The sequence below is a fragment of the Amia ocellicauda genome, unplaced genomic scaffold (assembly GCF_036373705.1).
Source record: "Amia ocellicauda isolate fAmiCal2 unplaced genomic scaffold, fAmiCal2.hap1 HAP1_SCAFFOLD_26, whole genome shotgun sequence".
Taxonomy (NCBI): domain Eukaryota; kingdom Metazoa; phylum Chordata; class Actinopteri; order Amiiformes; family Amiidae; genus Amia; species Amia ocellicauda.
The window spans coordinates 1,202,553-1,263,500 of NW_027102823.1; the positions used below are offsets into that span (position 1 = coordinate 1,202,553).

General features: G+C 42.6%; 6 non-coding genes and 17 pseudogenes across 6 annotated transcripts; 22 read left to right on the forward strand and 1 right to left on the reverse strand.

Moving 5' to 3' along the window:
- Nucleotides 1-13,740: 13,740 nt before the first annotated feature.
- LOC136726871 (U5 spliceosomal RNA) lies at nt 13,741-13,855 on the reverse strand. Its single transcript, XR_010808252.1, has one exon. It is a non-coding gene; the product is annotated as a U5 spliceosomal RNA (small nuclear RNA).
- A 28,837-nt stretch (nt 13,856-42,692) lies between these two features.
- LOC136726788 (uncharacterized) lies at nt 42,693-42,811 on the forward strand (annotated as a pseudogene).
- A 221-nt stretch (nt 42,812-43,032) lies between these two features.
- On the forward strand, nt 43,033-43,151 carry LOC136727083 (uncharacterized; annotated as a pseudogene).
- A 215-nt stretch (nt 43,152-43,366) lies between these two features.
- Nucleotides 43,367-43,485, forward strand: LOC136726608 (uncharacterized; annotated as a pseudogene).
- A 221-nt stretch (nt 43,486-43,706) lies between these two features.
- Nucleotides 43,707-43,825, forward strand: LOC136727028 (5S ribosomal RNA). The gene has a single exon (XR_010808395.1). It is a non-coding gene; the product is annotated as a 5S ribosomal RNA (ribosomal RNA).
- A 220-nt stretch (nt 43,826-44,045) lies between these two features.
- Nucleotides 44,046-44,163, forward strand: LOC136727131 (uncharacterized; annotated as a pseudogene).
- Nucleotides 44,164-44,379: 216 nt separating this feature from the next.
- Nucleotides 44,380-44,498, forward strand: LOC136727365 (uncharacterized; annotated as a pseudogene).
- A 549-nt stretch (nt 44,499-45,047) lies between these two features.
- Nucleotides 45,048-45,166, forward strand: LOC136726739 (uncharacterized; annotated as a pseudogene).
- A 220-nt stretch (nt 45,167-45,386) lies between these two features.
- LOC136726970 (5S ribosomal RNA) lies at nt 45,387-45,504 on the forward strand. The gene has a single exon (XR_010808342.1). It is a non-coding gene; the product is annotated as a 5S ribosomal RNA (ribosomal RNA).
- A 216-nt stretch (nt 45,505-45,720) lies between these two features.
- Nucleotides 45,721-45,839, forward strand: LOC136726821 (uncharacterized; annotated as a pseudogene).
- A 220-nt stretch (nt 45,840-46,059) lies between these two features.
- On the forward strand, nt 46,060-46,178 carry LOC136726903 (5S ribosomal RNA). The gene has a single exon (XR_010808281.1). It is a non-coding gene; the product is annotated as a 5S ribosomal RNA (ribosomal RNA).
- A 210-nt stretch (nt 46,179-46,388) lies between these two features.
- Nucleotides 46,389-46,507, forward strand: LOC136726481 (uncharacterized; annotated as a pseudogene).
- A 221-nt stretch (nt 46,508-46,728) lies between these two features.
- LOC136726712 (uncharacterized) lies at nt 46,729-46,847 on the forward strand (annotated as a pseudogene).
- A 555-nt stretch (nt 46,848-47,402) lies between these two features.
- Nucleotides 47,403-47,520, forward strand: LOC136727273 (uncharacterized; annotated as a pseudogene).
- Nucleotides 47,521-47,735: 215 nt separating this feature from the next.
- Nucleotides 47,736-47,854, forward strand: LOC136726631 (uncharacterized; annotated as a pseudogene).
- A 219-nt stretch (nt 47,855-48,073) lies between these two features.
- Nucleotides 48,074-48,192, forward strand: LOC136726860 (5S ribosomal RNA). Its single transcript, XR_010808242.1, has one exon. It is a non-coding gene; the product is annotated as a 5S ribosomal RNA (ribosomal RNA).
- A 210-nt stretch (nt 48,193-48,402) lies between these two features.
- Nucleotides 48,403-48,521, forward strand: LOC136727182 (uncharacterized; annotated as a pseudogene).
- A 215-nt stretch (nt 48,522-48,736) lies between these two features.
- Nucleotides 48,737-48,855, forward strand: LOC136726685 (uncharacterized; annotated as a pseudogene).
- Nucleotides 48,856-49,083: 228 nt separating this feature from the next.
- Nucleotides 49,084-49,202, forward strand: LOC136726622 (uncharacterized; annotated as a pseudogene).
- Nucleotides 49,203-49,425: 223 nt separating this feature from the next.
- LOC136726725 (uncharacterized) lies at nt 49,426-49,544 on the forward strand (annotated as a pseudogene).
- Nucleotides 49,545-49,760: 216 nt separating this feature from the next.
- On the forward strand, nt 49,761-49,879 carry LOC136726536 (uncharacterized; annotated as a pseudogene).
- A 214-nt stretch (nt 49,880-50,093) lies between these two features.
- On the forward strand, nt 50,094-50,212 carry LOC136726847 (uncharacterized; annotated as a pseudogene).
- A 6,494-nt stretch (nt 50,213-56,706) lies between these two features.
- LOC136726885 (U5 spliceosomal RNA) lies at nt 56,707-56,821 on the forward strand. The gene has a single exon (XR_010808265.1). It is a non-coding gene; the product is annotated as a U5 spliceosomal RNA (small nuclear RNA).
- Nucleotides 56,822-60,948: the final 4,127 nt, after the last annotated feature.

Sequence of the window (60,948 nt, forward strand, 5' to 3'; positions counted from 1 at the left end):
TTTTCCCAGAATGCTTTGCGCCACGATATGCAAATAACAGGGACTATGATTGGCTCCCTGACATTACCCACACTGCGACTGATGCTACCCATTTCACTACCCAACAAAGACCCATAATATGCATGTGTCTGTCTGTCTGTCTGTCAAAGTATGTGTGTCTGTGTCTGTTTGTGTGTGTTTGTGTGTCTGTCTCTGTGTGAAAATGTGCCTGTCTCTGTGTGAAAGTGAGTGTGTCTGTGTCTGTGTCTGTCTGTCTGTGAAAGTGAGTGTGTGAAAGTGTGTGTGAGTGTCTGTCTGTCTGTCTGTCTTTGAAAGTGTGTGTGAGTGTCTGTCTGTCATGTAACTTGCACATCTGTTAGGGCACCATATGCAGAGATGTACACATATTGTTCCTTTTCCATATACACTCACCTAAAGGATTATTAGGAACACCATACTAATACTGTGTTTGACCCCCTTTCGCCTTCAGAACTGCCTTAATTCTACGTGGCATTGATTCAACAAGGTGCTGAAAGCATTCTTTAGAAATGTTGGCCCATATTGATAGGATAGCATCTTGCAGTTGATGGAGATTTGTGGGATGCACATCCAGGGCACGAAGCTCCCGTTCCACCTGTAGCGTAAGGTACACTTATCAATTTCAATTAAAGAAGTGAATTTATAGTATCACCTTATCACGAATCCTGGAATCTTGTAGAACTCAATTTCTGTAATAATTGGACGCAGACACCAATTCCAAAGATATAAATTGTCAAATTTATTCAAAACAAAGACTAAATGTAGCACTACACTAATTATACAAAAGGGAAAAACTAATTAAAATTCAACTCTATATCAACAAATCAAAGACAAATCACTTCCGTGACCAAATCAAAGACCATGGGATCGCATATGATAACACAAATCGTTAAACAAAAGAGGTTATAAACACATTGACTACAATACCAGTTAGTAAGATGAAGGTGAGTCTCTTGTTAGTATTATTAGTCAGACATTAAATAACTACGCAGGTTAGTATTTATGTCAGGTAACTTCTCGTTATATATATATCAGTCTCATTAACGTTTAGGTGGAGAGAAAGATCCTATCATTACTTGTTACCACAATTTCCCTTAACTGATTATTATTCAATGATTAAGGATAGGCAGGGCCACCTATAATCTGGTGTCTATTAACTTGTGTCAATTTCAGACTAAACAGTTAAACAGGAATGAGAAGATATTTCTCGGCGTTGACAGATTTTATTTCTAAAATTATCAACAAAACAGTTTAATGCAACACACATTTATATTTAAGAAAACTAAATGATATTACACATTCTAGAGTTATGAATCACAGATTAACATTTCTAATTGATTTCTCAAATGTCATGAATCATGAACTCCAAACTGTTAAACTTATCTGAACTTCGTCGCAGAGAGGCCTCTCTGCCTTCGGGCTCAGATAACAGCACACGGCACGAGGTCCGTGTGGTTTGGAACAAAGGCAGTCCGGTTCGGCTTTGTCCAAGAACTTCCACTCAGTCGATGCACCTGGAAGTTGGGGTTTTGCGAAAGTAGAGTCGTTTCCAAACAGATTTTCCACTGGTTTGAAGGCTCCAAGGTTGTGCACAAAATCTTCTTTGTAAGCAGGGTTCCACCGTAGTTACTTGAAGACAAAGTCTTTGAGGAAAGCAGGGCCCTGTTTGTTCCAAGGGTCAAGTTTCTTAAAACTCAAATAGCTATTTAAATGACTGACACTTTCGTATTCAGTCGACTTAGTCATTTGTCCAGCTGTAAAACTCCACTGATCAGGTGGGCACAGGCGGGCAGCGCAGTCTGTAAAGTTCTTTATTTAATAAAGTCCTTTAAAAGAATTCTTTGTACGGCTCAATCTCCTTCTCCCAGTTTAACTCTTCTGTTGCCGGCAAAGACTTGGTTGGTTTCTGGTTCCGGTTCGGGCAACAGAGCTACAGGTTGAGCTGTGGCAGCGAGTTACTGGTTCAGGTGAGAGAGAGAGAGAAAGAAAGGCCGTGTTTGTCCTTTATAGTCTGTCAGATCAATAGGTGATTGGTTCCTGAGTTCTTGAGATTGGATTTCGGTTTCAGCCCCCAGTGTCCTATTGGAGGGGGGCTTGATTTATGACTGATGTCAATCCATGCCATCTTTTGGAAATGCCGGTTGGCCTGGGTTCGTAGCTCTATGTCGGGATTTCGGCTCTCATCCACTTCAAAGAGTTTTTATCACCTACAGGCCCCTTTCTCCAGACATCTCATAGCAGAATAACAAACTATTTGGACTCTTCTCGGTGCCATCCTCCCCAAAACTGTCACTTTGATGCAAACCAGTTCCAAGCTGATGAGCTAAGGAAATCTGATAACTTTGGGGGGGAGAGGTCTTCTTTAGATCCGTGCTTCAGCTCAGAGCCCAAATACTCTTATCCAAATACACCCAACATAACGCTACATACCCCCTTTCTTGAATGGGACTGAGGTCGACTAGGACGTTATCCCCTTCAAGACAAAATAAGACGTTAAGCATTTATCTCAAAGTTATGTAACAGAATTCAACAGTGGACTTCACCATTCATGACCCCGAGAAATCAAAGAAAACAAACTAATAGTTCATTATTTAAGCAGAATGTATTCCAATCAAATTGACAATCCTATACTAGCACATATACAGGTTACATATTATAACACAAGTACATTAAAACAAAAAAACAATTGGTATTACTCAGTATTGAGTATGGTTACTGACGGTAACCAATAGGTGGAAGTTGATTAACAGAGGGAGGTGACTGGGAATTCAGGTGTTATTCAGGCACCTGACCTTCACTATGTCTATAATAGTTGGTAGGGACCTGGGTTCGAATGGTTGGCTTACATGGTAAGCCGGTGCCCCCTTTAGGGACATGCACAAAAAATGGTCTCATTGGGAAGTTGTACCTTGGTGGCTGTATCATATCTGTCATTCAATTCCACCGGCTTTGGTGATTCAACTTGAGCCCACAACCTGTTCAATAGATCCTGACCAATGATCAACTTCTCTGTTTCAAATTTGGAAATATAAACTGGATGAACCAACTTAATCTTCCCAAAGGTGAACTCTAACAATGCCTTTTGAGTGAGCTGTGCCTTAGTCTCTGTGTAACTTGTAATGTTCACACTACAAGCTTCCACTTTCAGTCGTTGGTCTGAGGTTTCCATAATTTGTTTCAGGTTGCCCATTGTGGTGGCAGACATTAAACAAATTTCAGCCCCAGTGTCCAACAAGGCTCCTCACTCCCACACATTCTCAATGGTCACTTCTATGTAAACTTGCTTGGCTCTGCCTCTCTGTGTCAGATCACCCAGTAACATCACCAAAGGTTCAGCTTGCCTGCAGGCAACTTCCCCCACTGGGAGGTCCCAGTGGGCTGATGTGTCAGAGAAACCCCCCTGCTGTTCCTCACATCCAATCAAAAACACAGAGGCGGGGACAGGGGGTGGTTCCAGAGCTAGTCATTCCTTAGGTGGCGAGTCCGGCCCTTTACCCTGGCTACTAACTTCCAGTTTGGGAAGAGGGGGCAAAGGGAGCAGAGCTAAGCGTAGCAGTAGCTCAGAAACTGCAACATTGCTCAGAGACTGAGTTAACCCACCTAGGCTAGGAGCAGATTTCTTTTTTTTATTGTAAGCCTGGGTGTCTTGGATTCCATCCTTGGGAGGTTCTTTCCTTCTTTGAATCTCTGTCCCCTCTAACTCCAGTGGAGAAATAGGGCTCTCAGAGCGCCTTGCCAGTACTTGGGTGCTTGAATCTTTACGATCAGAGGTGCTATTGTACTTGCTTTCCCAAGCTTTCTGTGCCATTTTTTCGAATTTCAGCTATGTTCATATACGTTGCGTCTGCATGTAATATGATCATTTCCTTAATCGTTGGGAACAAATTAGCAACAAACAACCCTTTAAAGCTCACCTCTTCCTCGGCCCCGGGTCGATCTTGACCCGCAAAATAGGTTTTCCTAAGCTTTTCATAGTAATCACGGGGGGACTCATGCTTACCCTGTTTGATCTGGTGTGCGGCAGTCACTGCTGCCACTGGATCAATGAACCTGGAATAGTCCCTAACTAATGCTCTGCACAAGCGTTGAAACCTATCGCAGACCATGGACCCTTGCCTCTCCATCCAAGAATGGACTTGGCGAGAGGTAGTTTTGCGGATTAGGAGAACCTTTTCCTTCTCCGTAGCCTCAGGATAGAAACTCAAAGCATACTTAATGTCCTTAATATACGCTTCCACATTTCCTTCCTTGTCTGCTGGGTTAAAGGTTTCACAATCTTTAGCCAGTTCTCTCAACTGGCGCATGTTAACCTTTCGGTCTGGACTCTCGGGAGAGGAAGTTCGTCTGTGCGACGAGCTTCTTACCCTGGGTGGAGAAAGACTACAGGGAGGGGTACGATCAGGACGAGGCAACCCGGGGCCTAAATGTGGAGACGGTGTGCGACTCCGTGCATTGGCCGGTTCCGGCTGTTCCTTTATGCTGTCAGGTGTCAGCTTTGCAGCCCACCAAGAGGCAGCTTTCAGGGCCCCTATTTGTTGCTTGAGACGCTCATTTTCAACTTCAGTTGATTTGAGTTCTCCCCTAAGCACCTGATTTACTCTCCTCATTTCTTCACTGTCCCTTTTTAAATGTATGACCTCGCCTTCGAGTATCTCCATTTTTACAGTTCCCAAATCTTTCTCCCTGACTGTTTTGCAAAGTCGCATTTCCAAAACATCCCGGTCCTTCAAAACTATCCTTTCATTTTCAACCGCTTTACATCTGTCATTTTGCAGACCTTTTACTTGGATCAGAGTTGTTTCCAATTCAACTTGACATTGTCTTAAATCATTTCCTAATTGCTCTCTCTGTTCAATTAAGTCCTCTTTTTCAGCATTCAACACAATGACTTGTTTTCCACAAGTATCTAGCTTTCCTTCAAATTCTAAAACCATTCCATGCCGTTTGGCTCTTTCTTCTTTCGCTTTAGCATACTTTTCTCCTAGCTTTTTCAGTTTTTCAAACTTGCTTATGATCCAGTTCACTACCCTTGAGCTCGCAAGTGCTAAGCTAGCCATAACTTTCATCACCTCTATCGACTCTTTTTCGAGTTGCGTCGTAGTGTCGTTTACCAACTGAGTTCGACGCGACTCTACTTCAAAGTCCAAACTGCCTAGGCGTCCAAGGAATTCAGGAATCTCTGTTCCTGGTACCTTAACAATCAATGCTTCACATGGGGACATTTGGGTAATCATTGTTTTGGCTATTCAGTAACAACCCAACAGAACAGTACTCGATTAATCACCTAATGACTCTAATGCCAACGCTTAGGATATCAACAATTTATCACAAGTAACTAAAACAGACTTAATCTTTTGTGACTTTGGATTTATGACTGATGTCAATCCATGCCATCTTTTGGAAATGCCGGTTGGCCTGGGTTCGTAGCTCTATGTCGGGATTTCGGCTCTCATCCACTTCAAAGAGTTTTTATCACCCACAGGCCCCTTTCTCCAGACATCTCATAGCAGAATAACAAACTATTTGGCCTCTTCTCGGTGCCATCCTCCCCAAAACTGTCACTTTGATGCAAACCAGTTCCAAGCTGATGAGCTAAGGAAATCTGATAACTTTGGGGGGGAGAGGTCTTCTTTAGATCCGTGCTTCAGCTCAGAGCCCAAATACTCTTATCCAAATACACCCAACATAACGTTACACACCACATCCCAAAGATGCTCTATTGGGTTGAGATCTGGTGACTGTGGGGGCCAGTTTAGTACAGTGAACTCATTGTCATGTTCAAGAAACCAATTTGAAATGATTCGACCTTTGTGACATGGTGCATTATCCTGCTGGAAGTAGCCATCAGAGGATGGGTACATGGTGGTCATAAAGGGATGGACATGGTCAGAAACAACGGGCCGTGGCATTTAAACGATGCCCAATTGGCACTAAGGGGCCTAAAGTGTGCCAAGAAAACATCCCCCACACCATTACACCACCACCACCAGCTTGAACAGTGGTAACAAGGCATGATGGATCCATGTTCTCATTCTGTTTACGCCAAATTCTGACTCTGAAATCGAGACTCATCAGACCAGGCAACATTTTTCCAGTCTTCAACTGTTCAATTTTGGTGAGCTTGTGCAAATTGTAGCCTCTTTTTCCTATTTGTAGTGGAGATGAGTGGTACCCAGTGGGGTCTTCTGCTGTTGTAGCCCATCCGCCTCAAGGTTGTATGTGTTGTGGCATCACAAATGCTTTGCTGCATACCTCGGTTGTAGCGAGTGGTTATTTCAGTCAAAGTTGCTCTTCTATCAGCTTGAATCGAGTCGGCCCATTCTCCTCTGAGCTCTAGCATCAACAAGGCATTTTCACCCACAGGACTGCCGCATACTGGATGTTTTTCCCTTTTCACACCATTCTTTGTAAACCCTAGAAATGGTTGTGCGTGAAAATCCCAGTAACTGAGCAGATTGTGAAATACTCAGAGCGGCCCGTCTGGCACCAACAACCATGCCACGCTCAAAATTGCTTAAATCACCTTTCATTCCCATTCAGACATTCAGTTTGGAGTTCAGGAGATTGTCTTGACCAGGACCACACCCCTAAATGCATTGAAGCAACTGCCATGTGATTGGTTGGTTAGATAATTGCATTAATGAGAAATTGAACAGGTGTTCCTAATAATCCTTTAGGTGAGTGTATATGTATGTATGTATGTATGCATGTCCAATTGCTTTGACAATTCAAATGCACTGAATTGAGAGAGAGAGAGAGAGAGAGAGAGAGAGAGAGAGAGAGAGAGAGAGTTGTAGTCCAGACCACTGCAAAATTCCTGCTGAAGTGATCTGGATCACCACACAATGGCCCAAGGACCACTGCAAACTTGGATTTCAATGTATTTGTGTAATCTGTGTTGCAATAGCACCTACCATGTTCCTTTGTGGTGATCTGGTTAATTCTGATCTGGGAAAACCACAATCCTGCAGGTTTAATAAGTCTCTCTACACATCAGTCCCTGAGTACCTTCAACCAATGGTCATTTTGACCAATTAAGCCCAAGATTTGAGTCAATTAAGTTGTCAAGGACTACCCAGTGAAGACGTGAACTCACGACTAGGTCACACTGTGAGCTCACCAGAGCAGACATTACACTGAGCTCACTGTGAGCTCACTTAGCGCTTTTCCAGCGACATGGTGCCGGTGCTGGAGCCGGAGCCGCTGCCCTTACTCGGTGGCTAACCCACCTCTATGTTACAAATGTTCCCTAAACACTTATTTTGCAAGATCAATAAAAATCCTTTAGGAAATTTAAACTTTTACTGACACACATAGTTAATAGCAATGTATTATAACTTTACCAAAAATAATAATCTGTATATCTTTAATTGTTTAGACGTTATTAAGATATAATGCATCTTTCACATAGGGAACATTTGTAACATGTTAGGAAAAACAAACAAATGATTTGAAAATATTCATAATTACAGCATACAATTTGTCAGGCTTCATAAGAATGGTATTTATAACATACTCTGTAAAAATCAAGCAAATAGCATTTGTGGTTCACGAGAAAATATATATATATATATATATATATAATCAAAGCTATCAGACTATAGCAGCCGGTGTATGAAGACACATACGATTATACAGCATTATTTGGCAGCTTCGCAAGACCTAATTTTAAACGTTGTTGGTAAGTTAGATAATTAGTGGGGACCCGCTATTTGCAGTTCTTCCCCTCCATAATTGCTAAAATAAAGTTTTACTGACATTTTATTGACCCTACCACTGCATAGGGCACATCTGTAACATGAACGCTACTGAATGGCACATACATTGAAAACTACGGAGAACTGAGACAAATCCACTTTACACTTCATAAATAATCTTAAAACGTTTCCAACCAAGGCAACACCCACTTGAAATACGTTCATTCTCATTTTTGGTAAACAAAAAGAGAGATTGTTACATATGTTCCCTATGATGCATCTACAGAGAGAGAGAGAGAGACAGACACTAACTCTCTCTCTCTCTCTCTCTCTCTCTCTCAGCTGGGAGTGTGTGGGAGGGGTCTGCAGTGAGCGGGAGTGCTGCTGAGAGCTCTGTCCTTTGGCTGCGTTTTTTTGTTGCTTTACTTTTTTCAGTTTGTTTATTTTGTCTTCTGTTTTCAGTGCTTTTCTTATTGTGGGGGAACAGGGGAGGGGAGGGGGGAGTACCGGTAGTTCTTCCCGGGTCGGGGGGTCGGACCCCCTGAATGCGTCTTTTGAAAAACTGACCCGACGCCATGGAGTCAAGATCGCTCCGGTGCAGTTCTGCCCCCTAGAGCAGTGTGTGTTAGCGGTTGGGGAGGTAGCAGGGTGTGAAAATATCAAGTCTGCTGCCATTGTTATCTTCTTAAAAACCACTGATCTGCTCAATCAGCTAGTGGCTAATGGCACAGTGTTAGACGACACTTTCACCCCGGTGTTGCCGCTCGCTGCTCCTGCCCGGAAGGTAACGCTGTCTAACGTCCCTCCGTTCATCCGCACCGGCTCGGGCAGCTGATGTCCGGCATTAAGAGGGTCCCGCTGGGCTGCAAAGCCCCGCAACTGAAACACGTCATGTCCTTCCGAAGGCAGCTGTATATGATCCTCAATAACATCAATGAGGATCTTAATGTCATTTTTAAATTTAAGATCGACAATACCGACTACGTCGTGTTCGCTACTTCGGAGTCCATGAAGTGTTTCAGGTGTGGGAGCGAGGGGCATGTCGTGAGGAACTGTCCCGAGCAGGACAGGGAGCGGGAGGAGGAGCGGGGCGACGCGGGGAGGAATAGAGACACCGGCCCGCAGCCACAGATGCAGCGGGCAGACAGAGATCGAGCCCCGGCGGAGGAGACAGTCGCCGGTCGGACCGATGGTACCACTGATGCCGTGACGGGGGAAGAGCTGCCCGGAGGCGATGACGCACAGCTGGGGGACGGGGTCGAGGCAGCAGGGGATAGTGACGACCGAGACGCCGGGGGGAGATGGTGTTGAGGCGGTGCACGGGGCGCTGGTTAGTGACGAGGAACAACCTCAGCAGCCAGCAGACGGGCGGACAGACACACAGGGTGTAGCCGAGGAGGAGGCAGGGCCAGGCTCGGCGGTACAAGCCGAGGCGCCGGGTGGAAAAAACGCACTAAGAAGGTGCTGGGAGGGAGCACGGACGGTGTTGGTAAATAGTGGCAGTAAAAGAAGTGGTGGCACAGTAGTGAAGCTGGGGTAGCGAGTGGCTTGGTGGGGAAAGGTCCGGCTACACGCTGGAGCATCGCGGCAGCCACCGGGGACGCCTCGGGCTCGGAGTGACAGTGAGGGCGGCTTCACGGATTCCTCTCTCGCCTCCTCGTCCTCGGTGAGTCAGAGCTGCAGTGAAGGATATCAGGAGGTTTTTAGAGAAAACGAAGGGAAAGAGGTCTGTTGTAGTGGAGCAGTTTTTCCCAGATCGTGCACGCCTGCTGGCCTCTATTAAGTTTTTACAGAAACCCTGACCTATCAATTTGTACAACACTCACTGAAAACCATGGTTGGGGTCAGTTCCTGTTTTTCAATTCCAATTCCTCCTACAAATCAATTCAAAATTGCAATTACTTTTTGCATTCACAGAATATTCTTTATTGGAATTGAATTGAAAAGGGAATTAAAAATTGAATTGGAATTGACCCCAACCCTGTTGAAAACAAAACAAAAAATACAGATCTGGTTCTTCAAATCTTCACTCTGGTTTCATTCTGTGTCGTAGTTCATTTATCTTGCTGTTAATTGCACCACCAATTACACTCTTTGGGGTACTGGGCAATTTTTTCAAGGTAGCCCCTAAAAAACATGTATCACATAGATTTAATGACTTGCACATAGATATATAAAAATCTTTTAATAAACATACCACATATCTTTGAGAAGGGTTCATTAGTTACATATTGCCACAGTAAATCAACATTTTTGTGTGTGGGTGTATTTAAACGTTTTGGTGTATGCTCTTAAACTTGTCTTACACTAGTTCATAGTAAAATCTGTACTTGGCGAAGCAGCTATGCAAAGGCAGTCTTTTCTCCATTAATACCTTGCTTAAGCATTACATTGATGTGGCACAACTGGACTGAAATGTGAAGTATTTGCTCAAAAGTCAAATTTAAATGAGACATGAAAGTTTATATTGTCAAGGATCCCATGGCACTATTCATTATTATTATGTATTAATATGTCTGAAGCATTAATCCAAGGTGATTTACAAGGTGTTGTTGAAAGAGTGACGTGGCTGAATTCTAAGTCAGGCTTCCCTCAATCAGGTCTAACAAATTTGTTATGACTCCACCTTTACTGCTGTGTAGTAATCTGCTGGTACAAAATGGCTGCACCCCAGAGGGTGGTGGGTGAAGTGAGTCTGTAGAGCACTTTGGGATCTTTCCAGCTGCTACATGTAAGGTATTATTATTTATTAATAAATTAACTCTAGTCTCTGAAACTAAAACAAAGGCCAAAGGAACATTTCAAATGCTAACCCTTTGTGTTCTATACAGTTAAAAAGGAGAGTTAGAAATTTTGTACAACAGCATTTACATACCATATATGGCTTCCACCTTTAAGCGATCCAGAGGTGTCTTTTTCTCCGAAGTTGGATCTCTCTTGCTGCCACCACCACGAAGATTGCTCTTTAATAATGTTGGAAAGTCAAAGACAGCAACCGTCAGGGTTCTTGCATATGACGTATTCGTGCTGCACCTCTCTGCAAGGATCCAGGACAGTTTGTCAATGTAAACTCCAGTGCCTGGGAATATTTCCACCTAAAAGACAATGGTAAATAAAAAACAAGCTTATCCCCAAACTATTCTTATATTATGTTAAGTGGAATACATTATCAGTAAGGCTGTGATTTTGTTACAGAAATGTGTTATTAAAGACCACAGTATGTCTCAATTCTAAGTTTATTAATTTACAGACATAATAAAGTCAGTGAATCTGTGACACCCATAATTCAATTACATTCTTATTATCAACTATAACTATGAATATAACTGATAATGTAGCATCATTAGATTGTTTACAACCAATATTTGTTTTCAATATATATATTTTTACCTTGTCTTTGTAATATTGTAGACCAAGAGTGTTATACCTGTTTTGGTGATTCTTTGTCAGATTCAGAACAATTTGCTGTGGGGCTGTCAGAACCACTTGATGGTGACACACTTTTGTCTTCATTGCTGATAAATGTGGCTTTTGTTACAATTTTTTTCAGATTGTCCAAAAGGTCTGGAATCTCTGGAGAAAAAAACCTTAGTATTAAATGATAATCATTTCTAGTAATATATTTAATACAAAGTGAAAACAAAACCATCAATGCCTGCAATTATACTTGAGAGACTTGCTCTATGTTATTGGCAAACTGACCTTTTTGTGGGTCATTAACATTAGCTACAAAAAAATAAAAGAGATAAAATACAAGAATTACCAGGTCTAATGTAATGCATATAGTCATTAATGTAGGATTATGAAGTTATGTTGAAAAACTTTATTTAATAATCAGTATTATTAAACTATTAGACAGTGCACATTAAGAGTCTGTATTGTGGTTCTAGATTACTTCAGTATGATCAACTATAATACATTACTCTGGAATCTAAATTACTGAAGAATAACATTTATCAAGGTAAGGAATTATTTGCTATAAATAAAAAAACTTACCATCAACCATACGGTTTCGAAGACATTGGTTTTCATTTTTAAGTCTTGTGTTTTCCTTTTCGAGCTGCTTAACTTTTTGCTGTAGCTCAACTTCACTGGACTCTTTAAATGTCTGTAGAATATGACGGGATCTAATTCTTGAAGCTCCATCGGTTTTCTTTCTTATTTTGTGCTGTATTCAGAGAGGAAAAGAGTTTAAAATGAAAATATATATATATATATATGAATATGATTAAAAAAAAACAATCCTGCAATACATTTATTTAATATTTGCAGTAATTATCTCACCGGTAACTGTGGTTCATCAAGGTCACTATCATCTGAAATTTGAAGTTTTTTGTTTGGTTTAGGTACTCTCTTCATTTTAGGACAGGGCATTTTTGTTAGGTCATTAAGTTTTCTTCTTAGTTCGCCTTCTTTTCCTAAAATAAAAATAAAATAAATAAAACCCTGCATTATGTCCACAGATATTTGGGGATTATATTTATTTGTCATAAAAATACTGTGCTTTGACCATACAAATTAAGATGAACAGCCAACACTGAATCAAAACTGAAGTTAAATTATATCTGGTTTAATTTATTTTGTGATTTGGGGGATTTTATTGTAAAGCACAACACACAATAAATCGTTCTTACAAATGCCAGTCAAGTATGACGAGTTTTTAGCGCCCTCACCACCACCTACCATGTTATAAGAGTATGTTAGAAGTACAACACATTAATAACTTAAACATTCATTTCAAATATACTGTGATTGTATATATCAAATAGCATGTAAAGACTTTAATGTTTTTTTTTTTAAATAAACATTGTTACCAGTCATAATGATCTGCGCTTCATGGACAGGCCATCCACCTTTTGGAGGTTAGTTCGTGTCTCTCCACTCTGCTCTGAAGTTTCGAGTCGTCTCTTCGTCATCATCAGCAATGCTGAATAAATCAAAATTGCGAAAGCAAGCAGTGGGAATCACGCTGTAAGAGTCTTTGTCGACCCCGCTTTCCCACTTCACCAACGCGTGCATCACCGCCATACTACCTTCACCTTCTCGTCCGTTTTTTCTGCGCCTTTTTCCCCCGACAAGTCACGGCACAAAAAACAGTCCCGCTCTGCATTCTGGTACTTGGCGTTCTTAATAACACCAACAGGGTGTAATCGCATAGACCACTCGAGTATAAAGTACTACATATCCCATCAGTTACAGTTTTTTTTCATCTTCTGAAACTGCAATTTAGCACTTTCAACTGTTTCTTAGTGATTCCTAGAATTACTAACCGGTATTGTAGTCAATGTGTTTATAACCTTTTTTGTTTAACGATTTGTGTGTTATCCTATGGGATCCCATGGTCTTTGATTTGGTCACGGAAGTGATTTGTCTTTGATTTGTTGATCTAGAGTTGAATTTTAATTAGTTTTTCCCTTTTGTATAATTAGTGTAGTGCTACATTTAGTCTTTGTTTTTAAATAAATTTGACAATTTATATCTTTGGAATTGGTGTCTGCGTCCAATTATTACAGAAATTGAGTTCTACAAGACTCCAGGATTCGTGATAAGGTGATACTATGAATTCACTTCTTTAATTGAAATGTATAAGTGTACCTTACGCTACATATATGTATGTATGTATGTATGTATGTCCAATTGCTTTGACAATACAAATGAATTGAATTGAGAGGGAGAGAGAGAGAGAGAGAGAGAGAGAGAGAGACAGACAGACAGACTGACAAACAGAAAAACAGACAGACACAGACACACACACACACACAGAGCCAGCCAGCCAGCCAGCTCAGCGATGACATCACGAGCCTCTCTCAGCTGACTGCTATGACATCACAGAGCACGTACATTCCGTTGCTTGCCGTCTGTCAACCACTCAGTCACTGCCAGCCAGACTGGCTGGCTGGCTGGATGGGGGGGCTGCTTGCTGCTGCTGCGTACCTTAGCAAGCTTATTTGCTTGACCGGCCTTCCTACTCCTCTGCCCACATGCCCACCTATGCCCGATCTGCTGTTCACCTGGATCACAGCTCCGCCCCAACAAGGCAGAGCCCCCCAAGAATGGTACAAACTCACCCACGATCCCCTCCACGGAAAGCTTTAGCAAAAGGCAAAAGCGTTATACGTAATGAAGAGGAACCCGAGTCCAAGACGCATCCGACCAGCCATACATATTTGTGTGTATTAAAGATCACATTTTCTTACATTTAGTTTTTCTGTACTTTATTACATCTTATTGTGATTTATAAAAGTATTGTTTCTTTTCCATATGTATGTATGTATGTGTGTGTGTGTGTGTGTGTGTGTGTCTGTCTCTGTGTGAAAGTTAGTGTGTGTGTCTGTACGTGTGTGTGCCTGTCTCTGTGTGAAAGTGTGTGTGTGTGTGTGTGTGTGTGTGTGTATATGTCTCTCTGTGACAGTGTGTGTGTGGGTGTGACAGTGTGTGTGAGTGTCTGTCTGTCTGTCTGTCATGTAACTCGCACATCTGTGAGGGCACCATTTTTGCAGAAGAGATGTACACATTTTGGAGCAACATATGCTGCCATCCAGACATCATCTTTTCCAGTGACGTCCCTGCATTTTCAAACAGATCACATTTTATTACACTTTGTTTATCTGTACTTTATTACATCTTATTGTGATTTATACTTGTAATGTTTCTTTTCCATATATATGTATGTACAGTGGGGGAAAAAAGTAATTGATCCCCTGCTGATTTTGTACGTTTGCCCACTGACAAAGAAATGATCAGTCTATAATTTTAATGGTAGGTGTATTTTAGCAGTGAGAGACAGAATAACAACAAGAAAATCCAGAAAAATGCATTTCAAAAAAGTTATAAATTGATTTGCATGTTAATGAGGGAAATAAGTATTTGACCCATTTTCAATGCCCTGGCTTAGGGTTCTCACCCATGATTTGACGGTACATGGCCCCGTCCATCGTCCCTTTGATGCGGTGCAGTTGTCCTGTCCCCTTAGCAGAAAAACAGCCCCAAAGCATAATGTTTCCACCTCCATGTTTGATGGTGGGAATGGTGTTCTTGGGGTCATTCCTCCTCCTCCAAACACGGCGAGTTGAGTTGATGGCAAAGAGCTTGATTTTGGTCTCATCTGAGACCACTTTCACCCAGTTCTCCTCTGAATCATTCAGATGTTCATTGGCAAACTTCAGACGGGTCTGTACATGTGCTTTCTTGAGCAGGGGGACCTTGCGGGCGCTGCAGGATTTCAGTCCTTCACGGCATAGTGTGTTACCAATTGTTTTCTTGGTGACTATGGTCCCAGCTACCTTGAGATCATTAACAAGATCCTCCCATGTAGTTCTGGGCTGATTCCTCACCGTTCTCATCATCATTGAAACTCCACGAGGTGAGATCTTGCATGGAGCCCCAGACTGAGGGAGACTGACAGTTATTTTGTGTTTCTTCCATTTGCGAATAATCGCACCAACTGTTGTCACCTTCTCACCAAGCTGCTTGGTGATGGTCTTGTAGCCCATTCCAGCCTTGTGTAGGTCTACAATCTTGTCCCTGACATCCTTGGACAGCTCTTTGGCCATGGTGGAGAGTTTGGAATCTGATTGATTGATTGCTTCTGTGGACAAGTGTCTTTTATACAGGTAACGAGCTGAGATTAGGAGCACTCCCTTTAAGAGAGTGCGCCTAATCTCAGCTCGTTACCTGTATGAAAGACACCTGGGAGCCAGAAATCTTGCTGATTGATAGGGGATCAAATACTTATTTCCCTCATTAACATGCAAATCAATTTATAACTTTTTTGAAATGCGTTTTTCTGGATTTTCTTGTTGTTATTCTGTCTCTCACTGCTAAAATACACCTACCATTAAAATTATAGACTGATCATTTCTTTGTCAGTGGGCAAACGTACAAAATCAGCAGGGGATCAAATACTTTTTTCCCTCACTGTATGTATGTATGTATGTATGTATGTAAGTGTGTGTGTGTCTGTCTCTGTGTGAAAGTGTGTGTGTGTGTCTGTCTGTGAAAGTGATTGTGTGTGAAAGTGTGTGTGTCTGTCTGTCTGTCTGTGAAAGTGTGTGTGTGTGTGTGTGTGTGTGTGAGTGTGTCTGTCTGTGAAAGTGTGTGTTTGTGTGTGTATGGGTGTGACAGTGTGTATGAGTGTCTGTCATGTAACTCGCACATCTGTGAGGGCACCATTTTTGCAGAAAGAGATGTACACATTTTGGAGCAACATATGCTGCCATCCAGACATCGTCTTTTCCAGGGACGTACCTGCATTTTTCAGCAGGATAACGCCAAACCACATTCTGCCCAGATTTCAAGCGCATGGTTGCATAGGCAGAGAGTGCGGGTGCTAGCATGGCCTGCCTGCAGTCCTGACCTGTCTCCGAATTGAGAATGTGTGGCACACTATGAAGTGCAAATTAAGACAACGAAGGCCCTGTGCAGTTGCGCAGCTGAGGAAATGCATAATGGATGAATGGGGGAAAATCCCGCTTGCTAAACTTAACCAAGTGGTGTCTTCAGTGCCCAAGTGCTTAATAAGTGTTATTAAAAGAAAAGGTGATGTTACATAGTGGTAAACAGTCGACTGTCCCAACTTTCTTGGTTTCTTTTCACTGCTAATGAGATGCTGTAGAGTGAGTTAGTTATATTGCTTTCAGGAGCTCTAATCGTATTGATGAGTTCATGCAGCATTTGTAATTGAATTTCAAAAAGAAATCCTTGCTGTCTGGCCTGTGTGTATGAGATGTACTCTGTCAATCTTTGGCTAACAACTGAAACATTGGTAGAACAGAAATGGCAACATAAAAAAGAAAAGTACATTTTAAAAGAGCACATTAAATAGGATGAATATACAGTTTTTTACAATCACTTTGTCACTAATTTCAGAACCTTGATGTCATTTTTCAAAACTCTAGACACAAAACTCAAAACGGTCATCACTTGTAACACAGGCTGTCCAATGTTCAAAACATTGCATTGTGCATTCATATCTTTAAAGAAACCTAGCACTTGCAGACTTGTTGGTTCAAATAACTCATTTATCATGAAATACCATAGTAACATAGTAACACAGAAGATACCGATAGTTTCACTGTGTAGTTGTTCGTACAATCATTAAATATTGTAGTACAAAATATGTGATACATGTTTCATTATGGTACTACACATAAATATATCACTGTAAAAGGACTAGTAGAGAGAATACTACAGACACAGTGGAATCATTGAACAAAATCTGAAATGTATTGATGCAATACAATCAAATCACACCATAGGTTTCTTTGAATCCATGCAACAATAATTAGCTACAAAAAAGAACAAAACTACAGTAAAATGTCAACTGCAGTGTTCCTCACCTGGCTTAGTGTAAAAAGCAAAACAAAGGATTGATTACTGTACTTCTAAATTTCCATCAGCCCTGTGTTCAGGTTCAGGTTCTCACAACCATTTTTCACAAGAGGCATCTTGAAACTGAACATACCTGAACATACTCAGTCATCAGCTGCTTCACTCTGTCTGCATTTCTTTCAAAAGGCACACTATACTCTGTGCTACACATTGGTATGCAGTATACAGTCATTTGACAATTGAGAGTAGCCTAATGTTTAGTGCATGCTGAAGACTTGCCGCTTCTCAGTACGGACATTTCTGATGATTGAGGCCACAGTTGATCCTGAGTTGATTCTGAGGTTGGATTGAATCATTGTAGCTGCCTCAGTCATGGTCATGCCATGATTTACAACATGTTCTACAACTATTTCTCGGATTTCACTGGACACTATTTGCTGTTGCTGCCGCTGTCTGGTCCGTGGCCTTGTCCTCTACCACGTTCCCCCAACACCTCTCAAATGAGGCCCATGGCTGCCTCTCTGGTGAGGCCTAAGCCCTCCTCTATGACGAGGCCCACGACCACCTCTCAGAAGGGGTGCATGTCCCCTTCCATTCCTTTGACCACCACGTCTTCCTCCTCCCACTGCTTGACCTCTATTGTGACCTGGATGACTTGCCGGCTCCATGTTATCACTGTGTTGCTGGGGTGGATAGCACTCATTTCACTCGATACTCGTACCACAATGTGAAATCAATCATCAATAACCAGTTGGCAGTATTGGAAAAGCAATTACAAGGGCCTGCATACATACAGTAATGTCAAATCTGATGTGGAAGAACAATCATCTTCAACCAGGTTGGAGCGTTAGTTGCAATGCCTTTAATACACGCAGCGTGGAGAGGAACAGTGACTCAAGAAGATCCCAAAGTCGCTCTGCCTTCATTTTAACAGTCAGAGCTTTTATACACAAAAATCAAAGAGCTGGTTATAATCAGAAAGTCATTACTATGTTATCTTAAAAGTTAGCTAAGCAGAATTTATATCATTATAGGACAGAGTTCATAGATCAACACATGGATTAGGGAGCAGGCACTTCAATCATACTGTTTGACATTGTCTCCAAGATTCTCATCGTAAATAACAAGCAGAAATCAAACTACCTTCTGGCCTGACCTTCTAGCTTGACCTTATCTTTCTTAAGTATACAAGAGAGAAAAACAGGTATTAGAGAAAGAATTTCTAACTTTCCTTCCACACTGAAAACATGGTGTGGAAAAGTGCTACATGATGATGAATGATGATGAAATATTACATCCATAGATAATGTAGTCCAACTGGTTCATGCTCCTCGGTTATTGGTGTCAATGGATCTCATTATCCTGAAACTTTCATGATCGAAACATGGAATACTGTTCGTCAGTTTCCATAAAACTATGCATTAAGAGTAATGCAACAGTCACTTATCATTTTGAGCAGCTGTATCAATTGATAGTTAGATCTTTGTAATGAAATGAATAGACAGTGATCTCAGATGTAATGTGTGAATTGCATTTTGAAATGGTAATACTTTGACGTTAAGTTGTATCATTTTAGTTCAATGAACAAATGATCTGAGGTTGATGTGTATTGTATCCAAGCAATTGAAAAATGTGCATTTTGATCATCGGGTGTGAGTTTTGTGTCTAGAGTTTTGAAAAATGACATCAAGGTTCTGAAATGAGTGCCAAAGTGATTGTAAAAAAGTGTAATATCAGGGGACAGTGGCTATTACTGATCTGGCCTTCCGTGGCCTCTGTATTAATGTAACAGGTCACATTGTATGTGTACACTGATACTTGATAGTATAATATAGTACAAGTAAAAAACATACATAGGTATCATAGAAGTATTTTGCAGAAATGATTATGGATACTTATCAAAATGGAGAGGAAATGCTAAATCCAGTCTCCCCAGGCTGAGCTTCTATTGCTACACCTGCTAAGTGGCTGCTGGCCCCACTATATGGATAGAGCCACACCAAGTACAAGAGTCTCCCCATTGCTATTTATATCTCCCTATCCAGTCTTCTATACGTGTCAGGTATACAAGTGTGTGTGTGTGTGTGTGTGTGTGTCTGTCTGTCTGTCTGTCTGTGAAAGTGTGTGTGTGTGTGTGTGTGTGTGAAAGTGTGTGTGAGTGTCTGTCTGTCTGTCTGTCATGTAACTTGCACATCTGTTAGGGCACCATTAATGCAGAGATGTACACATATTGTTTATTTTCCATATATATGTATGTATGTATGTATGTATGCATGTCCAATTGCTTTGACAATACAAATGCACTGAATTGAGACAGAGAGAGAGAGAGAGAGAGAGAGGTGCTAAGGCACATTTGTAACATAAATTAGGGAACATTTGAAACATGCTTAGGGAACATTCATAAGAACATAAGAACATAAGAACATAAGAAAGTTTACACACGAGAGGAGGCCATTCGACCCATCATGCTCGTTTGGTGTCCATTAATATCTAAGTGATCCATGGATCCTATCCAGTCTATTTTTAAATGTTCCCAAACTTTCAGCTTCTACCACTTTCCATCTTGAATGCCTTGAAGCCCAATTTCCATTTGTTGTCCCCTGGTGCGTGTGTCCCTGCTGATCTGGAAAAGCTCCTCTGGTTTGAGGAACCTTTCATGATTTTGAAGACTTGGATCAAGTCCCCACGTAATCTCCTCTGTTCCAGGGTGAAAAGGTTCAGTTCCCTCAGTCTCTCCGAGTAGGACTTTCCCTTCAGACCTGGAATAAGTCTGGTTGCTCTCCTCTGAACTGTCTCTAAAGCAGCAATATCCTTCTTGAAGTGTGGTGCCCAGAACTGTACACAGTATTCCAGATGAGGTCTAGCGCATTGTACAGTCTTAACATTACTTAAATTCTACACTTTTGACGATATACCCTAGCATTCTGTATGCCTTTTGTATTGCTTCCCCACATTGTTTGGATGGAGAAAGTGAATCCACATAGATTCCTAGGTCTTTCTCATGCATTACTTCATCTAGATCTGTACCTCCCATAGTGTAATTATAGTGGACATTTTTGTTTTACTGCATGTATTACCTTGCACTTGTCCACATTGAATTTCATTTGCCAGGTGTCAGCCCACAACTGAATTTATCTAAGTTCCTCTGAATAGCATGTGCTGCCAATATTGTATCTGCTAAGCCACCTATTTTAGTATCATCTGCAAATTTGACAAGGTTGCTAAGTATCCCAGAGTCCAGATCATTAATATAGATTAGAAAAAGCAAAGGCCCTAGTACTGATCCCTGTGGAACTCCACTAACAACCTCACTCCAGTTAGAAGTGACTCCTCTAATCTGTTTCCTATACATCAACCAGTTCATAATCCATCTACTTACATGACCCTGAATGCCTACAGCTTCCAATTTGAGGATCAGTCTATGGTGTGGAACCTTATCAAAAGCTTTTTGGAAATCTAAGTATATCATATCATATGCTTTCACGTGATCTACAGCTGCAGTTGCATGTTCAAAAAAATGTATTAAGTTAGTAAGACATGATCTGCCTCGTCTAAACCCATGTTGACTATCTCCAAGAATATGGTTTTCATTGAGATGCTCCTCTATTTTCTGTCTAATCATTTTTTCCAACATTTTACAGGTGATGCAGGTGAGACTGATTGGTCTGTAATTTCCTGGCTCAGTTTTGTCCCCTTTCTTGTGGATTGGTATGAAATTTGCTGTCTTCCAGTCAGTGGGAACATCCCCTGTTCTAAGTGTCATTTGAAATAATCGAGTTAACGGCCTATACATAATTTCCCTCATTTCTTTAAGTACTGTTGGAAATATCCCATCTGGCCCAGGTGATTTGTTTGATTTTAATTCTGCTAGTCCCTTTAGTACCTCCTCCTCATTTATCCTGATCTCTCTTAGGGTTTGACTGGATTGATTGTCAACCTGTGGCATGTCATCTGTTTTTTCTTTTGTACAAACCTCTGTGAAATACTCATTTAGAATATTTGCCACATCTTGTTCGTTTTCCAAGATACCTCCATTTTTGCCCTTTATCTGTTTCACCTCCTCCTTAATTGACCGCTTGCTGTTGTAATTTTGAAAAAAGCTCATTGCATTGGTTGTAGCTCCAAGAGCTATGTTTCTTTCTATTTCCCTCTTTGCTTTCCTGATCCCTTTCTTAAGATCTCTTTGCAGCTCAACATATTCTATGTATTTTGTTTCATCACCATCCCTTTTGTATGTGCTATACAACATTTTCTTCCTCTTTATATTTTTTTGCATGCCTCTGGTTTGTATGTATGTATGTATGTATGTATGTATGTATGTATGTATGTATGTGTGGAAGGAAAGTTAGAAATTCTTTTCTCACAACTGTTTTTCTCTCTTGTATACAATGTCAAACAGAATGACCTACGTGCCTGTTCCCTAATACCATGTATAGACCTATGAACTCTGTTCGATAATGATATATGTTCTGCTTAGTTAGCCTTTAAGATAACATAGTAATGACTTTCTAGCATGTATGTATGTATGTATATATATATATATATATGTATGAATGTATGTATGTCCAATTGCTTTTGACAATACAAATGAATTGAGAGGGAGAGAGAGACAGACAGACAGACTGACAAACAGAAAAACAGACACACACACAAACACACACACACACAGAGCCAGCCAGTCCGCCAGCCAGCCAGCCAGCCAGCCAGCTCAGCGATGACATCACGAGCCTCTCTCAGCTGACTGCTATGACATCACAGAGCACGTACATTCCGTTGCTTGCCGTCTGTCAACCACTCAGTCACTGCCAGCCAGACTGGCTGGCTGGCTGGATGTGGGGGCTGCTTGCTGCTGCTGCGTACCTTAGCAAGCTTATTTGCTTGACCGGCCTTCCTACTCCTCTGCCCACATGCCCACCTATGCCTCTACTCCAAGATACTTATACAATAGAAAAACTATGGTAATAATAATATAGCCCAAGACAAAAAATATTAATCTTTCTAGACTGTATTAAAGTTCAGCACTTCGGAAAAATAGAATTATTTTGTATTTCAATAAAACAAAAATTATTACTGGTATCCACACACCCAACCAATGTAAATGTCACGGACGGTGTTAATTAGCTCCTTAATCACCATTACTTATTATATTTATATTTCACTTCACTTTATGCAATATGGCTTGTGTATTTTGTTTGGTTCTATATTGCCATTATTTTGTGTGTTGATTATCTTTCACTTTATTGTTTAATTTGTTATTCACTTAGTATTATTTTGATTGTTTGCACGCGTGCCTTATTATTTTTGTTTCTTCTTTCTTTCACAACTCACCTGGGTCCACCTGCACTCTTCACACGCGTCCCCACTTAATCACCCTGCCCTGGGAGAGGAGAGGATTATCTGCTGTAGTCCACTTTCCAATGTGGGAGGTCTCTGCGGCTCATATCTCATTCAATTATTTATTCATTTATCCTACATCAAGTTTATTTATTTTCCCACGTTTCATTCAATCACCATCAGAAGCTCTCTGTGCTAAAAGTGGCAGCACATTTGTCTCACACACATCAAACTCGCCTTTTCCTGCTTCCCAAGCCTTATCAACTTACTCAGACCCTCGTCAACTTACTCAAACCCTCTTCAACTTTGGTTAACATTGCTCTGCATTCTAACAGCTATTCTTTCTCCTATTCTTAATTTCTTACAAGAAATGTATTCAGGTTTTTTTATCAATATGTTTTATTTATATTTATACAGATGTCACTCCATTATTCGTTTATTGAAGTCATATATGTACCTAACAAAATATTAGCCAATAGGCCATTGATCTCAATAATGATTCCCATAATCCTAGGACACCTTCTCTTTTACTCTTCCTTTCCATTCTTACTTTTCTCCTGTAAAGCATTTTTTATTACTTGAGCTTACTTATTCTATAGTTGTAATCTTATACTTCTGCGGTATCTTACCCTTTTCCTACATCACTCATCTTAAAACCATGGTCTACTTTGACTTTCATTTCAGGTATTATATGCTAGGCACCAATAACCAAACATTTTCTGAAAGACTGTAACATGTCACCAGACTGTTTACATTCTCCTGCTTTCACAGGCTGTCAGGGCTGCACCAGGCTCTCTTCTAGCCTTTCGTTTCCTTGAATTTGACTTTTGACAGAGCTTGTCCATAACATGATGTTTAACAAACAAATTCTGGTTCTTCTTGTGGAGACACCATGACTATTTATGTATTACTATTATTATCCATCTGTTTATTCAATGTATATTTTGGATTACTTTTCTTATAATAGTCTTTCTTTCTGATTTCTGATGCTTGAGGCACTCTGTATAGAGCCAAAGATCCTCATGAATATGATAAATCTGTTGTTACATTTTTAAATATAATTCTAAAATGATTGCCAAAACATAGACATTTACCTTATATCACCTTCAAACTATACATATTCATAAACACACAAAGCACATACACATTGATATCTAAAGATAATTCAGATATCCGATCTGTGGCATGTTTTATTGACCCTGCAGTGTCTCAAACAGCCCTTATAACTTATTATTTAAGCTTATGATTATTTAGAATAAAATGTCAAATAATCCCACTCGATTATTTCATTATTTCACTATCTCAGTTTTCTTGATCCATTGTGAAAAAGTTCTGTTATTTCCTCCTCATCTGTAGAGGCTACATTAGCCCACTCCCCGGTCTGATATTCTCGTAGTAACTGTATCCAAATGTTGGGCGGACATTTAGCCTTCACGATGATGTGTACATCGTGCGGGTGAAGGAGGTGAATAACCATCTTTTCATCTAGAATATCCCAAAAAGTTGTGTTACCCTGGTTTGGTTTTAATTTTGGGAGGGACGCCCATATCATTTCTTTTTCTCCTGGGGAGAAGGGGACATGGGTTTTAGTCGTATAGACTATTGATTGACCTTCCTCTTTACTCTGTCTAGTTTTGACTTGCATGGGTGCAGCTGGGACCGTTTTCAGAGCGGTCAGATCTGGATACAATGTATTATTATAACCAAAATCAGTGATTGATTTATATTCCGGATTATATGGGGGAGGAGCGCTAGCAAAACCTCCTTTTTCATATTCCCATGCTTTGCGATCTAAATCATCCCAATCGGGCCTGTCGTCCTCGGAGTGATCTGTGTCGCGACGCGCTCCTAACACGGCAGCACATCGCGCACCTACACCTTCACCTTTTCTGACCACTTTTCTTGCCCTTCTAATTTGCCTTGTAGTTCTATTAATTCTATCGTATTTTTCACAACTTCTTTTCTCAATTCACATTACTGTTTATGATGATCTTCCATTTCTGTTATTTTCTTTTCTTGATTCTCACCAACCTGACACAATATCACAATTCCTTTCTCTGTCTTATCTGGTTGTTGTTGCTTCCACCAGTCCCGGTGCTCCTTCGGAGACCAGTCTTTCTCCCAACTTCCTTCCAACATTTTCTTCTCTACATTCTGTTTTTTTATTTCTCAAAAAACCAATAATGCTGGTGTCACTCACTGTGACGATTTATCTGAAATATTACATTATTATATATTATATTATGTATATATATTATAATAAAAACAAACACTCCAGTAAGGTACGGACACCCGTACATGACACTGGCTAAGGTAAGGGAACCCATAAACAACCATAAGCACCCCCGGACCTAGGACAGACTGTAACTTGCTAACTTGCTAACTTGCTAACTGTTTTGTTTGCTTCACATCGTTTGCTGCTAGTTGCATGCCAAACGAGTTCGTTCTGTCCAAAATATAAGCTTTTTTCTTCTAATAAACTCAATAAAAATACAGTGCACTAGCAACTATTTCCCTTTCAAAAGTTGTAGTCCCGTTTCAGTTAAAACAAAATGTGTTCTTCAAACAAAGAAAATACTTGTGTTTCTTTTCCCTCTTTACCTGCTCTTATCACAAAGCTTCTCAACACAATCTCAGGTGCAGGTGCACTCTGCGCTATCCTTTGCCCGAGCTTTGTCCAGGAAAACTCACTGTAGCCATCTTAGTTCAACACGGGCTCTCCTTACCTGCGAGTCACACGGGTCCAGTTCACTTTGCAAGTGAACAGTCTCTTCTCAGAAACAATAAGGAAACTTGGAAAGAAACACAATCCCAGGTCGGTGTTAAAAAAAAGTTCTTTGTTTTCATATTAAAAGAAAACATTTGTATTTTCTCTGCACACTTCACAGCTCCAATTAGCACACTCAACTAATCCCTGCCCCCCTCAGAACCGTCACTAAAGAAAGGTACTCACAGTCATTTTAAATATGACATCCTGTAGTGTTTGTTTTCAAAATATGATCTTATTATCACTTGAACCAAATAAATCCTTTGACCCACTAATACCAAATTACAGTTATGGGGGCCACAGATGTGATTTGAAAATACGATCTTCCATGTCTTTCTGTTGTGTTTTGACCTGGGGATCTGTAATTGTCCAAGTGGCTACTGCACATGTACTTATTTAATATTAAATGTGTTATTTAATTAGGCTTGGTTCTGGTGAGCATGTACAAGACGTCAGCTTTTTAAATAACTGTGTGTATTGGATCATACACATTTTAGAAATACTCTCTCAAACTTCCCGCATTGGTACCTCACCAGGGAGGTAGAAAACAGCAATAGCATTGAAAAAGTGTGATTGTAGTTCTGCTCTTCTGCAATATATTTCTACAATATCTTTAACATCTTCTTTAACATTGTTTTAAAGGCTGGGACCAATATGGTGGAATATCTCCAACACACGGACATTGAGAGACTCGACCCCTTTGTGCTGCTGCTCAGAGACCAACTCTCAGTTGTCTCTGAGTAGGCTATGGATCAACTTCCTTTCCTAATATGAAGGAGACCATGGATACAAAACCTATGAAAAACAGGTGATTATTGTTATTCTTCTCATTATAAACTACTTAATACATCTCTCCCATAAAGTACAACAGGATAGTGGTGACGTCATTCAGGATTGGATTGCCATTGGTCAAAAGCCCTCTGAGAGAAATTGTGTGGCGACACTCCACACTCTTAGAAGAAATTGTTCTGCACAGAACCATAAAGGGTTCCTCGAGTAATCGCTCTGGTGGATCCCTTTATGGTTCTATGTAGAACCCCTTCAAAGGGGTTACATGAAGAACCCCCAAACATAGCGTTCTACACAGAACCATTCGTTTTAAAATGTTATATATAGAACCCATTCAAAAGGGGGACACGTGCTATACCTGAATTTGTTTTCCAAATACAATCTTTAAAAAATGTATGAGTTCATATATACAAACACACATACACAACGTAAAAATCGCACTACTAGTGAAGTAACTTCATTTACATTATATGCCACAACTCCTCAATTTGGAACGCAAAAACAAGACATCTGATGTAAAAGTGTAAACTAATTACGAACAGCACTTTTGATTTTTATCTTCAATTCAGGGGCTACTTATTCGAACAGTAAACTGTATTCTCTCTTCAGAGTGACTGGAATGTTTTTGCCTACATTCAACTTAAATATGAAAGTTTCCAAAAACGGCATAGTTTTCTTTAAGGCTATTCAATGCCAAACACAAAATTCTCTCTGCTTTCAGTGCTTGTCCTTCAGCACAATTACACAGGTTCATGATGTTCTCATTTCAATACATTGTTTTCTTATTTAAACTATTTGACTTTGAGCTTACATTGAGAATAAAATCACTTTTGCAAGTAAAACCTGGCCAAGAAAGGAAGCAGCACTACAATAAAACAATACACAGAATACAAAGCAGTTCCTTCAAAAGTGAAAGTGATAAAGAGTGATGTCTGTCAGTAAATTACGTTGAGATACATATTGGTTATTTTGAATTAGGAGTCCAACTTCAATAACTTCTATTAACAAGCCAAAATACAGATCAGAATTACGGGTAATTGAAAATAATATGTAGCGCCTAGGTAAGCTTGGATGTGTTCAGAGAAACACTAAAAACGGACCTTCCTCACACCCGTCTTGTTGAGGTGGACGTGGTCATACAGGTGATGTGGCTGGATGTCTCAGTGGTGTGCCAGGTGGACGTTGGGGAGGAGGGCACATCTTCGGGATACTTCTGCGTTGATGGCCTGGATGATGTGCAGGGGCACGTCTGTGCGGGGCAGCAGTGTGGAGATGGTGATTTTGGCAGTTTGGAATTCCTCTGTGGCTTTCTTTGCCACCTGTCTCAGGGCTGAGGCCACATCGCCCCTGCGGGCACTCAGGTCGTTAGTGCCGGTGTGGATGAGGATGTGTTTGACCTGGCACAGCCTCCTCTTGGAGAGCAGCTCCAGGGCTCTCTGTGCTGTCGGGCACCAAAGCTTTTTCACTTTTCGCCCAGGGAAGAGGCGCCTCTCATCCAGGAACTTCCCATTGGAGTCGCTCAGAATGACCACCTCTGTGTTGACCTGCCACTCCGGGTTTTGCGTCGGGAGTGGTGGGGGCAGCGGGTGTGTTTTAGGGGAGTGGCGTTTCAGGGGTTTGTGTATTAGTGGCAGGTCTGGTGATAGTGGGGGTGTCAGGAGTGGTGGGGAGTGTGGGTGGATCAGTGGGTGCGTCAGTGGGTGCGTCAGGGGTTGTAGGTGTTGTGGGGTCAGTGCAGTGCAGTCTCTGTGCTCCTCTCTTAGCTTCTCCAGCTGGCTCTGCAGGCTCCTCAGCTGGCTGTGCTGGGGTGTCCTGGTCAGCTCCTCCCTCGCTCTGTGCAGCTCCGTCCTCAGGGTTTGGCTCTGCTCCTCCTGGTCTCTCACTGCTGCTCTCAGCTTATGGATCTCAGCCTTGTGGTGCATCTTTAGTCCCTGAACTCCGCAAACTTCAGCTCCAGCACTGATAGGCATTCCTTTAGTGTTTTAATGTTGCTGGAGAGTTTTGGGTAGACAGGGGGGCAGTCTGTGGGAGATGGGGCACTGTCTGGCTCCGTGTGGCTGGGGGCAGACTGCAGGGTGGCTGGCTCTGGCTCGTGTTTCTCTACCTCAGTCTGCTGCTTTGAGGTGTGGAAGCCGAGAGATAATTGGTCCAGGCTGCTCTCGCTGTCCTGCACCATGATGTGGTATACATTAAAAGTGAGCATCACACTGTCTGTGTCTTTCTCTACCAGCACTGAGATCTGCCTGCCTCTGCTAATGCCCCACTTGTTGTTATTGGGGTATGTCTGGCACAGGGTTTTGTGAAAGGCGGTGGGGTACTGAGTGTAGAACAGTAGATTGTTCTTGACCCTGTTTTCTCCTTTACCGGTGTAGTCTAGGATGAGGGTCTCAGGAGATGCTCTCATCACAGCTTGTTTGTAGTCCTTCTTAGCCTGTGCAGAGCGAATGTCTTCAGGGTATCGGATTTCAAAAGGCAGCTCTGCAGTCAGACTGCTGTTCGATAGATTTCTATCAGTCTCAGTGGCAGTTGGGCTCTCTCCTACTGTCACTCTATTCAAATCGGAGCTCTGCATTTTCATTGGCTGAGTCAACTACTGAGAATGCTTATTTATTTTATTAATACATATTTTTTTGTTTAATTATTTGTCTCTTACCTCCAATTCTTGTCTTCAGCTTTTCTTTTCTGACTTTTCTTCCTGAACTGTCTCTCTGCTTTCTTCTTTTTGTGTTTCTCTTAAAATTATTATTTTTTGAATACTTTTTCTTCTGAATTTCTATTCCATGTCTTCTGTGTATGTTTATAGTGCTATATATTCATTTGTAAATGACAAATTAAATCCGCTTATGTATAAAAACAAATGTTTTTTAGGAGCTCATATTCCTCTCTCTCTCTCTCTCTCTCTCTCTCTCTTTCTCTCTCTCCCTCTCAATTCAATTCATTTGTATTGTCAAAGCAATTGGACATACATACATATACATACATACATACATACATACATACATACATCTACACGGAAAATAAATAATAGAATTATGAATCACAATAAGATGTAATGAAGTACAGAAAATGAAAATGTAAAAAAATGTGATCTTTAATACATACAAATAAAGAAAATAGGTTTACTATTTCCAGATTCCTTTTTTGAAATACAATGACATGCATAACAAACAAGTATTTACATTATATTTACAGCCGGTGCTCGTGTGTCACTGTGTCCCTCAGGCTGTGGTAGGCGCTGACATATTGGGCAGCCAGGGTGGCTGTGTGTCCCTCCCCCAGGAGGACTGGCGTTTTTCTTTTTTCTCAGTTTTGTCACAGGTTGGGTGGGCATCCATTATGTTGTTACAGAATTTGTCCCTTATTTTGGGCTAAAGCTTTCCGTGGAGGGGAACGTGGATCAGTTTGTACCATTTTTGGGAGAATCTGCCTTGTTGGGGCGGAGCTGTGACCAGGTGAACAGCAGATCGGGCATAGGTGGGCATGTGGGCAGAGGAGTTGGAAGGCCGGTCAAGCAAATAAGCTTGCTAAGGTACGCAGCAGCAGCAAGCATCCCCCACATCCAGCCAGCCAGCCAGTCTGGCTGGCAGTGACTGAGTGGTTGTCAGACAGCAAGCAACGGAATGTACGTGCTCTGTGATGTCATAGCAGTCAGCTGAGAGAGGCTCGTGATGTCATCGCTGAGCTGGCTGGCTGGCTGGCTCTGTGTGTGTGTGTGTATGTCTGTGTGTGTGTGTGTGTGTCTGTTTGTCTGTTTTTCAGTCTGTCTGTCTCTCTCTCTCTCTCTCTCTCTCTCTCTCTCTCTCTCTCTCTCTCCCTCTCAATTCAATTCATTTGTATTGTCAAAGCAATTGGACATACATACATGCATACATGCTAGAAAGTCATTACTATGTTATCTTAAAGGCTAACTAAGCAGAACATATATCATTATAGAACAGAGTCCATAGGTCTACACATGGTTTTAGGGAACAGGCACGTAGGTCATACCGTTTGACATTGTTTCCAAGGTTCTCATCGTAAATAACAAACAGAAATCAAACTAGCTTCTGGCCTGACCTTCTAGCTTGACTCTATCTTTCCGCCTTATATACTTGGTGAATAATTGAGGAAGTAGCACCAAGTGACCACATTAGGCTGCCTGAGGGTTTCTGGGGAGTGTAGTTGTCTAGGGTCGGTTTTCTTCCCTAGAGTGCAGACCTTGCAGCAGACCTGGCCTGACATGTCTGCCATGTATGACCCTGCCCCTTGGTTTGTCCCACATCCTCCCCCCCAGCTGCGACCCCATAGGTCGAGCGACAGCCGCAAAAAAGCATGCACCCGGGACAGCCCATCAACATTCCCCATGGCCTTCCCTGGCCTGTGCTGCAGGGTGAAATGAAAATGTTGGAGACTCAAAAACCACCTCATCACACGGGCATTCCTGTCTTTCGAACGATGCATCCAAGTGAGGGGGGCATGGTCAGTGATCAGGGTGAAGTGCCTGCCCAACAAATAGTATCGAAGACTGTCCAAAGCCCACTTCACTGCCAAACATTCTTCTTCAACTACCAAATAATTTATTTCATTGGATTCCAACTTTCTGCTAAGGAACAACACCGGGTGTTCGTGATCACCCATTCTTTGGGACAAAACCACTCCGATCCCCACCTCAGAGGCGTCCGTCTGGACTATAAATTCTTTCTGAAAGTCAGGTACCATTAAAACGGGGTTGCGGCAGAGCGCCTCCTGTAGGCTCCGGAAAGCCCGGTTTGCTGTATCACGTGTGGTCTAAGTATGTGGTCCATCAACCTTTGAAAGGTGGCAGGAGCACCATGCAGGCCAAAGGGCATCACTGTGTAGTGAAACAGACCATCTGGGGTTGCAAGGGCTGTTTTTTCTTTGGCACCCGGGGTCAAGGGAATCTGCCAGTAGCCCTTGGCTAAGTCAATAGTTGAAATATAGCGAGCATTCCCAACAATTCATCTACTCGGGGCATTGGGTATGCATCAAACTTTGAAATTTCATTAACCTTTCTAAAATCATTACAGAATCTCCAGGAGCCATCAGGTTTGGAAACCATGACTATAGGGCTGGACCACTCACTGTGGGATTCTTCAATAACCCCTGCCTCCAGCATTTCCTTAACCTCATTTCTAATAGTGTTCCTGCGAGCTTCTGGTACCCTGTAAGGCCTCATATTTACCTTCTTTCCTGGGAGAGACACAATGTTGTGAGAGACTAAATGGGTACGCCCCGGTATGCCTGAGAAAACTTCCCTATTACGTATTATCAAGTCGTTCACCTCCTTCAACTGGTCAGGTGACAAGGCAGCTGCAATATTCACCTTCGGTGTCCCTAGTGGCTGAGGGGGGTAAGTCAACATCAACACTTCCCTGTCCTTCCAGGCTTTTATTAAGTTGACATGATATATTTGTTCTGGGGGTCGGCGGCCGGGTTGCTGAACCTTATAGTTCACTTCCCGTATTCGCTCTATAATCTCATAAGGTCCCATCCACGTAGCCAGAAATTTACATTCTACAGTGGGAACCAACACCAACACCCTATCACCAGGCTGGAACACCCTCAGTGTAGCCTGACGATTATAGGCGAATTGTTGGTGTTCCTGTGCCTGCCTTAGGTGCTCTCTCACAATGGGAGTGACTGTGGCTATTCTCTCTTGCATAGCATTGATGTGCTCGACTACACTCCGGAAAGGAGTGGACTCGTGTTCCCACGTTTCACGGGCTATGTCTAATATCCCCCTGGGGTGCCTCCCATATAACAGTTCAAAAGGCGAAAAGCCCAGGGAAGCCTGTGGGACTTCCCTAATGGCAGACATCAAGTAGGGCAGCATGAATTCCCAATTTTTCCCATCCTTATCGATTACCTTTCTTAGCATGGACTTCAGGGTCCTATTAAATCTCTCAACCAACCCATCTGTTTGTGGGTGGTAGACTGATGTTCTCAACTGCTTAACCTGCAACAATTTACACAGATCGGTCATAACCTTAGACATAAAGGGTGTGCCCTGATCTGTTAATATCTCCCTCGGTATCCCCACCCTACTACACATCAACATTAGCTCTTTTGCAATACCTTTTGAAGCCATGGTCCGCAGTGGAATGGCTTCTGGGTACCTGGTGGCATAATCCAAAATAACCAGTATATACTGATGCCCTCTGGCTGATTTCGGGAGAGGTCCCACCACATCCATAGCTATCCTAGCAAAGGGGGTCTCTATGATGGGCAAAGGGACCAGTGGGCTTCTGAAGGCTGGTTTAGGAGCATGTAGTTGACATTCAGGACATGAGCTACAATGTTCTGTCACGTCTGCATGTACGCCTGGCCAGTAAAACCTCCTCAGGAGTCTATCCTTGGTTTTGTCCATCCCCAGATGTCCCCCCAGGATATGCCCATGTGCCAGATTGAGAACTGTTCGTCTGAATGGGGTGGGAACTAGCAATTGCTCCACAATGTCCACCCCTATCTTATTTACACGGTACAATAGGTCATTTTTTACCATAAAATAAGGATAAGCTGTTGGCGGGTCTGCAGTAGTCATAGGGGTCCCATTTACTACCTTCACATTTTCTTTAGCATAGTGTAGAGTGAGATCTCGCACCTGTGCGCTGCCAAAATCAGTGGGGAGTCCCTCTAACACTGACACTTCTACATTGTCAGCTTCAGGGGTCTCTATGAATGGATTCTCACCCACCCTGCTAGTGCTGGGTTCCTCACCCTCCATAGGGTCATCTACGTCACTACATTCCACCCCTATGTTTTCAGTTTAATTTTCCCCAACCAAAACCTTCACTGTCGACTCAACTGGAACCAGGTCTACTTTTAGCTCTAGTTGTGGGATCGAGGCAACTTCTGGCTTACAGTTTTCAGTGTGCATTTCCAATTTACTATGTTTTCTATCTAGTTTTCCAAAATTAGGAAAATATCGTCCCAGTATCACATCATATGGCATGTTGGGTACCACACCGACTTCGTAATCTAGTTTCCCGGCCTCTGTCTGTATGTTTACAAGGGCTGTGGGATAGGGGCGTGTGTCACCATGTGTGCATGTGATACTGAGCTCCTGATGTCTATCCAGCTTGTTGGTCGCTACTAATTTTTCTGTGACCAGTGTAACCATACTGCCAGAGTCGAGTAGAGCAGCCACTTCTTTCTCATCGACTATCACTGAACACATGTGTTTTGGATTAGGTACTCCGCCTATGAAAACATCCGTCCCAACAGGGCAGGCATAAAATACCGGTTTCTCTTTCCCCATATCACACACATTACATTGCATTGGTTCCTCTCTACCTGGGCAGTGGGCCGCAATATGTCCTACTTTGTCACAATTGTAGCAGACAATTGGTTGTGATGGTGACCCCCTATAACCCTTAGTCTCGGCTTTAGGCCCCACCTTTGCCCCCCCCAGTCTTGCTCTTTTCTTCCAATCCAGCGCGTCATGTTTCCCAGAGTACTTTGGAACCATCTTACCCGGTCCGCTGGTTCGTCATGGCCTGGGGAATGAGTTTTTAACCTCCGGTACATGCTCTGCTGCTCCGGCTGTATAGAACCGCTCTACAATGGCCACCAAGGTGTCAGCGGACAGCACCTCATTCTGGCCAACCCAGCGTCGAACGTCCTTGGGCAAACAGCGTTGGTAGTTGTCAAGGACTATGGCCTCCACCACCTCGGCTGATGAATGGACCTCTGGCTGTAGCCATTTCCTGGCCAGATGGATCAGATCAAACATCTGCGTTCGGATTGGTTGTCCTGGTTGGTAGGCCCACTGCTGAAACCGATGTGCCCTCACTGCGGTGGTCACGCCCAATCGGGTCATTATCTCCGCTTTCAATTTATCATAGTCCTGGGCGTCCTTCAGCTCCAGATCAAAGTACGCTTTCTGTGCATCCCCTGCCAGATAAGGTGCCACAAGCCCTGCCCAGGAATCTTTTGGCCATCCCTCTCTCTGCTGTCCTCTCAAAGGTCATAAGGAAGGCCTCAACATCGTCCTGTTTTGTCATTTTCTGCAGAAAGTGATTGGTGCGGGGAGTGGAATGGGTTGCAGCCCCCTGTGGCCCAATCCTGGTTGCAAGTGCTTCAACACTCTCTTTCAGCTCTTTAGTCACCTTTTCCTGCTCTTCTCTAAACATTTTATTTGTATCATGCTGGACCTGCAGTGCTTCCTGATGCATCCGCATAGCATCCTGGTGAGCCACCTGCTGCACCCTGGTCGCTTCCTGTTGGGCTATTACAGCCTGTAGTTTTTTTTTTTTTGGATAAAAAAATTCACTCAGCCAGTCTGGGTTTCATGAGGTGCTGCCCGCATTCTACACCAAATGTGACAAAACGCCTTGGCTGTACACATGTGCGGGTCTTCTCTGTGATCTTCTTAGGAGTAAAAACCAGTCATGACCCAGGGAGGAGGTTGCAAATACAGGGCTGTGCCTGTATGTTTACTTCAAACAAAACAAATCTGAAAACAAAACCTAACTCACACTGGAGTTGTAACTAATCTTACATAATCATTCTATTTTAAACAAAGTCTGGAATAAATAAGTCTTGGCTTTCTCCTTATGAGCTACCTCTGTTTTCCAGATAACTCACCCTATTGTCTCTCACTTCTCTCTCTCTCAGGCCCGCCTTATATACCTGGTGAATAATTGAGGAAGTAACACCAAGTGACCACATTAGGTGCTAGAATGGCTGCCTGAGGGTTTCTGGGGAGTGTAGTTGCCTAGGGTCGGTATTCTACCCTAGAGTACACACCTTGCAGCAGACCTGGCCTGACATATCTGCCATGTATGACCCTGCCCCTTGGTTTGTCACAATACATACATACATACATATACACGGAAAATAAATAATAGAATTATGAATCACAATAAGATGTAATGAAGTACAGAAAAAGAAAATGTAATAAAATGTGATCTTTAATACATACAAATAAAGAAAATAGGTATACCATTTCCAGATTCCTTTTTTGAAATACAATGACATGCATTACAAACGAGTATTTACATTATATTTACAGCCGGTGCTCGTGTGTCACTGTGTCCCTCAGGCTGTGGTTGGCGCTGACATATTGGGCAGAATGTGTCCCTTATTTTGGGCTAAAGCTTTCTGTGGAGGGGAACGTGGGTGAGTTTGTACCATTCTTGGGGGGCTCTGCCTTGTTGGGGCGGAGCTGTGATCCAGGTGAACAGCAGATCGGGCATAGGTGGGCATGTGGGCAGAGGAGTAGGAAGGCCGGTCAAGCAAATAAGCTTGCTAAGGTACGCAGCAGCAGCAAGCAGCCCCCCCATCCAGCCAGCCAGCCAGTCTGGCTGGCAGTGACTGAGTGGTTGACAGACGGCAAGCAACGGAATGTACGTGCTCTGTGATGTCATAGCAGTCAGCTGAGAGAGGCTCGTGATGTCATGGCTGAGCTGGCTGGCTGTCTGGCTGGCTGGCTCTGTGTGTGTGTGTGTGTGTGTGTGCGTGTGTCTGTCTGTCTGTCAATTCATTTCAATTCAATTCAAAGGTGCTTTATTGGCATGATCTATCACAATATTGCCAAAGCAGATACAAATGTTCTATCAATCAAGACAAAACATTGCAATACAAGATTCAGTGGAACAAATATAGTACACATTGAAATAAAATTAAGTAGGATATAAACCATATTTGTTGTTTGTATCAAAATTTGTGTCATGACATCAGAAAAATCACTGTTTTTATTTTGTTTTGCAAATGGAGTGCCACAGGCTGGTGTCTACACACTGTCTCGCAGGCTGTGGCAGGTGGATACATATTGCGCTGCTAAGAAGGCAGTGCGCTCCTCCTCTCCCAGCAGGACGGGGAGTTTGCAGCAATCGGGGATCATGCTGAACTCAGGGATATGCATTTTTAATATTTTAAAGTATGTCTCCCTGATTTTTGTGTATTTAGGGCAGGACAGCAGGAAATGCGCCTGTGTTTCGACCTCCCCTAGGTCACACTGGCTGCACAGCCGCTCTTCTCTGGCAACCCAGAATTTTCTGTAGCGGCCTTTTTCAATGGCGAGGCTGTGGTCACTGAGCCTGTATTTAGTTAGATTTTGTCTCTCTTTTATATTTTGGATTTTTAAGTATTCAGCCAATGTAATGTTTCTATTCAGGGCCCGGTAGCATTCCAATTTGTTTTGTAATTCTAATTCGTGTCTCTAATCTTTTGTGTATTTGCTTTTCAGGTACATGTCAATTTTCCCAATTGTTGTTGTTTTGCTCATTGTGTGTTCGGGCTCTGTGAGCCTCAGAGCCGTGGTGGTGTTTCTGTGTACGTGTAAGATGTTTTTATTAAATTCTAGGTGGAATATTTCCATGGGGCTTTTGTCCCAATTGCTGTTATTGAGGTTCATGAGGGGACCCCACACTTCGCTCCCATATAGCAGGATTGGTTGGATGATGGAGTTTAATATTTTAATCCAAATAGTTATTGGTATTGTTGTTTTCCCAAATTGTGTCTTTATGGCATAAAATGCCCGGCGTGCCTTGTCTTTTAATGCGTTTATAGCCAGGCTGAAGCTCCCTGACGCACTGATGGTCAGGCCAAGGTAGTTGTATCTGGTGCAGTGCTCTAATCCAGTGCTGCCCAGAGTGAAGCGGTACCTGTTTCCCTGAGATGGGGCTTTTTTCTGGAAAACCATAACTCTGGTCTTGTCCAGATTGACTGCCAGGGCCCATTTCTGACAGTACTGCTCTAGCAGCGCCAGGTTCTGCTGAAGCCCCTGCTCTGTGGGCGACAGCAGCACCAGGTCGTCTGCATAGAGCAGGAACTTGATCTCTGTGTCATGGAGAGTTAGGCTGCGGGCGTCAGACTGCTCCAACACTGTGGCCAACTCGATGATGTAGATGTTGAACAGTGTTGGACTCAGACTGCAGCCCTGTCTCACTCCCCGCCCCTGAGTGAAGAACTCTGTTCTTGAGTTGCCAATTTGAACTCCGCATTTGTTTTCAGAATACATTGATTTAATGATGTCATAAACTTTACCCCCTACACCACTCTGTAGAAGTTTATAAAATAATCCCTTGTGCCAGATTGAGTCAAATGCCTTTCTAAAGTCTACAAAACAGGCAAATATTTTTCCTTTATTGTTTTGGGTATATTTATTTATGAGGGTGTGTAGAGTGTAAATATGATCGGTTGTGCTGTGTTTTGGTAGGAAGCCAATCTGACTCTTATTCAGGACACTGTGCTTGGTAAGGAAGGCCAGTATCTGGGCGTTGATGATACTGCAGAACACCTTCCCCAGGTTACTGCTCACACAGCTGCCCCAGTAGTTATTGGGGTCTAATTTGTCTCCACTTTTAAAAATCGGGGTGATCAATCCTTGATTCCCGACCTCAGGGAAACACCCGGCTCTCAGCACCAGGTTAAAGAGTTTGAGCAGAGCCTCCTGCAGCTGCGGGCTGCTGTGCTTCAGCATCTCAGGGCTGATGCTGTCGGGGCCGCTGGCTTTCCTGGGTTTGAGGATTTTGAGTTGATGTTTTAGTTCCTGTATTGTAAATGGGTTATCTAAGGGATTTTGGTTATTCTTAATGATTTCTTCCAATTTATTTAGGTTTTTTAATATTTTAACCTGTTTCTGGCTTTGGATTGTTTTCAACATTTTGGTAAAGTTTTTCAAAGTGTGTTTTCCAGATTTCTCCATTTTGAATTGGTATTTCATTTTTTGTTTTTGGGGTATTTATTCTGCCCATATAGTGGTCTTTTTTCTTACTGAGGAGTTGCTTGTAGTGCCGCAGGGCCTGGCAGTAGCTGAGGCGAGCCTCCTGGTTGTCGGGCTCTCTGTGTTTAGTGTTGGAGAGATGTCTCAGGTGTTTCCTAGAAGTTTCACACTCCTGGTCACACCACTGTTCTTTTTTTCTTTTAGACGATTTCATATTTTGGTTTTTAATTGTTTTAATGTTTGATTTTAAAGCCAGTCTCTCAAATATTTCATTCAGTGTTTTGGTGGCTGAGTTTATTCCGTTTTGGTTTATTTGATAGTGTGAGGATTGATATCTGTCTAACATGTTTTCAATCTCATCACTATTCAGGGCTCTTGTGTAGTTCTCTGTGCTGGGCTCTGACCATCTCTAACTGGGTGGCAGGGAGACCAGTTTTGTGGGAAGTTTGGCTCTGACTTGTGGCTGCGCTGATCTTTTTAGGTAAAGTGTTATTTGGCTGTGGTCTGATAGTGGAGATTGTTGTCTGACTATAAACGCATTGTTGGCTTGTGGGTCCAGGTCAGTTATGGCGTAGTCCACCACACTGCTGCCCAGAGCCGAGCAGTATGTGAATCTCCCCAGAGAGTACCCCCTGGTCCTGCCATTGATGATATATAGACCCAGGCTTTTACATAGGCGCACTACCTGCTTCCTGCTCTTGTTTACCACGCTGTCGTGGCTGTGTCAGTGTGGAGGTGTGTGTGTGGCACAGCGGGGAGTCTCCGAACAGGTGTGTGTTCCCCTCTGTATTGATGTAGTCCATCTCTCTGCCAGTCCTGGCATTGAGATCGCCACACAGCAGTACAGAGCCCAGGGTCTGGAAGTGGCAGATTTCGTTTTGAAGCTCATGAAAGCCTTCCTCATTATAGTAGGGGGAGTCTGCGGGTGGCATATAAATTGCACATAGGTATATATCTGTGTTATTTTGTAGGGTGTCTTTTCTGATTTTCATCCACAGGTGTGTGTCTCCTCTCTGTACTGGGCATAGGGCTGCTCGGAGCTCCTCCCTGTACCACACGATAATCCCCCACGAGGCCCTGCCACACCTGACTTTGGGTTTTTTATAGGAGGGCACAATCAGCTCCCTGTATCCATTGTATCCATCCAGTGTATAGACATATCTGCACAGCACCAAGTCTCTACAAGAATGAAAACATCTGAACTATTTACAGTGTTGATCAGTTCAGGGCCTGTGCTCTTCATTCCAAAAGTTGAGGAGCGTAAACCCTGCATATTCCAACTGCTTATTTTAAAGGACATGTTAATATATTTTATTATACTTGTCTCTTCTACATAAGAAAGTTTAATTTGTGGTCTACAACTGATATTATATTACTATTAATAATTATATATGGATATACATAATAATCACTCAAAGATTTTATCTTTGCATCAAAATATCAGAATAATTAAATCACATTTTTTCTTACTCTCCATCTCCACAACCATATATATGTGTGTTGAGGCTCAGTTAACTCAGCAGTGTGGTACAGATGACACTGAGGAGTTGCCTTATCTGGGCCAGCTGGGCAGCATCGGGCCTCCAGGCTCTGGAAGCCGCTGCTGCGTGGCTGTGTGGCTGTGCTGGTCCCCGGCTGTCCGCTCTGCTGTGCTGGACGGGCCCTCTGGGGATGGGGGGGTGGGGAATGGGGCCGCGGGGTCTCAGGGGCTGGGGCTGGGGTGGAGCCGGTGGCTGGGGATGTGGCCGGGGGCTGGGGGGTTTGCTCCTGGTCTCGAGGTGGGGGTGTGTGGGGTTTCGGCCCAGGGTTGTGTCCTTGAGGACCTTTGAGATGATCCTCACACCCGTCTTGTTGAGGTGGACGTGGTCATACAGGTGATGTGGCTGGATGTCTCAGTGGTGTGCCAGGTGGACGTTGGGGAGGAGGGCACATCTTCGGGACACTTCTGCGTTGATGGCCTGGATGATGTGCAGGGGCACGTCTGTGCGGGGCAGCAGTGTGGAGATGGAAATTTTGGCAGTTGGGAATTCCTCTGTGGCTTTCGTTGCTACCTGTCTCAGGGCTGAGGCCACATCGCCCCTGCGGGCACTCAGGTCGTTAGTGCCGGTGTGGATGAGGATGTGTTTGACTTGGCAAAGCCTCCTCTTGGAGAGCAGCTCCAGGGCTCTCTGTGCTGTGGAGCACCAAAGCTTTTTCACTTTTCGCCCAGGGAAGAGGCGCCTCTCAACCAGGAACTTCCCATTGGATTCGCTCAGAATGACCACCTCTGCGTTGACCTGCCACTCCGGGTTTGCGTCGGGAGTGGTGGGGGCAGCGGGTGTGTTTTGGGGGAGTGGCGTTTCAGGGGGTTGTGTATTAGTGGCAGGTCTGGTGATAGTGGGTGTGTCAGGAGTGGTGGGGAGTGTGGGTGGATCAGTGGGTGCGTCAGGGGTTGGAGGTGTTGTGGGGTCAGTGCAGTGCAGTCTCTGTGCTCCAGTGATGTGTAGCTCCTCTCTTAGCTCCTCCAGCTGGCTCTGCAGGCTCCTTAGCTGGCTGTGCTGGGGTGTCCTGGTCAGCTCCTCCCTCGCTCTGCGCAGCTCCGTCCTCAGGGTTTGGCTCTGCTCCTCCAGGTCTCTCACTGCTGCTCTCAGCTCATGGATCTCAGCCTTGTGCTGCATCTTTAGTCTGTGCATCTCATCCCGGAGCTGATCGCACAAGGAGGTCTGGGCCAGGGTGCTCAAGGTCTGCTCCCTGAACTCCGCAAACTCCAGCTCCAGCACTGATAGGCATTCCTTTAGTGTTTTAATGTTGCTGGAGAGTTTTGGGGAGACAGGGGGGCAGTCTGTGGGAGATGGGGCACTGTCTGGCTCCGTGTGGCTGGGGGCAGACTGCAGGGTGGCCGGCTCTGGCTCTTGTTTCTCTACCTCAGTCTGCTGCTTTGAGGTGTGGAAGCCGAGAGCTAATTGGTCCAGGCTGCTCTCGCTGCCCTGCACCATGATGGTCCCGTTGTGGTATACATTAAAAGTGAGCATCACACTGTCTGTGTCTTTCTCTACCAGCACTGAGATCTGCCTGCCTCTGCTAATGCCCCTCTTGTTGTTATTGGGGTATGTCTGGCACAGGGTTTTGTGAAAGGCGGTGTAGAACAGTAGATTGTTCTTGACCCTGTTTTCTCCTTTACCGGTGTAGTCTAGGATGAGGGTCTCAGGAGATGCTCTCATCACAGCTTGTTTGTAGTCCTTCTTAGCCTGTGCAGAGCGAATGTCTTCAGGGTATCGGATTTCAAAAGGCAGCTCTGCAGTCAGACTGCTGTTCGATAGATTTCTATCAGTCTCAGTGGCAGTTGGGCTCTCTCCTACTGTCACTCTATTCAAATCGGAGCTCTGCATTTTCATTGGCTGAGTCAACTACTGAGAATGCTTATTTATTTTATTAATACATATTTTTTTGTTTAATTATTTGTCTCTTACCTCCAATTCTTGTCTTCAGCTTTTCTTTTCTGACTTTTCTTCCTGAACTGTCTCTCTGCTTTCTTCTTTTTGTGTTTCTCTTAAAATTATTATTTTTTGAATACTTTTTCTTCTGAATTTCTATTCCATGTCTTCTGTGTATGTTTATAGTGCTATATATTCATTTGTAAATCACAAATTAAATCCGCTTATGTATAAAAACAAATGTTTTTTAGGAGCTCATATTCCTCTCTCTCTCTCTCTCTCTCTCTCAATTCATTTCATTTGTATTGTCAAAGCAATTGGACATACATACACATACATACATATACACTCACCTAAAGGATTATTAGGAACACCTGTTCAATTTCTCATTAATGCAATTATCTAATCAACCAATCACATGGCAGTTGCTTCAATGCATTTAGGGGTGTGGTCCTGGTCAAGACAATCTCCTGAACTCCAAACTGAATGTCTGAATGGGAATGAAAGGTGATTTAAGCAATTTTGAGCGTGGCATGGTTGTTGGTGCCAGACGGGCCGGTCTGAGTATTTCACAATCTGCTCAGTTACTGGGATTTTCACGCACAACCATTTCTAGGGTTTACAAAGAATGGTGTGAAAAGGGAAAAACATCCAGTATGCGGCAGTCCTGTGGGCGAAAATGCCTTGTTGATGCTAGAGCTCAGAGGAGAATGGGCCGACTCGATTCAAGCTGATAGAAGAGCAACTTTGACTGAAGTAACCACTCGCTACAACCGAGGTATGCAGCAAAGCATTTGTGATGCCACAACACGTACAACCTTGAGGCGGATGGGCTACAACAGCAGAAGACCCCACTGGGTACCACTCATCTCCACCACAAATAGGAAAAAGAGGTGAGACATTCAGATGGTAGAGTCAGAATTTGGCGTAAACAGAATGAGAACATGGATCCATCATGTCTTGTTACCACTGTGCAGGCTGGTGGTGGTGGTGTAATGGTGTGGGGGATGTCTTCTTGGCACACTTTAGGCCCCTTAGTGCCAATTGGGCATCGTTTAAATGCTACGGCCTACCTGAGCATTGTTTCTGACCATGTCCATCCCTTTTTGACCACCATGTACCCATCCTCTGATGGCTACTTCCAGCAGGATAATGCACCATGTCACAAAGGTCGAATCATTTCAAATTGGTTTCTTGAACATGACAATGAGTTCACTGTACTAAACTGGCCCCCACAGTCACCAGATCTCAACCCAATAGAGCATCTTTGGGATGTGGTGGAACGGGAGCTTCGTGCCCTGGATGTGCATCCCGCGAATCTCCATCAACTGCAAGATACTATCCTATCAATATGGGCCAACATTTCTAAAGAATGCTTTCAGCACCTTGTTGAATCAATGCCACGTAGAATTAAAGCAGTTCTGAAGGCGAAAGGGGGTCAAACACAGTATTAGTATGGTGTTCCTAATAATCCTTTAGGTGAGTTCATCGTAGCTCTTAATACTCTCTTTCAGTCTGCAGGAGATATAATTGAAGAATTGTACATGTACCCGGCTACTTTCAACACCCTTTGCTGCACTGATATTTTTCCATCCATTTTTCTTTCTTTTTTTTTTGCTGGAAGTTCCGTCAATACCCGCCAACCTTTAAGAGACATCATGCAGCCAGGCCTCTCGGCTTGCGGACACAAAGTCCTGAACGCGCCCGATCTCGTCAGATCTCGGAAACTAAACGGGGCAGGGCCTGGTCAGTACTTCGATGGGAGATCTCCTGGAAATACCAGGTGCTGCCAGCTTTTTACGTCTCCTGGGGAACTTCATCGTAGCTCTTAATACTCTCTTTCTGTCTGGAGAAGACATAATTGAAGAATTGTACACGTACCCGGCTACTTTCAACACCCTTTCCTGCACTGATATTTTTCCCTCCATTTTTCTATTTTTTTTTTTTTTTTTTTTTGCTGGAAATTCCGTCAATACCCGCCAGCCTTTAAGAGACATCATGCAGCCAGACATCTCGGCTTGCGGCCACACCGTCCTGAACGCGCCCGATCTCGTCAGATCTCGGAAGCTAAACGGGGCAGGACCTGGTCAGTACTTGAATGTGAGACCTCCTGGAAATACCTGGTGCTGCAAGCTTTTACGTCTCCTGGGTAACTTTATCGTAGCTCTTAATACTCTCTATCTGTCTGGAGGAGATATAATTGAAGGATTGTACACGTACCCGGCTACCTTCAACACGCTTTGCTGCACTGATATTTTTCCCTCCATTTTTCTTTTTTCTTTTGTTTTTTGCTGGAAGTTCCATCAATACCCTCCAGCCTTTAAGAGACATCATGCAGCCAGGCCTCTTGGCTTGAGGCCACACCGTCCTGAAGACGCAAGATCTCGTCAGATCTCGGAAGAAAAACTGGGCAGGGCCTGGTCAGTAATTGGATGGGTGACCTCCTGGAAATACCAGGTGCTGCAAGCCTTTTACATCTCCTGGGTAACTTCAGCGTAGCTCTTAATACTCTCATTCAGTCTGGAGGAGATATAATTGAAGAATTGTACATGTACCCGGCTACTTTCAACACCCTGTCCTGCACTGATATTTTTCCCTCCATTTTTCTATTTATTTATTTTTTATTTTTTGCTGGAAGTTCCGTCAATACCCGCCAGCCTTTAAGAGACATCATGAAGCCAGGCCTCTTGGCTTGCGGCCACAACGTCCTGAACATGCCCGATCTCGTCAGATCTCGGAAGCTAAACGGGGCAGGGCCTGGTCAGTACTTGGATGGGAGACCTCCTGGAAATACCTGGTGCTGCAAGCTTTTTACGTCTCCTGGGAAACTTCATCGTAGCTCTTAATACTCTCTATCTGTCTGGAGGAGATATAATTGAAGTATTGTACACGTACCCGGCTACTTTCAACAGCCTTTGCTGCACTGATATTTTTCCCTCCATTTTCCATTTTTTTTTTTTTTTTTTTTTACTGGAAGTTCCGTCAATACCCGCCAGCCTTTAAGAGACATCATGCAGCCAGGCCTCTTGGCTTGCGGCCACACCGTCCTGAACGCGCCCGATCTCGTCAGATCTTGGAAGCTAACAGGGCAGGGCCTGGTCAGTACGTGGATGGGTGACCTCCTGGAAATACCAGGTGCTGCAAGCTTTTTACGTCTCCTGGGTAACTTCATCATAGCTCTTAATACTCTCTTTCAGTCTGTAGGAGATATTATTGAAGAATTGTACACGTACCCGGCTACTTTCAAAACCCTTTGCTGCACTGATATTTTTCCCTCCATTTTTCTTTTTTCTTTTTTTTTTTGCTGGAAGTTCCGTCAATACCCGCCAGCCTTAAAGAGACATCATGCAGCCAGGCCTCTTGGCTTGCGGCCATACCGTCCTGAACGCGCATGATATCGTCAGATCTCGGAAGCTAAACGGGGCAGGACCTGGTCAGTACTTGGATGGGAGACCTCTTAGAAATACCAGGTGCTGCAAGCTTTTTACGTCTCCTGGGTAACTTCATCGTAGCTCTTAATACTCTCTTTCTGTCTCCATGAGATATAATTGAAGAATTAAACACGTACCCGGCTACTTTCAACACCCTTTCCTGCACTGATATTTTTCCCTCCATTTTCCTTTTTTTTTGTTTTTTTTTGCTGGAAGTTCCGTCAATACCCGCCAGCCTTTAAGAGACATCATGCAGCCAGCCCTCTTGGCTTGCGGCCACATTGTCCTGAACGCGCCTGATCTAGTTAGATCTCGGAAACTGAGTGGGGCAGGGCCTGGTCAGTACTTGAATGTGAGACCTCCTGGAAATACCTGGTGCTGCAAGCTTTTTACGTCTGCTGGGTAAGTTTATCGTAGCTCTTAATACTCTCTTTCTGTATGGAGGAGATATAATTGAAGTATTGTACACGTACCCGGCTACTTTCAACACCCATTGCTGCACTGATATTTTTCCCTCCATTTTTCTTTTTTTTTTTTTTTGCTGGAAGTTCCGTCAATACCCGCCAACCATTAAGACACATCATGCAGCCAGGCCTCTCGGCTTGCGGCCACACCGCCCTGAACACCCCCAATCTCGTCAGACCTCGGAAGCTGAACGGGGCAGGGCTTGTTCAGTACTTGCATGGGAGACCTGCTGGAAATAAAAGGTGCTGCAAGCTTTTTACGTCTCCTGGGAAACTTCATCGTAGCTCTTAATACTCTCTATCTGTCTGGAGGAGATATAATTGAAGTATTGTACACGTACCCGGCTACTTTCAACAGCCTTTGCTGCACTGATATTTTTCCCTCCATTTTCCATTTTTTTTTTTTTTTTTTTTTGCTGGAAGTTCCGTCAATACCCGCCAGCCTTTAAGAGACATCATGCAGCCAGGCCTCTTGGCTTGCGGCCACACCGTCCTGAACGCGCCCGATCTCATCAGATCTCGGAAGCTAATGGGGCAGGGCCTGGTCAGTACTTGGATGGGTGACCTCCTGGAAATACCTGGTGCTGCAAGCTTTTTACGTCTCCTGGGTAACTTCATCATAGCTCTTAATACTCTCTTTCAGTCTGTAGGAGATATTATTGAAAAATTGTACACGTACCCGGCTGCTTTCAAAACCCTTTGCTGCACTGATATTTTTCCCTCCATTTTTCTTTTTTCTTTTTTTTTTTGCTGGAAATTCCGTCAATACCCGCCAGCCTTTAAGAGACATCATGCAGCCGGACCTCTCGGCTTTCGGCCACACCGTCCTGAATGCGCATGATATCGTCAGATCTCGGAAGCTAAACGGGGCAGGACCTGGTCAGTACTTGAATGTGAGACCTCCTGGAAATACCAGGTGCTGCAAGCTTTTACGTCTCCTGGGTAACTTTATCGTAGCTCTTAATACTCTCTTTCAGTCTGCAGGAGATATAATTGAAGAATTGTACACCTACCCGGCTACTTTCAACACTCTTTCCAGCACTGATATTTTTCCCTCCATTTTTCTATTTTTTTTTTTTTTTTTTTTTGCTGGAAGTTCCGTCAATACCCGCCAACCTTTAAGAGACATCATGCAGCCAGGCCTTTCGGCTTGTGGCCACACCGTCCTGAACGCGCCCGATCTCGTCAGATCTCGGAAGCTAAACGGGGCAGGGCCTGGTCAGTACTTGGATGGGAGACCTCCTAGAAATACCAGGTGCTGCAAGCTTTTTACGTCTCCTGGGTAACTTCATCGTAGCTCTTAATACTCTCTTTCTGTCTCCAGGAGATATAATTGAAGAATTGTACACGTACCCGGCTACTTTCAACACCCTTTGCTGCACTGGTATATTTCCCTCTATTTTTCTTTTTTTTTTTTGCTGGCAGTTCCGTCAATACCCGCCAGCCTTTAAGAGACATCATGCAGCCAGGCATCTTGGCTTGCGGCCACACCATCCTGAACGCGCCCGATCTCGTCAGATCTCGGAAGCTAAACGGGGCAGGACCTGGTCAGTACATGAATGTGAGACCTCCTGGAAATACCTAGTGCTGCAAGCTTTTACGTCTCCTGGGTAACTTTATCGTAGCTCCTAATACTCTCTCTCTGTCTGGAGGAGATATAATTGAAGTATTGTACACGTATCCAGCTACTGTCAACACCCTTTGCTGCACTGATATTTTTCCCTCCATTTTTCTTTTTTTTTTTTTTTTTTTTTTTTGCTGGAAATTCCGTCAATACCCGCCAGCCTTTAAGAGACATCATGCAGCCAGACATCTCGGCTTGCGGCCACACCGTCCTGAACGCGCCCGATCTCGTCAGATCTCGGAAGCTAAACGGGGCAGGACCTGGTCATTTCTTGAATGTGAGACCTCCTGGAAATACCTAGTGCTGCAAGCTTTTACGTCTCCTGGGTAACTTTATCGTAGCTCTTAATACTCTCTATCTGTCTGGATGAGATATAATTGAAGAATTGTACACGTACCCGGCTACCTTCAACACGCTTTGCTGCACTGATATTTATCCCTCCATTTTTCTTTTTTCTTTTGTTTTTTGCAGGAAGTTCCATCAATACCCTCCAGCCTTTAAGAGACATCATGCAGCCAGGCCTCTTGGCTTGAGGCCACACCGTCCTGAAGACGCAAGATCTCGTCAGATCTCGGAAGAAAAACTAAGCAGGTCCTGGTCAGTAATTGGATGGGTGACCTCAAGGAAATACCAGGTGCTGAAAGCTTTTTACATCTCCTAGGTAACTTCAGCGTAGCTCTTAATACTCTCATTCAGTCTGGAGGAGATATAATTGAAGTATTGTACACGTACCCGGCTACTTTCAACAGCCTTTGCTGCACTGATATTTTTCCCTCCATTTTCCATTTTTTTTTTTTTTTTTTTTTTGCTGGAAGTTCCGTCAATACCCGCCAGCCTTTAAGAGACATCATGCAGCCAGGCCTCTTGGCTTGCTGCCACACCGTCCTGAACGAGCCCGATCTCATCAGACCTCGGAAGCTAACTGGGCAGGGCCTGGTCAGTACTTGGATGGGTGACCTCCTGGAAATACCAGGTGCTGCAAGCTTTTTACGTCTCCTGGGTAACTTCATCATAGCTCTTAATACTCTCTTTCAGTATGTAGGAGATATTATTGAAGAATTGTACACGTACCCGGCTACTTTCAATACCCTTTGCTACACTGATATTTTTCCCTCCATTTTTCTTTTTTCTTTTTTTTTTGCTGGAAGTTCCGTCAATACCCGCCAGTCTTAAAGAGACATCATGCAGCCGGGCCTCTCGGCTTTCGGCCACACCGTCCTGAATGCGCATGATATCGTCAGATCTCGGAAGCTAAACGGAGCAGGGCCTGGTCAGTACTTGGATGGGTGACCTCCTGGAAATACCAGGTGCTGCAAGCTTTTACGTCTCCTGGGTAACTTTATCGTAGCTCTTAATACTCTCTTTCAGTCTGCAGGAGATATAATTGAAGAATTGTACACGTACCCGGCTACTTTCAACACCCTTTCCTGCACTGATATTTTTCCCTCCATTTTTCTATTTTTTTTTTTTTTTTTTTTGCTGGAAGTTCCGTCAATACCCGCCAACCTTTAAGAGACATCATGCAGCCAGCCCTTTCGGCTTGTGGCCACACCGCCCTGAATGCGCCCGATCTCGTCAGATCTCGGAAGCTAAACGGGGCAGGGCCTGGTCAGTACTTGGATGGGAGACCTCCTAGAAATACCAGGTGCTGCAAGCTTTTTACGTCTGCTGGGTAACTTCATCGTAGCTCTTAATACTCTCTTTCTGTCTCCAGGAGATATAATTGAAGAATTGTACACGTACCCGGCTACTTTCAACACCCTTTGCTGCACTGGTATATTTCCCTCTATTTTTCTTTTTTTTTTTTGCTGGCAGTTCCGTCAATACCCGCCAGCCTTTAAGATACATCATGCAGCCAGGCCTCTTGGTTTGCGGCCACACCGTCTTGAACGCGCCCGATCTCAACAGATCTTGGAAGCTAAACGGGGCAAGGCCTGGTCAGTACTTGGATGGGTGACCTCCTGGAAATACCAGGTGCTGCAAGCTTTTTACGTCTCCTGGGTAACTTCATTGTAGCTCTTAATACTCTCATTCAGTCTGGAGGAGATATAATTGAAGAATTGTACACGTACCCGGCTACTTTCAACATCCTTTGTTGCACTGATATTTTTCCCTCCATTTTTCTTTTTTCTTTTTTATTTTGCTGGAAGTTCCGTCAATACCCTCCAGCCTTTAAGAGACATCATGCAGCCAGGCCTCTTGCTTGCGACCACACCGTCCTGAGCGCGACCGATCTCATCAGATCTTGGAAGCTAAATGGGGCAAGGCCTGGTCAGTACTTGGATGGGTGACCTCCTGGAAATACCTAGTGCTGCAAGCTTTTACGTCTCCTGGGTAACTTTATCGTAGCTCTTAATACTCTCTATCTGTCTGGAGGAGATATAATTGAAGTATTGTACACGTACCCAGCTACTGTCAACACCCTTTGCTGCACTGATATTTTTCCATCCATTTTTCTTTTTTTTTTTTTTTTTTTTTTTTTTTTTTTGCTGGAAGTTCCGTCAATACCCGCCAACCTTTAAGAGACATCATGCAGCCAGGCCTCTTGGCTTGCGGCCACACCGTCCTAAACGCCCCCAATCTCGTCAGATCTCGGATGCTAAACGGGGCAGGGCCTGGTCAGTACTTGGATTGTTGACCTCCTGGAAATACCAGGTGCTGCAAGCTTTTTACGTCTCCTGGGTAACTTCATCGTAGCTCTTAATACTCTCTTTCAGTCTGGAGGAGATATAATTGAAGAATTGTACACGTACCCGGCTACTTTCAACACCCTTTGCTGCACTGATATTTTTGCCTCCGTTTTTCTTTTTTTTTTTTTTTTTTTTTTTTTGCTAGAAGTTCCGTCAATACCCGCCAGCCTTTAAGAGACATCATGCAGCCAGGCCTCTCGGCTTGCGGCCACACCGTCCTAAACGCCCCCAATCTCGTCAGATCTCGGAAACTAAACGGGGCAGGACCTGGTCAGTACTTGGATGGGAGAACTCCTGGAAGTACCAGGTGCTGCAAGCTGTTTACGTCACCTGGGGAACTTCGTCGTAGCTTTTAATACTCTCTTTCTGTCTGGAGGAGATTTAATTGAAGAATTGTACACGTACCCGGCTACTTTCAATACCCTTTACTGCACAGATATTTTTCCCTCCATTTTTCTTTTTTCATTTTTTTTTTGCTGGAAGTTCTGTCAATACCCTCCAGCCATTAAGAGACATCATGCAGCCAGGCCTCTTGGCTTTCGGCCACACCGTCCTGAACGCGCCCGATCTCGTCAGACCTTGGAAACTAAACGGGCCAGGGCCTGGTTAGTACTTGGATGGGTGACCTCCTGGAAATACCAGGTGATGCAAGCTTTTTACGTATCCTGTGTAACTTCATCGTAGCTCTTAATACTCTCTTTCAGTCTGGAGGAGATATAATTGAAGAATTGTACACGTACCCGGCTACTTTCAACACCATTTGCTGCACTGATATTTTTCCCTCCGTTTTTCTTTTTTTTTTTTTTTTGCTGGAAGTTCCATCAATACCCTCCAGCCTTTAAGAGACATCATACAGCCAGGCCTCTTGCCATGCAACCACACCGTCCTGAACGCGCCCCATCTCGTCAGATCTCGGAAGCTAAACGGGGCAGGGCCTGGTCATTACTTGAATGTGGGACCTCCTGGAAATACCTGGTGCTGCAAGCTTTTTACGTCTCCTGGGTAACTTTATCGTAGCTCTTAACACTCTCTTTCTGTCTGGAGGAGATATAATTGAAGTATTGTACACTTTGTCTTAGGGACAGTCTGGCTAGCAGTGACTGAGTGGTTGACAGACGACAAGCAACGGAATGTACGTGCTCTGTGATGTCATAGCAGTCAGCTGAGAGAGGCTCGTGATGTCATCGCTGAGCTGTCTGTCTGTCTGTCTGTCTCTCTCTCTCTCTTTCTCTCTCTCTCTCTCTCTCTCTCTCTCTTCCTCTCAATTCAATTCATTTGTATTGTCAAAGCAATTGGACATACATACATACATATATATATATATATATATATATATACATACATACATCCATCCATACATGCTAGAAAGTCATTACTATGTTATCTTAAAGGCTAACTAAGCAGAACATATATCATTATAGAACAGAGTTCATAGGTCAACACATGGTTTTAGGGAACAGGCACGTAGGTCATACCGTTTGACATTGTCTCCAAGGTTCTCATCGTAAATAACAAACAGAAATCAAACTATCTTCTGGGCTGACCTTCTAGCTTGACCGTATCTTTCTTAAGTATACAAGAGAGAAAAACAGGTGTAAGAAAATAATTTCTAATTTTCCTTCTACACATATATACATACATACATACATATGTAGCGTTATGTTGGGTGTATTTGGATAAGAGCATTTGGGCTCTGAGCTGAAGCACTGATCTAAAGAAGACCTCTCCCCCCCCAAAGTTATCAGATTTCCTTAGCTCATCAGCTTGGAACTGGTTTGCATCAAAGTGACAGTTTTGGGGAGGATGGCACCGAGAAGAGGCCAAATAGTTTGGAATTCTGCTATGAGATGTCTGGAGAAAGGGGCCTGTAGGTGATAAAAACTCTTTGAAGTGGATGAGAGCCGAAATCCCGACATAGAGCTACGAACCCAGGCCAACCGGCATTTCCAAAAGATGGCATGGATTGACATCAGTCATAAATAAAGCCTCCCTCCAATAGGACACTGGGGGCTGAAACTGAAATCCAATCTCAAGAACTCAGGGACCAATCACCTACTGATCTGACAGACTATAAGGAACAGCGGACAGTCTTTCTCTCTCTCTCTCTCTCACCTGAACCAGAAACTCGCTGCCACAGCTCAACCTGTAGCTCTGTTGCCAGAACCGGAATCAGAAACCAACCAAGTCTTTGCCGGCAACAGAAGAGTTAAACTGGGAGAAGGAGATTGAGCCGTACGAAGAATTCTTTTAAAGGACTTTATTAAATAAATAACTTCACAGACCCACCTGATCAGTGGAGTTTTACAGCTGGACAATTGACTAAGTCGACTGAATACGAAAGTGTCAGTCACTTAAATAGCTATTTGAGTCTTAAGAAACTTGACCCTTGGAACAAACAGGGCCCTGCTTTCCTCAAAGACTTCGTCTTCAAGTAACTACGGTGGAACCATGCTTACAAAGAAGATTTTGTGCACAACCTTGGAGCCTTCAAACCAATGGAAAATCTGTTTGGAAAAGACTCTACATTCGCGAAACCCCAACTTCCAGGTGCATCGACTGAGTGGAAGTTCTTGGACAAAGCCGAACCGGACTGCCTTTGTTCCAAACCACACGGACCTCGTGCCGTGTGCTGTTATCTGAGCCCGAAGCCAGACAGGCCTCTCTGCGACGAAGTTCACATAAGTTTAACAGTTTGGAGTTTGTGATTCATGACATTTGAGAAATCAATTAGAAATGTTAATCTGTGATTCATAACTCTAGAATGTGTAATATCATTTAGTTTTCTTAAATATAAATGTGAGTTGCATTAAACTGTTTTGTTGATAATTTTAGAAATAAAATCTGTCAACGCCGAGAAATATCTTCTCATTCCTGTTTAACTGTTTAGTCTGAAATTGACACAAGTTAATAGACATTAGATTATTGGTGGCCCTGCCTATCCTTAATCATTGAATAATAATCAGTTAAGGGAAATTGTGGTAACAAATAGGATCTTTCTCGGCACCTAAACGTAAATGAGACTGATATATATATAACGAGAAGTTACCTGACATAAATACTAACCTGCGTAGTTATTTAATGTCTGACTAATAATACTAACGAGAGACTCACCTTCGTCTTACTAACCGGTATTGTAGTCAATGTGTTTATAACCTTTTTTGTTTAACGATTTGTTAAACGGAATGTACGTGCTCTGTGATGTCATAGCAGTAAGCTGAGAGAGGCTCGTCATGTCATCGCTGAGCTGGCTGGCTGGCTCTCTGTGTGTGTGTGTGTGTGTGTGTGTGTGTCTCTGTCTGTCTGTCTGTCTGTCTCTCTCTCTCTCTCTTACTCTCTCTCTCTCCCTCTCAATTCAATTCATTTGTATTGTCAAAGCAATTGGACATGCATACATACATACATACATATATATGGAAAATAAACAATATGTGTACATCTCTTTCTGCATTAGTGGTGCCCTCACAGATGTGCAAGTTACATGACAGACAGACAGACAGACACACACACACACTTTCACACACAGACAGACAGACACAGACACACACAGAAACACACACACATACTTTGACAGACAGACAGACAGACACACGCATATTATGGGTCTTTGTTGGGTAGTGAAATGGGTAGCATCAGTCGCAGTGTGGGTAATGTCAGGGAGCCAATCATAGTCCCCGTTATTTGCATATCGCAAAGCATTCTGGGAAAAGCAACTAAACACGTTTAGTCATGTATTTGTCCATAGTTTACACATGAGATGAAAGAGACAGTATGACGTATTGAGCACCTGGGATTCCTCATGTGTATGTGAGGGGCAGAGGAACCGGATCCCAAGTGTGCGTCCCAGGTGCTATAGGTTTCAAAGCATGCAGGGGAATAGGCACCCCACCCTGACACTTATAGAAGACTGGATAGGGAGATATAAATAGCAATGGGGAGACTCTTGTACTTGGTGTGGCTCTATCCATATAGTGGGGCCAGCAGGTGCAGCAATAGAAGCTCAGCCTGGGGAGACTGGATTTAGCATTTCCTCTCCATTTTGATAACTATCCATAATCATTTCTGCAAAATACTTCTATGATACCTATGTATGTTTTTTACTTGTACTATATTATACTATCAAGTATAAGTGTACACATACAATGTGACCTGTTACATTAATACAGAGGCCACGGAAGGCCAGATCACTAATAGCCACTGTCCCCTGATATTACACTTTTTTACAATCACTTTGGCACTCATTTCAGAACCTTGATGTCATTTTTCAAAACTCTAGACACTAAACTCACACCCGATGATCAAAATGCACATTTTTCAAAACTCTAACACTTTTTTACAATTGCTTGGATACAATACACATCAACCTCAGATCATTTGTTCATTGAACTAAAATGACACAACTTAACATCAAAGTATTACCATTTCAAAATGCAATTCACACATTACATCTGAGATCACTGTCTATTCATTTCATTACAAAGATCTAACTATCAATTGATACAGCTGCTCAAAATGATAAGTGACTGTTGCATTATTCTTAATGCATAATTTTATGGAAACTGACAAACAATATTCCATGTTTCGATCATGAAAGTTTCAGGATAATGAGATCCATTGACATCAATAAACGAGGAGCATGAACCAGTTGGACTACATTATCTATGGATGTAATATTTCATCATCATTCATCATCATGTAGCACTTTTCCACACCATGTTTGCAGTGTGGAAGGAAAGTTAGAATTTTTTTCTCTAATACCTGTTTTTCTCTCTTGTATACTTAAGAAAGATAAGGTCAAGCTAGAAGGTCAGGCCAGAAGGTAGTTTGATTTCTGTTTGTTATTTACGATGAGAATCTTGGAGACAATGTCAAACAGTATGATTGAAGTGCCTGCTCCCTAATCCATGTGTTGATCTATGAACTCTGTCCTATAATGATATAAATTCTGCTTAGCTAACTTTTAAGATAACATAGTAATGACTTTCTGATTATAACCAGCTCTTTGATTTTTGTGTATAAAAGCTCTGACTGTTAAAATGAAGGCAGAGCGACTTTGGGATCTACTTGAGTCACTGTTCCTCTCCACGCTGCGTGTATTAAAGGCATTGCAACTAACGCTCCAACCTGGTTGAAGATGATTGTTCTTCCACATCAGATTTGACATTACTGTATGTATGCAGGCCCTTGTAATTGCTTTTCCAATACTGCCAACTGGTTATTGATGATTGATTTCACATTGTGGTACGAGTATCGAGTGAAATGAGTGCTATCCACCCCAGCAACACAGTGATAACATGGAGCCGGCAAGTCATCCAGGTCACAATAGAGGTCAAGCAGTGGGAGGAGGAAGACGTGGTGGTCAAAGGAATGGAAGGGGACATGCACCCCTTCTGAGAGGTGGTCGTGGGCCTCGTCATAGAGGAGGGCTTAGGCCTCACCAGAGAGGCAGCCATGGGCCTCATTTGAGAGGTGTTGGGGGAACGTGGTAGAGGACAAGGCCACGGACCAGACAGCGGCAGCAACAGCAAATAGTGTCCAGTGAAATCCGAGAAATAGTTGTAGAGCATGTTGTAAATCATGGCATGACCATGACTGAGGCAGCTACAATGATTCAATCAAACCTCAGAATCAACTCAGGATCAACTGTGGCCTCAATCATCAGAAATTTCCGTACTGAGAAGCGGCAAGTCTTCAGCATGCACTAAACATTAGGCTACTCTCAACTGTCAAATGACTGTATACTGCATACCAATGTGTAGCACAGAGTACAGTGTGCCTTTTGAAAGAAATGCAGACAGAGTGAAGCAGCTGATGACTGAGTATGTTCAGGTATGTTCAGTTTCAAGATGCCTCTTGTGAAAAATGGTTGTGAGAACCTGAACCTGAACACAGGGCTGATGGAAATTCAGAAGTACAGTAATCAATCCTTTGTTTTACACTAAGCCAGGTGAGGAACACTGCAGTTGACATTTTACTGTAGTTTTGTTCTTTTTTGTAGCTAATTATTGTTGCATGGCTTCAAAGAAACCTATGGTGTGATTTGATTGTATTGCATCAATATATTTCAGATTTTGTTCAATGATTCCACTGTGTCTGTAGTATTCTCTCTACTAGTCCTTTTACAGTGATGTATTTATGTGTAGTACCATAATGAAACATGTATCACATATTTTGTACTACAATATTTAATGATTGTACGAACAACTACACAGTGAAACTATCGGTATCTTCTGTGTGGGTGATCTAAATAAATGTTACTATGGTATTTCATGATAAATGAATTATTTGAACCAACAAGTCTGCAAGTGCAAGGTTTCTTTAAAGATATGAATGCACAATGCAATGTTTTGAACATTGGACAGCCTGTGTTACAAGTGATGACCGTTTTGAGTTTTGTGTCTAGAGTTTTGAAAAATGACATCAAGGTTCTGAAATTAGTGACAAAGTGATTGTAAAAAACTGTATATTCATCCTATTTAATGTGCTCTTTTAAAATGTACTTTTCTTTTTTATGTTGCCATTTCTGTTCTACCAATGTTTCAGTTGTTAGCCAAAGATTGACAGAGTACATCTCATACACACAGGCCAGACAGCAAGGATTTCTTTTTGAAATTCAATTACAAATGCTGCATGAACTCATCAATACGATTAGAGCTCCTGAAAGCAATATAACTAACTCACTCTACAGCATCTCATTAGCAGTGAAAAGAAACCAAGAAAGTTGGGACAGTCGACTGTTTACCACTATGTAACATCACCTTTTCTTTTAATAACACTTATTAAGCACTTGGGCACTGAAGACACCACTTGGTTAAGTTTAGCAAGTGGGATTTCCCCCCATTCATCCATTATGCATTTCCTCAGCTGCGCAACTGCACAGGGCCTTCGTTGTCTTAATTTGCACTTCATAGTGCGCCACACATTCTCAATTCGGAGACAGGTCAGGACTGCAGGCAGGCCATGCTAGCACCCGCACTCTCTGCCTACGCAACCATGCGCTTGTAATCTGGGCAGAATGTGGTTTGGCGTTATCCTGCTGAAAAATGCAGGGATGTCCCTGGAAAAGACGATGTCTGGATGGCAGCATATGTTGCTCCAAAATGTGTACATCTCTTTCTGCAAAAATGGTGCCCTCACAGATGTGCGAGTTACATGACAGACAGACACTCATACACACTGTCACACCCACACACACACACACACTTTCACAGACAGACACACGCACACACACTCACTTTCACACAGAGACAGACACACAAACACAGAGACAGACACACACACACTCACTTTCACACAGAGACACACAAACACATACACTCACACAGACACACACACACATACATACATACATACATACATATATAAGGAAAAGAAACAATACATTTAAAAATCACAAAAAGATGTAATAAAGTACAGAAAATCTAAATGTAATAAAATGTGATCTTTAATACACACAAATATGTATGGCTGGTCGGATGCGTCTTGGACTCGGGTTCCTCTTCATTACGTATAATGCTTTTGCCTTTTGCTATAGCTTTCCGTGGAGGGGATCGTGGGTGAGTTTGTACCATTCTTGGGAGGCTCTGCCTTGTTGGGGCGGAGCTGTGATCCAGGTGAACAGCAGATCGGACATAGGTGGGCATGTGGGCGGAGGAGGAAGGCCGGTCAAGCAAATAAGCTTGCTAAGGTACGCAGCAGCAGCAAGCAGCCCCACCATCCAGTCAGCCAGCCAGTCTGGCTGGCAGTGACTGAGTGGTTGACAGACGGCAAGCAACGGAATGTACGTGCTCTGTGATGTCATAGGAGTCACCTGAGAGAGATGTTTGTGATGTCATCGCTGAGCTGGCTGGCTCTGTGTGTCTTGCTGGCTGTGTGTGTGTGTGTGAGAGAGAGAGAGACTTTTTGACTTTTATCAGACTTCATTGCCTGTTTGCAACACGCAATAATTCATACAAAAGAAAATAAATAAATAAATAAAAAATAGTGTTCCCCTTTGTTTGTCTCCCCCCAACAAGCATTAACTCCGCCACTGATCTGTACACTTTTAAAGAAAGCAACCCAATACACACAACAAAACAACCATCAAATACTAAACCCTATAAATGAATTACATAATAAAAACCAACTCCCCGTCATACAATTCACAAAGAGCATCATTAATACACCAGACCTGTTCAAAACTCTCCAAATCATTCATCAGCCTGTAATAGTTAAACTCTAGTCTGACTCTGCACTTGACCAGCATGGCAAACACTCTCACTGCATCCTCACTGCCCTCCCCACACACTCTGTTCTTCCTAGTCTTATAGACGGCCATTTTAGCCTGGCCCAGCAAGAAGTTTACCAGCTGGTCCACATGTTTGGTCTTTCTGGTGTATCGCGCCCCTAAAATAAAAACCTTTGTGTTAAAAATCAGGTTAAGATCAGTAAAAAGACGAGTTAAAAGACTAAAAATGGGTGACAACCGAGAGCAAGTGCTGAAACAGTGAAACACGGTCTCTCTCTGAGCACAGAATGGGCAGGCGTCGGACACAGCAGGGTTAAGAACAGTAATAAAAGAATTGACAGCAATAATGGTGTGTAACACCCTCCACTGCAGATTGCCAGCTCTCTTATTGAGGGGGGCTTGTACAGGCTTCTCCAGGCGGGCGCAGTGTCTTCCCCCAGCCCCAGCCTGTAAAGTAATTTTAGGAATCACAAAGAAACAGTTGAAAGTGCTAAATAAGTATTTTGATGCACCATATTAATTTAGGAAATTTACATGTTGTTTTTCATCAGCTTCTGTATCTGATGGCTCCACATCACTGGCTGGATTGACAGCAACGACACTCTAAAAAAAGAAGTGTTAAGTTTGAGCATTCAGGACTTGTTTTGAAGATCCTGAATATCACTGGTCCACAATTTATCTGTGAAACTATGGGTTAATCTCCATATACAAAATACTTTTCACACACACTTTAAATTTACAACTAAATTTACATGTTGATGTCTTTCGTCAGCTTCTGTATTTGATGGCTCAATATAACTGGTTGCATTAACAGCAACGGCACACTACAAGAAAATAACATTATATTTAAACATTCAGGACTGGTTTAGCATCACCTCGAATATCCCTAGCCCTTGAGGTCGATTGTTATTGTGGTCTTCAAGACCAGTGCTTCTCAACCTTAGTCCTGGAGGAGGCCCACTGTCTGCTGATTTTCATTACAACAACATTGTAGGTTATATCAGTGACTGTGGTCCTAAAGTACCCCTATGCCTGCTGTTTTTTTTCCAGTTGAGCTCTTAATTACCTAATTGGCTTAACTGAAGCCATTTAACCCTTTTCCCAGGTCTTTGGTTGTTGATGAGTTACAAAGAGCTGGATTGTGGCCCGCCATGACTGGAAGTGAAGAACACTCACTCTAGGCCTTTAACTTAATGTTCATATGTAGGGGCCTATCCATCTGATTTGTTTTTGCACATTTATTAACAGAAAAATTGATGGTACGTGAAATCATCTGAGCTGAAAAATATAATGTTCCACCAATAATAAAGTAAATGTATTAATTAAAATTATAGAGATAATAGAATGTTCACAGATTATTAGTTCAGAAAATAAAATATTTTTTTATATCTTAAATAGAATTAACACTCAAATCAGTTGTAGGGTAAACAAGGTCTATTTTTTGGATTGATTTTATAATTATACATGTATGGCTGCATGAAGCTTACCTGAGAATCTGATATTTTAGTAACTTTGTTGCTTCTTGTTGGGTAGTCCACGTTTGCCGCCGTTCTTTTTCTGTAAATGTAAATCAAAAGGCAATAATTACATACTGTAATTAAAATACAAAAAGTATAAACATTGTATTATTATTTTTGTATCCTGTTTCACCATCTCGATGCTGTTCTTTTTGGAATTGCATATCTAGGTTTACATAAATACTGTTTATAAGATTGTAAACTCATCATCCAAATTTCTTCATTTGCCAAACTTTATGTAGTGCGCTTGCAGTTTCAGAAGAAGAAAAAAAACTGTAACAGATGGGATATGTAGTACTTTATACTCGAGTGGTCTATGCGATTACACCCTGTTGGTGTTATTAAGAACGCCAAGTACCAGAATGCAGAGCGGGACTGTTTTTTGTGCCGTGACTTGTCGGGGGAAAAAGGCGCAGAAAAAACGGACGAGAAGGTGAAGGTAGTATGGCGGTGATGCACGCGTTGGTGAAGTGGGAAAGCGGGGTCGACAAAGACTCTTACAGCGTGATTCCCACTGCTTGCTTTCGCAATTTTGATTTATTCAGCATTGCTGATGATGACGAAGAGACGACTCGAAACTTCAGAGCAGAGTGGAGAGACACGAACAAACCTCCAAAAGGTGGATGGCCTGTCCATGAAGCGCAGATCATTATGACTGGTAACAATGTTTATTAAAAAAAAAAACATTAAAGTCTTTACATGCTATTTGATATATACAATCACAGTATATTTGAAATGAATGTTTAAGTTATTAATGTGTTGTACTTCTAACATACTCTTATAACATGGTAGGTGGTGGTGAGGGCGCTAAAAACTCGTCATACTTGACTGGCATTTGTAAGAACGATTTATTGTGTGTTGTGCTTTACAATAAAATCCCCCAAATCACAAAATAAATTAAACCAGATATAATTTAACTTCAGTTTTGATTCAGTGTTGGCTGTTCATCTTAATTTGTATGGTCAAAGCACAGTATTTTTATGACAAATAAATATAATCCCCAAATATCTGTGGACATAATGCAGGGTTTTATTTATTTTATTTTTATTTTAGGAAAAGAAGGCGAACTAAGAAGAAAACTTAATGACCTAACAAAAATGCCCTGTCCTAAAATGAAGAGAGTACCTAAACCAAACAAAAAACTTCAAATTTCAGATGATAGTGACCTTGATGAACCACAGTTACCGGTGAGATAATTACTGCAAATATTAAATAAATGTATTGCAGGATTGTTTTTCTTTAATCATATTCATATATATATATTTTTTCATTTTAAACTCTTTTCCTCTCTGAATACAGCACAAAATAAGAAAGAAAACCGATGGAGCTTCAAGAATTAGATCCCGTCATATTCTACAGACATTTAAAGAGTCCAGTGAAGTTGAGCTACAGCAAAACGTTAAGCAGCTCGAAAAGGAAAACACAAGACTTAAAAATGAAAACCAATGTCTTCGAAACCGTATGGTTGATGGTAAGTTTTTTTATTTATAGCAAATAATTCCTTACCTTGATAAATGTTATTCTTCAGTAATTTAGATTCCAGAGTAATGTATTATAGTTGATCATACTGAAGTAATCTAGAACCACAATACAGACTCTTAATGTGCACTGTCTAATAGTTTAATAATACTGATTATTAAATAAAGTTTTTCAACATAACTTCATAATCCTACATTAATGACTATATGCATTACATTAGACCTGGTAATTCTTGTATTTTATCTCTTTTATTTTTTTGTAGCTAATGTTAATGACCCACAAAAAGGTCAGTTTGCCAATAACATAGAGCAAGTCTCTCAAGTATAATTGCAGGCATTGATGGTTTTGTTTTCACTTTGTATTAAATATATTACTAGAAATGATTATCATTTAATACTAAGATTTTTTCTCCAGAGATTCCAGACCTTTTGGACAATCTGAAAAAAATTGTAACAAAAGCCACATTTATCAGCAATGAAGACAAAAGTGTGTCACCATCAAGT